The 72,089-nt window shown below is 40.2% G+C and overlaps 1 long non-coding RNA gene across 4 annotated transcripts; it reads right to left on the minus strand.

Annotated features, from left to right (window-relative positions):
* Positions 1-7,427: 7,427 nt before the first annotated feature.
* LOC110936380 lies at positions 7,428-13,396 on the minus strand. 4 transcript variants are annotated; one of them, XR_002589940.2, is made up of 3 exons: positions 12,987-13,396; positions 11,633-11,718; positions 7,428-7,447 (listed from the first exon to the last, which is right to left on the minus strand). It is a non-coding gene; the product is annotated as an uncharacterized LOC110936380 (long non-coding RNA). The 4 variants fall into 4 exon arrangements; XR_002589938.2 differs by lacking the exon at positions 7,428-7,447 and adding an exon at positions 10,614-10,856; XR_004891285.1 differs by lacking the exon at positions 7,428-7,447 and adding an exon at positions 10,863-11,397.
* Between the last annotated feature and the right edge of the window lie 58,693 nt (positions 13,397-72,089).

Below are 72,089 nucleotides of genomic sequence, written 5' to 3' on the forward strand. Positions count from 1 at the left end.
CTCACCAAGTCTGCACACTTCCTGGCTATAAAGGAAACGGATAAGTTCTCCACTCCCGCAGGCATCTATCTTAAAGAAGTTGTTTCGAGGCACGGAGTGCCCACCTCCATCATTTCGAATCGGGATGCACGATTCACGTCAGAACTATGGCAAGCGATGCACAAATCTTTCGGCTCACGATTGGGCATGAGCACAGCGTATCATCCTCAGACGGATGGGCAGTCTGAGCGCACGATTCAAACTCTAGAAGACATGCTTCGAGCGTGTGTTATCGATTTCGGCAACAGCTGGGAAAAGCACCTCCCTTTAGTGGAGTTTTCGTACAATAACAGTTACCACACCAGCATTCAAGCCGCTCCATTCGAGGCATTGTACGGACGTAAATGCCGGTCACCTCTCGGTTGGGCAGAGGTGGGGGATAGTTAGATTACAGGCCCAGAAATGGTAGTTGACGCTACTGAACGAATTGCACAGATACGGCAACGCATGGCGGCAGCTCGCGATCGCCAGAAAAGCTACGCAGATAAGCGTAGGAAGCCATTGGAATTTCAGGTCGGGGACCGGGTTTTACTCAAAGTTTCACCCTGGAAGGGTGTGGTTAGTTTTGGTAAAAGAGGCAAACTCAATCCACGGTATGTTGGACCGTTCGAAATCACTGAAAGAATAGGCCCAGTAGCCTACAGACTGAACCTACCAGCTAAACTCGGTGCAGTTCACAATATATATTTCACGTGTCGAATCTGAAGAAGTGTCGGTCAGATGAGACCCTCATAATTCCTTTTAAGGAACTCACTATCGACGAGCGGTTGCAGTTCGTCGAGGAACCAGTTGAAATCACGGACCGGGATGTTAAGGTCCTCAAACACAAGAGAATCCCTCTTGTCCGAGTTCGTTGGAACTCCAAACGTGGCCCAGAGTACACCTGGGAACGCGAAGAACAGGTGACAGAAAAGTACCCCCAATTATTTGAAACCAATGCAACCACTACTGAGGCTGAAGCTACTACTACTGAATTTCGGGACGAAATTCCAAATCAACGGGGGGATGATGTGACACCCCAGGAAAACCAGTAAACGATACAACTTACCTAGCTTCCTCAGTGAGTGCATACCAAATTTCAGGACGAAATTTCTTTCAAGTTGGGGATAATGTGACAACTCGAATTTCCAAGATTCCTATCTCGCATTTATTTGCACGTTCATGTATTGTTTAGTTGTTTATTTGCACAAATAATTGACTATGGAACTGTAACGTTTAATACAATGAAGTGTATTGTGTGATTATGCATGATTATGTGTTAATTGTGATAGACTTGTCAAATGCATAAACTTGGTGGTGAAACTGTGAAACTGTTATGAGATGGTGTACATGTGTAATATATGATACTTAGGGAGGTAGAGGGTAATTAGTGAAATTCTAGAGATATTTAACCCTAATCCCTCTTTCACTAATCATTTTCACAAAACCAAAGCACGTACTACAATCTCTAATCCCCTAGCAATCATCACCATCATCATTGGCACAAGATAATCATCACTCTTGATTTCTCCTTCTCTAGAATCAATCCAAGGTAAGTTGTTAATGATTGATTGTTATCTTTGATTCTTGATTGTGTGTTTCAAGAAAACCCTAGTTCATCATATACTAGTCTTTGTTAATTGATTTTGATTTACTGTGAAAGAATGTTGATGATTGTGTAATCGTTGCTAGATGATTTAGATGATTGTTCTGTCAAACTATTGATGATTGATTGATTATGCATATTGGAAACCATGAAATTAGGGTTCTAGTCGTAAGAACGTAACTGATGATCATAGAAAATGTAACTGCTTCAATTGCAATAATCGTATGATTAAGTGTTTTGTCAGAGTTTTGATTTCATGCTTGGCCGACTTTTAAGGGATGCATGATGTCTGAGTTTTTTTGTGAAATATGTTATGGTCCGAATTGTTCAAGTGTTATGTTGCCCGACCTATAAGCATTGAAAATGATCCGAGCTTTATAAGTTAAGCATGGGTCCGAGTTTGTTATCGCATGTGTCGCCCGATGTTTATGTTATAGCATGCTATCCGAATTACTTAAATGATGCCTTTGGTCCGATGTTTAACCCTAGTAAAGAAGGGGTCCGAGTTTTAAGTGATGTCCGAGTTTTGTGACTTCACACCCATGTCCGAATTTCATAACCTAAACACCACTTACCCGAGTTTTAAACCCACCCCATGTCCGACCTTTACCCCCCCCATGTTTTATCCGACTTTGTGAATGAGATTTAGTCCGAGTTTGATGATCACCAGGCTGTCCGAGTTTGATGATCACCAGGTTGTCCGAGTTTTGGTCTTGATAAGTGGTCCGAGTATTTGTACATTATATGGCCCGAGTTTCAAACCAAAACCCTTGTCCGAGTTCTTAAACAATTGTGATGGCCCGACTTTTATTTGGACTTGGGGAGCCCGAGTTTTGGGAGGGGGATTGTTCGTCTGAGGTGATGTTAAACCTGTTATTTGCACTCTGTCATTTGCACATAATCCTGATCATTATGTAATGCAGTTAAGCATGTAAATACTATCTTTGCTAAGTTGTGAACTCTACTTACTTGTTAACTCTTTTAAGTTAGCTAGTGCAGTTAAGTCGATATTCCTGTTTCATGTGTTAAGGGTTAACCACGATAAGAGTAATAGTCCTACGAAAACATGTTATCTGGTTAAGCATGATGATCTTATTAAACACGACAACCCTGTTAATTGTGTTACAGAATAACGTATTAACCAAGAACACTATCGTATGTGATACATGATGTTAATTGTCAAACGCTTTGTGATATGGATTGCCTACATATTAATACGAACATGAACTGATTTATCGCACATGCACATAATAGGACTTGACTAATTACCTGTGAGTGCACAACATAGCATACCGAGCAAACCAAGGTGAGTTCACACCCTTACTAAGGCATGGGATTCCCGGGGCTTGGGAATGGGTTTTAAAGGAATAAGGTTGAATAGATTCGTACTGACACTATTACTAGACTACCATACCATCGTCCTCGGTTGTGCAGGACACATACGTGCAATCTACGTACACATATACTTACTACTATCCTCGGTTGTGAAGGATACTCATACTTACTACTATCCTCGGTTGTGAAGGATACTCATATATACTACTATCCTCGGTTGTGAAGGATACTTATATATACTACTATCCTCGGTTGTGAAGGATACTTACACTTAATTACTATCCTCGGATGTGAAGGATACTCACGTAAGGCCTACGTGTACTTACACTCACTACTATCCTCGGTTGTGAAGGATACTTATGGTTACGAGTAGTCTAGTGGATTATACAACATGGGAAGCCCCCACCAATAGAACGTACTATCGGCCCAGTAGAGCCACATGTTACAAACGAATATACTATTACGCATTTACCTTCTGTGAACTCGCTCAACTAGTTGTTGACTCTCTGCTGCATGCCTTGCAGGACATTAGGTACATATGGAGCTTGCACAGGGAGGAGCAGGTCATTGTGGAGCATGGATCGTGGATGTTTTGATAAACTTTATAACACTTAAACTTATTACATACTTTGGGTTTCATGATTATGCTTCCGCTACTTTAACTATGTTTAGTTGGAACATCAATTGTATTGAATTGGGTTTTACAAACTACTTTGATTATTATACATACTATGTTCAATATGATTGGTGGCTTGATCCTGGTCTGTCACGCTCCCAAGCGGTGATACTCCGCAGGTGGATTTTGGGGGTGTGACAGTGCGTATATACCTAACCCTCGACCTCTGTGCGCTTTGACTTCTGCTTGGAAAGAGGTTGTCTATCTGTCTAGCGAGGAGTCTGTGGGATCTTCCAATGAAGAGTTAAGTTCCTGGTCTGACATCTTTGCAGGTGTGTTGCGCGATCTGGGTATTGACCCCGAAGAGAAGAAAAAGAAGCTGAAGAAGAAGAAAGTTATCACCATAGATGCGGATGTGACCAGCAAGAAGGGTTGGAGCAGTCGCACAGCGCCCGGTGTTGCTGATAAAGGTACTCTACGCTTTCGCCAGAGTAACTTGGAAGATTATGTGATTATCAGTGACTCACTTGAAGGTTTGTCACGCGTAGGCGAGAAGAAGACTGGAGCTGCTAGCTCGAGAAGCTCAGGAAGCGTGGGTTCTCGCAACCCGGATGTTGGAGCTACTCCCTCTTCCATTGCACATGATGAAGAGGAAGAGGAAGTAGAAAAGGAGGAGCCTGCTGCCAAGTTGGTGAGCAGGAAAAGGAGTAGAACTGAGACCACTGCTGGTGTGTCTACTGCGCCGATAGTTGGAGGGGTTCCCTTGATTGGGAAACAGAGTAATTTGCGCTCTCTGTATAGATTTTCTCCTGGTTAGTCTCTTATACTACTTTGTTTCCTTTGTTGTTCTATGTTTAACACACTGTTTTTGGGGAGGCAAAAAGAAAATGCCTGAAAAGAAAGGCATTGTTATCCTCGACCCTCAGGAACCGGTGCTGAAGAAGACCAAGATTACTATCAAACCCTTCAAGACTACTGGTATAGAGTCCGAGAAGGAGAAGCAAAAAGTTGGTGAGAAACGTGTTGAAAAGGAAAAGGAATTGGAGAAAAAGAGGGCTGCTGACAAGCCTCTTACTGAACCCAAGGAGACCGAGGTCGCTGCTGCCACTATTCCTGAAAAGGCGCAGGGTCCGGAGGTCATCCATGTCACAGGGCTTGACCAGCCCATTCATGAGAGAGGGAAAGGTCCGGAGGTGGAGAAACCAGTTAAAACTGTGCTAGCTGATGCCCCCGTTCAAACCGCGCAAGTAGTTTCTACTGGGGGGTCCGGCTCTGCTGCGCACAAGTAGAAAACTGATGCTGCTGGTGGCGCTAGTTCTGGTGGTGCTGGAGGGTTTGTGTCGCAATCTCCTATCGGTCCAAAAGATACTGTGGGTGATCTTTACTACAAGACCTATACCGAGGAGTCGCACGGCAACGCTCCACACCAGGCTCCCTGGGGTTTAAAGTAGAAGGATACGTTTATGAAGTTTGTTGCTTGCCGTGATTGGTTCTTAAATTCTTTCACTCCCGGCGAGGTTATTCGGCAGAGGGCTCGAACCCATGACGGGCTATACCAGGCTTATGTTGTCGGCGAAGCCAATACTCGCGCGGCTAACCATCAAATTGTGCGCGAGTGGCACACGATGGTTAGGGAGCGAAGCGATTGGGAAAGGTATTGCGATCGTTTGTTGAGAGAAGCCAAAGATTTTGAGAAGCAAAAGGCTGCGTTTGTTGAGGAGAAGGTCGCGAGGGTCTTAGGAAGTCGGAGTAATGAGGCCGCGAGGGTCTTAGGGGCAAGCTTCGCACTGCCGAGGATCTCCTAGCGAAGGAGCGTGCTGAATGGAAGAAAATCTGTGAGAAAGACAATGAGTGTATGTTTGCGGCTCGATCGAAGATTACTGAGCTCGAGGGCAATGTTGCTGAGCTGACCGGGAAGGTTGAAGATGCGCAGGCTGCTAAGGAGAATGTTGAGGTTCGGGGAGCGCTTACCCTTTCTCTCTTTGTGTTTTTGGTTTGCATATTTATCTAAGTCCTTTATCCCTTGCAGGTTGAACTGGCTGAGGTGAAAGCACAGTTATCCGGTAAAGACAAGGACTTGATTGCCAAGGACGTCGAGATTGCCGAGTTAAAACGTCGCCTACGAGAGCAGGTCGACAAAAGTGAGTCATTGGAGATCGAACTTGAGGCCGAGAAGGGAAAAGCTGCCTCTGCTGAGGAGGCCAGGCAAAAGGCCGAGGAAGCGTGCGCCATAAGTTTATCTGCCCTGAATGTGGCACAAAATAATTATGCTGAGGCCCAGGGCATTGTTGACACGCTGGTCTCCGAAGCTGAATGGAATGCGTGGTAAAGGATTAGTTCTGGTATTGTTCTCTTCTTTACTTAGGTTTTATTTGCTGAACCAAATTTCTCATATATTTCTTTTGGTGTAGATGGCCAATTCCATCCTAAACGCTGGAGAGCTGGATGGAGCTGTTGCTGCTCTTATAGATGCTTCTCTTGCGGTCGGACACCGTGGAGGCTATCTGGAGTGTGCACAGCATGTGGAAGAAGTGTTTGGGCAAGCGTTCGACATTAGTCATTGTTCTGTGACCAGTGAGGCTGATGCCAAGTTGGCTCGTACTGAAAATGCATATAACCATCTATCACTGCCTGTGATGGACTTGGTCGCAAAGGCTTTAGAGCATGATGACTGGTGTCAACGTTTAAAAGCTATTCTCGACCCGCCGGAGACTTTTGAATTATCTGATGAGGAGGAACCGGCGGGCAATGATGGTGATGGTGACTGTGGCCAACCTGATGATGATGGCGATGGCGACAAGCACGACGATGACGATGATGGTGATGGTTATGAGTGAAATAGTTTTGGCAGGCTTTTGTGCCTTGTAGTTTGTTTCTAGTTTTTATGTGAATCGTTGCACGGTTGCGCTTATTTTATATTTGAACCCATGGAGGTTTGTTTGTGTAACTATTGCGCAGTTGCGCTTGTTTAATATGATGCTCAAGTTTGCTTTCTTTTTGCCTCGTTACAATTATTGCACTGTTGTTAAAAACTTTGGTTAAGTTAGCGCAAATAACTGTAAGTGTGGCTCTTGTGTGAGTGTAACTGCTCGGTCTCGCGCTATGCTCGCGGAGGACCTTAGAGGCATAACTCAAGAGCTCGTAATTTACTGAAGTGTTTTTGTGCTAATCAAAAGTTTAACATGCATTTGTAACGTAGAAGTCACCATCATAAAAGAAAACATAAGGCATATGCTTTCATTCATTAAGAAACAGGCGCTTAGGCCAACATACATCTTATACAAGTAAGGCGTTTAACCAACATAGAAATTAAAAAGGCGCGTGGCCAACATGAGTGGGTAGAGGTGCAAGGCCGGCAGTAATTACATATAGCACTTGCGCAGTTGTTGCGCGTTCCACGTGCGCGGGAGTACGTATCTATCCAAAGTGCGCAGCTTGTAAGCCCCCTTTCCTAGCACCTCGTGCACCAAGTATGGGCCTTCCCATTTGGGTGCTAGTTTTCCTGGGCGTTCAGTGTTTGAAGCTTCATTGTCTCTGAAGACATATTCTCCTGGAGTGAAGGTACAAATGCGCACTCTCGCATTATAGTACCTTTCCAGTTGTGTCTTGTACTTGGCTTCTTTAATACTTGTAACACCCTAGTTACTAATTAACGATTTTATATGTAATACCAACAATTAGATGTGTAGTTAAGACTACACATACTACATAAATACGGGTTTACTAAAACTTTTACAAATTATAAGTTATTCTACATCACGTGATTGAATTCGTTGTTTAAAATTTACAACGTGGCAAAGTGCGGAAGCGTGTATCAATATCGTGTTCGGTTCTTCGTTGAGCTTGATCGTTTTTCGGCATCCAAAATGTACCTACATTTCATAAACATGAAATGCTTTAGTCATACGGAGATTAAAATGTGTCTAAACGAGTTCGGGAAGCGAAACTTGCTAAAAAAAATACATTTTTATACAGGGCCCACCGTAAATTACGGTGGGTACCGTAATTTACGGTAGCCCCTGAAACTTTATCCTTCCAGCGTAAATCAGAAGAGATCCACCGTAGCATTTTTCAACTCCACCGTAAATTACGGTGGACACCGTAATTTACGGTGGCCCCTGCATTCAGCTTCTCCAATTTGCCACTTATTGACACGAAAACTTTCGTATCTTTCAATCCGCCTTTCCGTTTGACCTACCGTTTCTTTCTACGTGTTTGTAATTTAATCCCCCATCAAATGGAGTTAAAATCCAACATCCGGATTAACAAAATTTAAGACTTTTAAATCTCCGGCTTATTACCTTTTTTACCAAATTTTGACCCGTTCGTGATTTCATTTAACAAACTTGTTTGTGGCCCTTGTTTCTTTTGTAAACAAATTACCATGATTATTTCCTATTGCACAAGGTTCAAATCACGGGTTATTACACATTCTTAACCCGTTTCACTAATACTTCTATTTTGACCCGTTAAGGGTAATTAAGCACTTTCGAGCCTAAAATTGCATTCGATTGCTTCTAACATTCCATCACCACATTTCTTATCCTATAATCTCCCACCACAACTGTATTTATGGTGGGTTTAATGTGGTAATATATAAAAACCAAATTTTACCTTTCGAATCTTTATTTTACGGCAAAAACTCAATTAGTGCCATATGACTAATAAAATACCTCTTTCAGTTTCTATACTTATTCTAAGTATTGACTTGGTTATAAAACTCGTTTTCAAGCGACTTCTAAGGGTTGTTTGCTTAATTTTACTTACAAGGGCGTTTTGGTCACTTTTAACCCTTCTTTTACGACGAAGGGCTTGCTTAAGCCAAGCACACCCAAAATCTCATTTTTAAGCAAATCTTGTTTTCAAAACACTCTGTCTATAATTTAAATCCTTCAGTTTACCTTTTAAGGTAACCGAATATCCCATTTTACTTTGCCTAATTCACAAAGATCTCCAAGTTCTAAATGAGGAGTTGATCTATTATACATACCTGGCCCGGATCAACTTATTAACCCGGTTTTAATACCTTGCTTTATATTCGCTAATTAAGAACGATGCGAATATCCATTGGACATTTATTCCTGTAAGCATATAACTCGACAAAGAATCATTAGTCTATATAGTCAAAAGGTGTTATCTACACCTTTTGACCCATTTGGCCAAATTGACCATTTATCTTTGCAAGATGATATTTATTATCATCTCCTCTACATGACTCGTTCCGTTTAACACCGTACCGTCATTTTAACATATAAACCGTTTATTACTTTCGACATAATATGACCGAATTATCGATTTACTTCTTTTTAACCATTATTACGGTTTCTTTCATCTTTGATTGTCTTGTTCCATTCGACTACACGATGGAACATCATATTTCAGTTGTTTAGATATCTCATTCGTAATTTTATATGATGAGAAAATATTCCACAATTTAAGACTAGTGTAAGCTATACTTACCTTGCATCCGAATTATGCTTTTCCTCCATTCTTGATTCGTTTGACCCGCTTCCTTTCCCAAGCCTCCAAATAGCTCGTTAGGCGTCAAACTATTTTCAATCATTTACAAGGCGGTTAAATTAGTCATAAAAATCACGACTATTCCACCTCACTTAATTTCTATGCCTAAGCTACTATTCGACTTCATGATTAGTTAACTTAACTCATCTAAAGTTAACTACTTTCAATCACATGGTTTACAACATTAAGTCTAAATCAACATAGTATTTAGAACCCTTATCACTTCATATCACGCGTAATTGCCATCTCATTCAAATACGCGTTTTCACTCTAAATTTCAACACTTTAGTTCTCATTTAGGCATTTTAACAAACACCTAATGTGCATAATTTTTCTTATTTACTAACTAGTTCATAACTAGTTATTTTCACCAAGATTTACATCAAAATCAAACATCTATATCTAGTGTTCATGAATTACATCAAGAGCTTATATCATAACAATCAATATCCATCAATTTAACACTCTAATCTGAGTGTTCATCATATTGTCATGAAACCCACTTAGCACATAATGGGGTAATTATCAAATCCCTAGTGTTGACACCAATTCATCAAGTTTTTCAACTAGGGTTTGTTTCTAAACGAAGATTTCATCATAATAACACTGATAGATTCAACATTGATCTCAGAATTTCGATTATGATTGTTCATCATAATCTCAAGGTATCACTAAATCATACAATTCAACATACCTTGTGATCCCCACGACTAGGTGATCATTAATACGTGTTCATGCATCCGATTCGGGCTAGATTTGACCTTCAATTTGATGGATTTGGTTGAGTTAGGGTTCTTGCTCCTTGGAGCCCCTTCCTGGTCGAACCAGAACACGCACCACACACTCTTGTGTGTGTGTGTTGTGTTATTTTATTTAGTTTAATAAAAACCATTTTCAAGTTATCCCATTTTGGCCCCTCATGTTTGGTTAGTTAATTAAGTAGGGCACAACCTACTTATTTCTAACAATATTCCCCACTTATTAACTAGGTTAAACATTCCTAGTTAAATTAGTGGGTCCGGGGAATCTATGACTAAGTTTATTTTAAATCCCGTTACTCGGCCTCTTATAAATTTCATTTCATAAAAAGCTTTTATACTACTTCTATTTAATATTAAGTTTATTTATTTAAAATCCTAATATTCACCGGGTTACTTTTACCACTAACGGTACTTTACCCGTCTTTTAGTATTAACGTGGGTTAACTACCAAACCTGTTTTCGGGGTGTTACAAGTCTACCCCCCTTAAAGAGGTTTCGTCCTCGAAACCCTTTCTTACTTAATTCATTGAGTTTAAACTCAATGTATTTGATCCGAGATATCATTTAAACATTAATTATACTTTTAACCAATTGTTATATTACCAGATAAGTATGGTAACATCTTTTTGGTCACTAATTGTCTACGTATCTCATGCGACATAGTGCAACTTAAGATAACGGATTCATAAAGAATTCGATAGTATATGAAAGCGATGGATATTGCTAAGTTAACCAAACTAGTGGAAATAACGAAACTTGTAACACCCTTGTCATTATTTAATGGTTTTCGTAAAGTATACGACAAACAACATGTAATTATGACTACATATACTTTGTAAAAATACGGGTTTGTTTAAACTTTACAATTTTTTAATAATACAACATAACATAATTGAGTTCGTCGTTTAAAAGTTACGACGAAACAACGTGCGGAAGCTTTTATCTTATTCGTGTTCGGTTCTTCGTTGAGCTTGATCGTCTTCTGGCATCCAAAATGTACCTATATTTCATAAACATGAAATGCTTTAGTCATACGGGGTTTAAAACGTATCTAAATGAGTCTGGGAAGCAAAACTGAATAAAATATATATACATATTTTTTTACAGGGTCTACCGTTTCTTTCTACGTGATTGTAATTTGATCCTCCATCATATGGAGTTAAAATCCAACATCTGAATTCACAAAATTTTAACTTTCAAGCTCTCGGCTTGAAATTCAATTATGACACTTTTTGACCCGTTCGTGATTTATCAAACAAACTTGTTTATTACCCTTTTCAAAATATCATGCATATCACGTTATATCAGTTTACTAATGTGCAAGGTTCAAATTACGGGTTTCTTATGAATTCTTAACCCGTTTTACCTATCTACTCCTTTTGACCCGTGAAGGGAAGTTAAACACTTTTAACTATAAATCTATATATAAGCGTACCTGGCTCGGGTCAACGTATAGACCCGTTTATGCCTTGCTATTATTAATTCAATATTCTATGATGACGTAATTATCCAAATTTCTATTCGTTCCTGTAAACATATGACTTAACAACCAACATTAGTCGATATGGTCATATGATATTATCACCATCATTTGACCCATTTGGTCTATACGACCAAACAATTATATTTATTAAAAATCATGGTTTTAAATGTTTTTATTCGTTCCGACCCATTTCGTTTCGTGTCGGAACCCATAATTCGAACATGATATATTGTTGTATTTATCACCTATAGAATAAATACGTATGCTAAAAAAATAGTGTAAGCTTTACTTACAGTTTGCGTCCGTTCGAGCTTTCCTTGCGCACTTGACCCGTTTGATCCATTCCTTTCCAGCTCCCACTTAGTTTGACGAGATCAAACTTAACACAATACCCACAAGATTTGTTAGATTAGTCATTATATAAAATGACCACAACATCTCATGGATTCACACATACTCATTTATCAAGACATTAGTTTTAGGTCAGTTTGACTTTCGTAAGTCAAACTGTCCTTGTGTATGTGACTGAGCACTAACTTAGAACATGTTTGGCATACACGTACATATTACTTGCATAAATCTTTTGTATGTATTTTAGATGCCTTTAATACACCCAATTTCATAAAATTTGTTTGAAGCAAATACATGGTACACACCACACCATTCAAGTATGGAATAAAAGCTACTACGACATATCTCTTACCAAGTCTTACAATCAAATTATATTTCCACGTTAGACACATTACCTCAAGTTAATTTATTAGAATGCCATCATTATCACATTTCTCACAATTCATCCTTTTCTTGTATACAATTTTCATAGATTAAGTTTATCAATAAAATGTGTAGCAACTTTACAATGTAGCTGCGGAATCGACTCTTTTAACCACCTTACAGTTTTATTCAGCCCTTGGTGATCAAAGATGAAATGTAGAATACTAAAATATCTTTCCAACCCAAAAAGAATCAGCTCAATCCGAGCTTCCTATAATTAATTATGATTTTCGCAAAAATCAGCTCAGAAGTCAAAATGCTTCCAATCAGCTTGCTGTCAAAACAGTTCAGCCGACTTCGGACACTGTTTTGACCCATTTAGCATCAGAATTTAACAAACATGTTCAAACATAAAACGTAGTATGTTTTAATAGCTTTCTGAGCATATAAGGCTCAACCTCACAGGATGTTCCAGTGATTTTATATGATTTTTTTAAAAACTGCAGCCCAATAATTTTTATTCCAATCAGCTTTGTTATATTTTCTTGTTCAAGCATTTTAACAAGCACCTTGTGTGCAACACGAAACATCAAATTTCTCCAGCCCATTTAAGTGTTCTAAACCCTTAAATTCTAGCAAAATTAACAAGTACTAACATCAAACTTCAAATCTAACTTCAGGGAGTTCTATTAACACAATTTAACCATTATGATTCTAGTGTTCATCATGTTTCTACAAAACCCATTTAGCACATAATCGGGTGATCATGAATTCACAATTAGGAACATCAATTCAACAAGTAAATGACTAGGGTTTACTCCTAGACATAAAATCATTCCTAATTTCATCATATAACGAACATGCAACCATCAATTTCAGATTTCTAAGTTTACCTAGAAATCCAACTAGAGATTTTTCATAAAATTTACATACCTTATGACTCCCCTTTCAATGGAGATGACAATTTCGTGCTTGGAAATCGATTTGGAACTGATTTGAAGCCCCAATTTGATCAATTTGCACAAGTTAGGGTTTGGTGGGGAAGCTCCTGTTCACTCCTGATGTTTAGATCGACCAGACACACTTCTTTTAGTGTGTTTGGTGTTTAAACCTTGTTTTTATTATTATTAGTTTTAGTTTTAACACCTTTAGTCCCTCCATTATCATTAAGTTATTTATTTAAGGTGTTTTAACCTTCTAGTAAGTAATTTACAAGTCTCAAGACTAACTGGGTTAATTTGTCCTAGTTAGTTTGTCCTTGTTTATTTAAAACTTTATAATTTTAATATAAAGTTTTATATTTTCCTAGTTATAAGGTTTTTAACCCACTAGTATGTCACTACAAGACTTCTCTTCTAACTAGGTTTCTTCCAGTAGATCCAAGCCGAGACGGCGCTCTGCTTCATTATCAACCGTGTTGACTGCTGTCAAGCGTGGTGAGGGGAGTCCAACTTCAGCTGGGATAACTGCCTCTGAGCCGTAGACTAGGCTAAAAGGAGTTTCGCCAATACTTGTTTTCGGCAACGTTCGATGAGCCCATAGGATACTTGGGAGCTCATCTACCCAACTCTTCTCTTTGTGCCCAGTCGGGCTTTTAAATTTTCAACAATGCTCTTGTTGACACTTTCTACCTGACCATTGCCTTAAGGATGCGCAACGGAGGAGAAAGTGTGCACAATCTTCATTTCTTCATCCATTTTTGGAGATCTTCGGACACGAAATTGGTACCATTGTCTGTTACGATTTTGAGTGGGAGACCAAATCTGCAAATGATGTGTTCCCAGATAAACTTGCGCACCATCATTGCAGTGGTTGAGGCGAGCGCTTTGGCCTCCACCCATTTAGTAAAGTAATCGACGACCACGATTATGAACTTAACGGCACCAGGAGCGTCTGGGAAGGGTCCCACCATGTCAATTCCCAACTGCTGAAAAGGCCAGGCAGTGGATACCGGGATAAGATCGTTTTTTGGGCATAGGGTTTTTGGAGAGTGTCGCTAACAGGAGTCGCATTTGCGAAGTTCCTTCAGGGCGTCGACGTGCATCCCTGGCCAGTAATACCCAGCATTCATAATCTTCGCAACAACCATGCGTGGGCCTGCATGGATGCCGCAGATTCCTTCGTGAATCTCCCTAATCAAGTAATTCGCGTCTTTGGGGTCCACGCAGCGCAATAGTGGCCCCAAGAAGGATTTTCGGTATAAAATACCACCATTCATCTCATAATGCAGGGCCTTGTTTTGAATCTTCCTTGCCTCTGCTTTGCTCTCGGGAAGTATCCTTTCCTGCAGATATTAGATTATAGGGGTCATCCAAGATGGCTGCCCCATTTCGATCACATTCACCTGGCGCAGCAGAACTGATGGATTTTTTAGTACTTCAATCCTCACATCTTTGGCAAGATGTTGAAAAGAGGTTGAAGCAAGCTTGCTCAGGGCGTCTGCTGGCTTGTTTTCGGAGCGGTTGATGTGAACTACCTTGTAAGATTTGAACTGTTGAAGCAACTCTTTTGCTTGATCTAAATACAGGGCTATGACTTCGCCCTTTGCATCGTATAGACCGTTGATTTGGCTGGCAATTAATAGTGAATCAACATGCGCTCGCAGATTTTGAGCTCCCATTTTTGTGGCGAGGCGCAAGCCTGCCAAGAATGCCTCGTATTCCGCCTCATTGTTGGTGTTCTTGAAATCCAACCTGATGGCGTACGTAAATTCATGCTTCTCGGGGCTCACAAGGCGCAACCCAGCTCTTGCGCCATCTTCATTTGATGCCCCATCAGTGTACAGCAACCACAACTCATTAGATGTGTCTTTCACGGGAGTCTCAACAATCTCACAATCTTTGATTTTTTCCACTGGGACTTCTGTGACGAAATCCGCATGGACTTGACCCTTGATGGCTGGGCGCGGCCTATACAAGATGTTGTTGTCACACCCTGGCTTTTGCGGAAGCATGGGTTTATTTGGTGTGACTTCTTAATACCATAGCAATTATCATAACAATGCTATATGAAAATAAAACACATGATAGTCATCCATTCATCAAGTTTTAAAAGATACTACGACAACATTGTTTAAAAGTCGACACATGAAACGAATTACAACCATGACATAATTAAAAACTTGTTCACAAGACACAACCAAAAGACATGAATAAAAACACAGTTTAAGACTTGTGACCCGTCCAGGCAAAGGTCACATTTCCTAAACTCGGATGACATCATTATTCCTTACGCAGCTTGACGAGATTGCATACCTTGTCAGATCCACTAATTTCCTGAAATACATGTAGTTTGAAAAATCAACAAAAAGTTGAGCGAGTTCATGTAAAAGTGAGTAAGTATAAACCTTTAAAGTATGTATAAAAGTCCCTGGTATGTAGCAATAAGGAAAAAGAGATCACCAATGGGTTGCAAAGCCACTGGTATGTGTGAGAAAGTGCAGGGAAACTCAAACCTAGCAAATTTGTTACCGGGCTTCGGCTGGAAGACACAGTCACTTCTATGGGACGCCCCGGCCTCACGGGTGTGGGCTCGCTACACCCAAATAGATCTATCACTCTTGTGTCCCTCGGTCCTAACAACGAGGATTAATGGCCTCAAGTGTTGTGCCCACCCCTCACATGTTCTAGTAGTATAAACCCTCCCTACGCTAACCATACCATGTAAATAAATGTTTGTAATATTTGTCGCATGTATTTCACCCCCGAAGTATAAAACTGAAAATAGTAAAGAGAAAAGGGGGACATGAACTCACAGAAGTGCGTATCCTGAAACGTCAAACTCCAACTCTATCTGTTGCGTGACGACCTACATGTACTAATGCCTATTAGACGGATGGCCGTGCCTTGGCTTAGGGTTTAACGTTTTTGGAAAAATAGTTAGGCAACTATTTCGTATTCACACTTCTTAATTATTTTATAAGTATATTCCTTCCCAAGGATGGGGGTTTTTATACATGTACACGCTATAATTCCGAAAAATATATTTTAAGTCCCACTTAGAAAATATATTTTAATCACTTGTCTAAAATGTTTTAATTCCAAAATATATATATTTTTCCCAAAAATATTATATTTTACTTCATACATTTCCAAAATAATACTTATCAAAATATACATATAAGAGTATTTTTCAGAAATACTACATAAGTTACGTTTTAGCGTGTCGCGTTGTAACAACAATACTTGTGTAACTTAAATATTTATTTTATGAGAGCGTTGGTATTATTTTAGAGTTGAAATTTCATGGTATATAATAGTTATATTATTTTTACCCTAAAAATAATATATCTAGTGCACACAATAAACAAACAATCACACAAGCGTTTTATTATAAAATATATATTCTAAATATATATTTATCAAATTTTATTTACGAAAATCCACCTCCGGTACTTGGTAATTTTGTAATAAAAATCATGGTGATGTTTATTTTGAAAACCAAGTTAAAAACTTTATTTTTAAAGAATGTGTATTTTCACAACTTCTAGTCATATTTTCTAAAAATATTTCTTTGTTAAATTTTCTTTCTACACAAGTGTTCCTACACTTGTTTACCCACTAAAAATGTGTTTATTTCATGTAATATCCAAGTTTTAACAAAACTCGTTCCTTTCACTTGGTTCTTTCGAAAAACCGCTCATAGATCTTTAGATCTACAAGTTTATAACTTTATTTTTCAAGAAAACTTATATTTATTCAAGTTCAAAGTTCATGTGTGGATGGTTTCATCATCCTTCATATCTTTAACCTTTACATCTTGTTAGTTCATGTTCTTAAACATGATCTAGCAAGTCTAGGTGATGAACCATCTTACTTCTACTAACAAACAACATGTATTAAGCATAACAACACAAGATCAACATGATTCCAACATCATTTAACACTTCTTCATTCTTTTATCCATTCTTCATCCTTTATGTTCGAGACTTGTGACATCTGTGCTTGTGATATCATTTTACAAACTCTGAACAATACAATATTAATAAAACAGTGTGTTTTGATCCCAATGTTTGTCATTTATGTTTGGTTTTGTGCCCGTGTTGATTTTTGATCATTTATGTTTGGTATGGCAAAAACAAGTTTATTCGCTCTCAGGGACTAATTGCGTCAACTTGCAAAAGTCTGCCGTTTCGTAAGGCAACGTACAGTCCGGAACTTGATCATAAGTTAAACATACCATATATAACCTAGACATGGCTTAGAAATAAGCTTTGATAGGTTCGGTGTGCAAAAACATGCTTATATGATCTTACAGGGACTAAAAGTGTCAAAAACGGCGTAAGTTTGCACTTTCGCGCATAACTTACGTTCTGGAAACATCTGGACATCCAAATTTTTTGTACACACTAAAATATTTTTATTTTAGTGATCAGCATGCAAAAATTCTATTCGTCGCTTAATTTGGTTCGTTTTTACGTCCGTTTGAGTTTCGTCGTAATTTAACGAACAACGCGACCGTACGCCCAAACGAGCCGACATCCGAGCATGTTCCAAGCATATTTTGAGTCCTCTAAACTTTATTGACCTTGTAGAGCCTTTAAAATAGCTTAACGGGGGTCAAAAAGGCCTGAAATGGACTCGAATGCATGCAGGGACTAAAGTTGTCAATATATCAAACTGTTGCTGATCTGGGGAGCCCAGGCGGGCCGCGTAAGCGCTCTCCCTTATCTTACGCAGGCCGCGTCAGCATGCCCAGTTCCAGAAATTGATTTTCAGCAATCTGTTGCAACTTCAGGGGCTGATTATGCATTTTTTTGGAATGTTGAGCAAGTTTGTGTGATCACCAAGGCTTCTAATCAGTTGGTAACAAATGGATGGCCATGATTCATTGCTTAATGGCTAATCAAAACACTTGTTATGATCCTGTTACTTCACAACAACTATAAATAGCCATCCATTTCTCCTCATTTCCTTGCTCATTCTCATTTTCTCTTCTTCACATCTGACTTGGGAGCTCTCTCAAGCATTAGGACTTTGTCTTCTTTGTTGAAAAGATAGCAAGGACCCTTAGTGAGCATTCTTTCATTCTTTTTATGGCTTTTTCCTTATGTAGTGCAGAAAGTCAAACGTTTGGCCAACAGTTTGACTTTCGGTTTTGACCATCAATTGGTCAAGTCAAAGTTCAATTGAACTTTGAAACGTGATTGTAATCACGATAGTTATAATCCTTCGTGATTATAGCTGCTGATTACCACGTTAGCTAGTTATAGTGTCGAGTCAAAGTTTCGGTCAAAATGCGTTTTAGCACGCATTTTGCCTCAGAACTACTTTAGGGTATCAAAACACTTTCTTTTGATACCAAATCAGTAGGTTAGACATGTTTTGACATGTTTAACTCGACACTATTAGTTTAGTGCTTGTTTAGGGTCGTGAGTTAAGCGGTCTAAACAACCGCTTAGACTTCCGAACCTGACCCGTTTGGTCGATCTTTAGGATCCGACCAAGCTTAGTAAGTGATCATAATTTCATAGGGAATAACCACTGAGGTTATAACCTTATGATCACCTAGGATTGGTTAGTCATTTGCTAGTTAGCTTGTATGCCCATAGGAAATGACCAAAATGCCCTTTTGAAACATAAATCCGTATTTTGATTATGTGAACATATTTTTGACTTATAATCTGATTTAGTAACATGTTTAGGGATAATTGGGCATGTAAGACTTGGCATAGCACATAGTTAACCATCCGAACATAGTTTTACGCTAACGACGCCTTATAGTAGCTTATGTTACCATAATGTGTCGAAACGGGTCAAAAGCACTTAGGTAGGCTTTCCAATCAGAATGTAGGGCCTATTAAATCATACCATATGAGTTCAACTACTCATTTGATTTATAGAACCTCATTCTATCCTATTTCCCGATTTAGGAGCCGATTTATTAACATAGTTACCTATATTAGGTGCCGGTTGATTCCGTGACCCTTGGAGCTTAAATTGCTCTTATTCTCAAGACTAATTAGCAATCCCAAGTGAGTACATAGTTCCCCTCTTTTACCGTTTTCAAATACTTTGGGGTGATACACATGTACATACATGTTACATGCATTTCATGCTTTTATGACATAAACATGCTAGTTTCACCTAGTACACTTATAGTACATGCTTTCAATTGTGTTTTTGCTATGTATGTCAAGCATGCTAGCACATTGATTTGTTACACATTTGTTGCATATGTTTACTTAGCATATGGAACACATTGTTTTACATGACATTTCTGCTATGTATGTTTACTCAGCATGCTAGCACATTGTTGTACATGAACATTTCTACTAGGCATGTTTACTTAGCATTCCTAGTACATGGTTTTCACATGCTACATTGGTTATGACATTTGGTATGTTAAATCGGGACAATAATACATTCATTAACATTGATCACGCCGCTCGGACTTATGTAATGGTACCATAGGAATTGACAACTCCCGTTTCCGACTTCCTAGGTTTGTTTGGAAGTTGGGAATGACAGAATCCGACTACATAACTTTAGATAAACCTTTAATTCGTTTAAGGGTTTGTCGCCACAGTCGCAAGGCTTGAATGTATGCGATTAACATTACTGCATAAATGTTTGTAATCATAAAGCATTGTTTTTCTGCAAAACATAACATTTGATTTAAACTTAGGTTTATTCAACAACATTGTTTTATACATTTTCTATGGGGTTGAGTAGCTTCTAGTTATTCACCATACATGACACAGTTTATACATTGACATCATCACATAGTTCAAGTAGATGATTTCCTACTTGCTATGCATTTCATTTGGTTATACATGAGACATTTCACACATGACATTGTACATGGTTTACACATATACATTTTTGACATGGAACAAGACATTTTGGGTTAGTTATTGATAAGTGACTTATGTAACGGGGCAATGTGTTATATGATAAAAGCATGGTGGATACGCCGCTGGTACTTCCTATATATAAGTGCTTTTATTGTATTATACATTGTTGCGTTATATGAATCACTTGGGCAAGACATGAAACATTTTATACAAGAACAAAACATTGTTTTACAATGTACACATTTTATCCAAATTCATTTTCACTTGGTTATTCATTTAACCATGCATTATCATTTCATCATCATTTGATTTTCATTGATTTTCACATAGTTTTACAAAGTTAAACATTTTACAAGGTTCATGACTACAGTTTATTAAACACTTCTTTCAAATACAAGTCATGAATCTGCATAAACAAAACCTATGTATCTCACAGGCATTTTTATGCTGACGTACCTATTTTTACATGTGTTTCAGGTGCTAATGCATGATGATGCTTGTGCTTCACTTAGGCGGACTCGGGCCTTAGTGACTTAAAAGACAGTTATTATGTTAGTTTAGTTTGAACTCAAAGACAATGTAACTTTAAATTTTAATAATACATAACTTTAATTGCCATGGTTGTTGAAACAATAATTCTGTCGCTACTCACCTCCCCGGCGTTTCCGCCGCGGCTTTCGTTGTTTTACCGCGACCGGGGTGTGACAGAAGAGTTGGTATCAGAGCCAATGGTTATAGGGAACTAGGTTATTTGTAATGCTTTGACCTAGACTATAACTTTCTAGGACCCTAACACAAGTTTACTTGTGTTTAGATCTTAAAACAATACATGTCACCTATCCTTAGGTGATTACCAAAACTTGAACACAATATTCCAAAATGATTTTGAAATCAATCATCTATCCTTAGATGATTTCTTTTGGCTGTGTGCCTTCCAATTTTTCAAAATCTCGTCATAGTTTTGGGTCGAAATAATGTGAACACGTGCAAACTAGAAGAGTGAATGCCTGTACCCTGAGTTTTCTGTCTAAGGCTAGAGTGTTCGTACAAATCCGCAGTATCGGACCAGTCACTCTTACCTGGGAACTCTTGGGGTGAGTGTTCACTTATAGGCGAGCATGTCTTCGCGATACATTATTATGACTCATTTACTTTGATTTGTCATTGTGTGTTCTTTGTTTGCTTTGTGGTAACAAGCAAATGACCACCTTCCTTGCTTTTTGTCGATTTTATTACATCATCTCACTCGTTTTCTCTCATGTTTCCTCTTTTAGAATGCCTCCTCGACGTAACATTCCTCAACCTGATGCCGAACTGGCAGCTATTATAGCACAGCAGATGGCTGCTATGCTACCTGGTCTCATAACTCAAATAAACCAAGCCACCAATAACAATGCTAATGCACCTGCTCCGTGCAACTTTAAACAGTTTAACTCGGCTAAACCGCTCAAGTTTAGTGGTACTGAAGGGGCAACAGGGCTTCTCTAGTGGTTTGAGAGTCTTGAGAGCACATTTCGCCATGTTCAGTATCCGAACAATCGTAAAGTCGAGTTTGCTTCGAGTGTATTTCAATAGAGGGCTCTTACCTGGTGGAATGGGGTAATGAGAGATAGAGGTGCTGATGTTGCTTTGGGTCAGACATGGGAGGAACTCAGGGCTCTCATGATGAGAGAATTCTGTCCTCGACACGAGCAGAGGGCACTCGAAGATGAGTTCAATGATCTGAAGCAAGTCAGTGGTGAACACCGGGCTTATACAGACAGATATGAGGAGTTAAGCTTGCTTTGTCCGACAATGGTCACGCCTTTGGATAAGGCAATCAAGAGGTACATAGATGGGTTGCCAGATCCTGTTCAGGACATTGTCACTGGAAGCCACCCTACTACCGTCCGACAGGCCATTGAGCTAGCTGCTACCCTTACTGAATCCCAAATCAAGAAGGGTAAACTCCACAGGAAGGGTGATAAGAAACAGAAACAGTCTGATAATACCAAGGATAGCAAGGGCAAGAAGGCTGCTGAGTCTTCGAAGAAATCGAGGAAGCGTAAGGCTTCCAAGAATTTTGCTGTCACTACTCAGACTAATCAGGCTGCTCCTAATCAGGCTGCACAGAATCAGGCTGCACAACCTGCTGCCAAAAGGCAGTATGCTGGGAATGCACCTCTGTGCAACAGATGTAACAGCCATCACCAGCCACAGTTGCAATGCCGTATCTGCACGAATTGTGGCAAGTCTGGTCATCTTGCAACCACCTGCCGTTTTGCTCCGAATCAAAATCAGGCAGCTCAAAACCATGCACAAAACCCTGCTCAGAATCCTGCACGACCTCACTTTCCGCCTGGTTCATGTTTCAACTGTGGGGATCTGAGCCACTACAGGAACAATTGCCCGAGGTTGGCAAACGCAAATCAGGCACCGGCTCGTGGTAGAGCTTTTAACTTGAATGCCAATGAGGCTCGCGCAGATAACGAAGTGGTGAACGGTACGTTCCTTGTTAACAACCATCCTGCTTCTGTTCTATTTGATTCGGGTGCCGATAAGAGTTTTGTGTCCTTAGCATTTGAGCCTTTGCTTGCGGTGACTAGAACAAAACTAGGAAAGCCCTTGACAGTAGAAGTAGCTAGTGGTGAACCCATTATACTCGACTCGGTTCTTCGAAATTGCCAGTTGAATCTCAATAACCATCTTTTCCCTATTGGCCTCACACCGATGCAACTCAGGAGCTTCGATGTTATAGTAGGAATGGATTGGTTATCGAAGTACCATGCTGAGGTGGTATGTTTTGAGAAGTTGGTCCGTATACCACTATTGACTGGTGAGATCTTAGAAATTCATGGGGAGAAACCCGTCAGTGGTCTTAAGCTTATGTCTTGTACCCAAGCTCAAAAATACCTACGGAAGAAATATGTTGCCTTCCTAGCACATGTCGTAGAGGATAAAGGCAAGGGTAAGACTATCCAAGATATCCCTGTTGTTCGGGATTATCCAGAGGTATTTCCTGAAGAATTACCTGGTTTACCCCCTGTGCGCCAAGTTGAGTTCCGCATTGATCTTGTACCTGGCGCAAATCCCATTGCTAAGTCACCTTATCGTCTTGCACCGTCCGAGATGCAAGAGTTATCTAAGCAGCTTCAGGAGCTTTCTGACAAAGGATTCATCCATCCAAGCTTTTCCCTTGGGGCGCTCCTGTCCTATTTGTGAAAAAGAAAGATGGATCATTCAGGATGTGTATCGATTACCGTGAGCTTAACAAGCTTACCATCAAGAATCGATATCCCCTACCTCGCATTGATGATCTCTTTGATCAGCTACAGGGTGCTACTTGCTTTTCAAAGATTGATCTGCGTTCTGGGTATCATCAACTTCGAGTTCTCGAAGAAGATATTCCCAAGACAGCTTTTCGTACGCGTTATGGTCACTATGAATTCACTGTTATGCCTTTCGGTTTAACAAATGCTCCTGCTGTTTTCATGGACTTGATGAATAGGGTTTGCAAGCCTTACTTGGACAAGTTCATCATCGTCTTTATTGATGATATTTTGATCTATTCTAAGACTCAAGCTGATCATGAACAGCATCTTTGTCTTACAATGGAGCTCCTAAAGAAAGAACAGCTTTTCGCCAAGTTCTCCAAGTGCGAATTCTGGCTTAAGGAAGTTCAATTTTTGGGGCACATCGTCAACGAACAAGGTATTCATGTAGATCCCGCCAAAATCAGTGCGATTAAGGATTGGGATACTCCTACTACTCCTACCGAGGTTCGTTCATTTCTTGGTCTAGCGGGTTATTACCGCTGTTTCATTGAAAACTTCTCGAAGATTGCGGTTCCTCTCACTGCTTTAACTCAGAAAAGCAAACCTTTTCAGTGGGGATCCAAACAGGAAGAAGCTTTCCAGACCTTGAAACAGAAGCTTTGTGATGCACCTATTCTATCTTTGCCCGAGGGTAACGACGACTTTGTCGTGTACTGTGATGCATCCAACTTAGGCCTTGGTTGTGTTCTTATGCAAAGAAACAAAGTTATAGACTATGCATCAAGACAGCTGAAAGTGCACGAGAAGAACTACACGACTCATGATCTTGATTTAGGTGCAGTAGTCTTTGCTCTCAAAATCTGGAGACACTACCTTTACGGTACAAAGTGTGTAGTGTTTACTGTGACAACCCTCTCAAAACCAGGTATCCGTACGACCTAATTAATTATTAATTGTTGCCTAATTACTGTGCTTTACTGAGTTTGCTGATAAACTGCTACTTGATTGTTGGTACTTGTACATATCTGCATCATACTTTGATATTCCTGTCACTACACTACTTATTTACTGAACCTTAGTGACAAGCATGATGCACAAAAGCACAGTAGCACTAAACGGATACACAGTGAACTTGCTGGTATAGCCAGCATCAGGCAAACACTGCCTCTAAAGGCCTGAATGAGCCAGAATTATTTTACTACACCCATAGTGTGTGTAGGGATACAAGGGTTGTATGATTACGTCTCTAGGAATAAGATATAGAGATTTGGATGTGCCTAAAACATACTTTAAGCACGGAACACAGCACTTTTATCAACACACTAGCTTCTAGCTAATTAATAAAGTGCCAAAATATGAGGAATTATTCCCGACACTTTGCAGAATAAATTGTGTCGCTAAAAATATTATTTATGACGCTTAACGGATATCTTAAGCACTTTAACGGATTACTATCCGACCGAACAACCGGACAATACCCGGAACATAAAAATATTGCCAAAATTAATATTAGTACTTTTCTGAGCCAGTTAGGGTCCCTGATTACCCTAACACCCGCTTTTAATGCACTAAAACAACTAACGGGGTTAGACCTTAAAGTTAACGCACTTAACCAAACTAAACCGTAACTGAACGTTTGGAAACGAACCGAGCACCATTACAACTCAATGGAATCGGCCAACTAGTGGGACCGGGAGAGTACGTCCTTTATTATATTAAATTAGATTACGCGAAGAACGAGGCAACTTTCTCTATAAATATCCTCACCTCTCACACCTAAACACACACACACCTCACCTTCACTCTCTCTCCCTCCCTTGCTCTCCCTCTCGGCCGAACACTAGCCCCACCACCCATCCGTTTTTCGGTTGAAGTCTTGACATTCCAAGTATACTCAAGTGTCGGTGGTTACGTACAACGGAGCTCGGAACAAACGGAACGCGGAGGACCTCTACCGTTTGCTATTATCCACGCAGTTTTCGACTAGTTTCTTCCCTAGCCCCGAGCTAGAGGTATAACGTTTAAAACTCATTTTTGGTCATGTCTAAAGTGGTTAAAAGGATATTTGTCGGTTGAATGTCGGTAACCCGCTTAATGGAACTTTAAAGTTTGCTAAAACGTGAATATCGTTGGATAAAAGCTCAAAACGCGTGTAAATGTCGTAATATTTAAATATGTTGGTTTTTAATGGCCCGATCTATGATGTGGTGGCTCTCATCATCGTTTAACCCGACTTTGTTAGGATCACGTATCTTGACATACACTTGTTTCTTTGGTACAAGGGTTAAAAGGTGAAACTCCACCACACGGGAAACATGAACTTGTGTAAAAATGTTTTAACGTGAAAAATAGTATTTAAAACGAGCCGATCTACGTATGTACAAGTGGTATATTCGTAGGACCGGGTGTCGAGAAAATCATGTTTTTATAAAAATGGATAAAGTGTTAACAAATACGATTTTTATAAACTACAAGTGTATAAACACTTGTAGAATAAAAGATCCGACAAAATAACAATGTTTACAAAAATTGTCGGGAAGTTGTAAGAAGTGATTTGTGCCAAAAACGAGGTTTTTGCAAGACTAAGCTATGTTGTGAATAGATCCACCAAAAATAACGAGACCTACACCGTAGATTTTGTAAAAACTACAAGTTCATGAAACAACGCGGTTTTACATACTAGTCTTCTATTTGAAGTGTTGAAAATTGATTCGGTTGATTTGATAAATTGTTGAGATGATTTTGTAAAAGAAAATGATACGCTTGAAAGCGTGGCCACCTCCAGTTACAGGGGAAACTCTGGCGAAATTTTCTAAAAATCTAACACTTAGAATTATTTACAAGTGTTAGACTACTTTGACATGTTTTCAAATATATTTCGCCACAACTTTATTTATAAATAATCGGAGGTGGGATTTTTCACAAAACTAAACGTAATAAATATATATTCGGTAAATATATTTTGTCACAACACTGTTTATGATTATTTTGTGAAAATGTATAAATATTATTTTTAGAGTAAAAATAATATTTACTAACTTGTCAAACCCAAAATAATATAAACGCTCATACGACAAGCATAAAAGTTACAATGGTAATTTCTATTACCACCTAATCATTTAAAACGTAACTTACGCATTACGCGGAAATATTCATCGACACGTATGTTGTCAACGTATTATTTTGGAAAGTATTATGTAAAGAGAAAATATATTATTTTTGAGAAAAATGATTATATTTTGAAATAAGAAATAAAATATATTAAGTGGGACTTAATAAAATGATACAAGTGTACATGTATTTAAATCCCCCCATCCTTGGGAAGGAGATTGCGTTATCAAGTATACACACGGAACGGTTGCCTAACCGTCTCCTAAAAATGTAAACTATGAAGCTAAAGCACGGCCATCCGTCTAATAGAATTAGCACATGTAGGTCGTTGCACAGCACTTGGATATTGGATTGCTTGATTTTGTGACGCGTTCACTGTGAGTTCATGTCCCCCTTTTCTCTTAACTGTTTTCAGTTTTATAAACTGCGGGGGTGAAATACATGTTACAATGATTATGGATATGTTATACATGGTATGGTTAGCATAAGGAGTGTTATTACTTAGATCATGTGAGTGGGTAGGCAGAAACTTGAGGCCATTAATCCTCGTTGAGGACCGAGGGACAGGAGCGGTAGATCTATCTGGGTGTAGCGAGCCCAGCCCCAGGTCCAGCTGAACGGACCTCGGGGTGACTTAGTGCCCGACGCATAAATCCGCTAGGTTTGAGTCATCCCTACTTGCACTTCACACATATCAGTGGACTTGCAACCCATTGGTGATCTCTTTTATTTCCTTATTTGCTACATACCAGGGTTTTTGATAAAGATAAAGGTTTATTTACTCATTTTCGCATGAACTCGCTCAACATTATTGTTGATTTTTCAACTTACATGTATTTCAGGGAATTAAGGATCTGGCACGGTTTAGCAGGATTTCTCGCTGCATTTAGACGCAGAGTCATCCGGGTTCAAGGCTCATGGCTCTTTCCTGGACAAGCCATGGCCCCTGAACCATGTTTATTTATGTTGCATTATGGTAGTGGTTGTACTGTTTAAGACAAGTAATGGTTGTTGGGTGTTTACCCATTTAGACAATGTTTGACAATTTTATTTTCAATGGATGACTTTGCATGATTTTAAATTCATATAGCTTGTTATGATTAAGCTATGGTATTAAGAAGTCACACCAAATTAACCACGCTTCCGCAAAGCCAGGGTGTGACAGCTTGGTATCAGAGCTCTGATCATAGCGAACTAGGGTTCATTTTGAGTCTAGACTATGATCACTAGGGCTCTCACGAAAATGTTTTTCTGCATACCACTTAAGTCCAGATCCAAAACTTTTTATAAACAAATGTTGAGCATATTTTATTATTTTTAGGCTCAGTCTGGGAGGCTGAGGCTCGGTCTGGGAGGCCGAGGCTCGATCTAACGGATCGAGGTAGTTGTCTAGTGGGACTAGGGAGTCAGTCTGGGAGGCTGGGAGATGTTGTCTAGTGGGACTAGGGAGTCAGTCTGGGAGGCTGGGAGAAGTTGGCTAGTGGGACTAGGAAGAACAGTCTGGGAGGCTGGGAGGCTAGTGGGACTAGGAGGAATATGTGGTTATTATGTGGTAACTTGTGTGATTACCTGATTTACTGATATTTGTACATACTTGTGATTGTATTACAGACTCATGGACACCTCAGATACTGGAGACTCGGACACTACCGGACCCCGACCCATGGAGTCAGACGAGATTACGTCATCAGAGCACGAGGTGCACACCTCGGATTATACCAGTACAGACGACGACGACTTTCAGCCGTTCGCACTACCTGACGGCGTCGATGAGCCCATCGTTGGTGGCCCTGCTGTGGATCTTCCTCTCGCTGTGATTCCCGCCCCGATTCCTCTTGCATCCTACCCAGCTTATGAGCTTATGCTTGATGCCGAGGCTGGTGGCGATATTGATCTTTTCGATGATGAGCTATACGAGGACGAGGATCCTGACCCCGCTCTTTTGCCCGCTGGCGGTCTTTTGATGATCGCCGGTGCTCCTGTCGGAGACTCGCCTGTTCATTCTCCAGCCCCAGACTCCTTTGAGTCTGTGGCATCTGCTCCATCACATGTGGCGAGCACGCAGCTTTTCGTTCATGACTCGGATCCTGACCAGGCGTCATCTGCCGCTCCTATGCCGAGCTTTGTTTTTGAGCATGACGATATCGAGGATTCTGACCCTGTATTTCCCCCTGGATTCGATCCAGACCGTGATATTGAGTTCGTTCACATGGACCAGCCTGTAGAGGACCCCGTTGACCCTGCCGACCCTTTCGATCCTATCGATCCGGACTTTGACTTCGATATGGCGTTTGTCGATCCCGAGCCTGCAGTAGCTCCAGAGCAGGCCGCTGCTTTCGATCCCGCACATGAGCATGGTTTGGCGCATGCTGATGTTCCTATTGATCCTATTTTGGCGGATCAGCCACTTGGCGACGTTCCTGTTAATGATATGCCTTTGTTAGATGCTGACCATGTTGTTGATCCTCTTGTTGACCCTCCGATCGCTGACGTCCCAGTTGACCCTCATGTCGATCATATTGATCCTGTTGTTGCTCACGTTGATCCTGTTTTAGCTCCTGTTGATCCCTTATCTATTGAGCCCGAGCATGCTCTGTTTGCAGAGCACATGGATCCCCCTGACGAGGAGGCTCAGCACGGTTGGATACCGGCTGACGAGGATGTTCCGCCGCTTCCTCCTCACCGCACTGATGCTCACCATCCTGAGTTCTCGTTTCAGATTCCTTCTGTCATACCTCCAGCGGGGCCTGGAGAGGGCTCTTCAGCCCACCCATTTGGCCATGTATCGATGCCCATGCCTGTCATGCCTCAGATATCTCCTGTTTCAGCATCCACTTCATCTTTTCCTGTTATGCCTTTTGGCACTGCCAGCGAGCCTTCTTTCTGGTCTTCGCTACCCGTTATGCCACCTGTCGATCCACCTCATATGGGGCATACCCTAGAGGACCTGTTGATGTCATTTGTTCTTCAGCATGATTCCCATTCTCAGCGTTTGCAGGAGCTCGAGAGAGCTCAGATGCCTCCTTGTTCTGGTCCGTCATCCTCATCTACTCAGCCATTTCGGTCATTTCCTCCTGACATTGCCGCTCGACTTTCGATCCTAGAGCAGCAGATTGCATCCGTGATCCGCACCCAGCAGGCCTTGGAGGAGGATTGGCTTCTCTTTCGCCGCCTACATTATCCTCCACCACCACCACCCTTCTAGAGATCATCGACGTTACCAGGGTAGACACGGGTGAGACAGCCGCGATTGTTATGCACAGCTTTTGAAGACCATTTGACTACACAGATTTTTGTTGATACATGTGATGTATTGATTGTATGTAACACTGATATGATGTATTTTGTACAGGGGTGATGTAACCCCTATGTGATTGATGGATGTACTAACACACTTACTATGCTTATGGTCTTGATATATATGCAATCGCCGCATTCTCATCATATCTGATTTACTTGATTGATTATTTTTATATTTGGACATGGGATGTTGGACATGGGATGTTGTGTGTGATATATTGATAACATGAGATGTTATATGCTATTACTATTACTATATACGTATGATTTCTATGGCCTAATCGACGTACGCATCTTTAGAAAATGGCACCAAGACGTCAACCGCAGCCGATGCCCACGACTCAAGAAGAACTGCAAGGAATCATTGCTGCCGCGATTGCTCAGTATGCTGCATCGCAGGGAGGACCCAGCTGGAGTAGTTCCAACGGCAATGGCAACCAGAATCCCCCTCATGGTAACCCTAAGTCTTTAAGACGTACCATGGTCTAATTGGATTCCTGTAGCAACTGCTAATACAGTTCCTATATTAAAACAAATGTGCAGGGTGCACCTTCAAGCAGTTTCTGGACTGTAAGCCCACAAACTTCGACGGCACGGGCGGTGCTGTTGCCTTCATTCGTTGGGCAGAGAAGACTGATTCCACCATCCGTATGAGCAAATGTGCGATCGACCAGCAGGTCACTTACATTTCAGGGCTGTTTCTAGATGGAGCCCTATCTTGGTGGAACCTTCAAGTGCAAACTCTAGGCGAAGCTGCCGCCTACGCCCTGTCTTGGGCCGAATTGAAAGAGCTTATGCGGAAGAAGTACTGCTCTCGCGCGGAGATTCAAAAGCTTGAAACTGAGTTTTGGCACTTAAAGATGGAAGGGTCGAAGATAGCGGAATATGTTCAGAGATTCCACGATCTGTCTCACGTGGTACCTTATATGGTTACGCCCGAGTTTAAAAGGGTTGAGCGCTTCATCTGGGGACTGGCTCCTCAGATAATCAGTATGGTGACTTCTTCCAAACCCGCTACCATCACAGAGGCCATTGATCTCAGTGTGGCTCTCACTGAAGAAGCGATTCGGTTAAACAAGTTCGAGGAGATTGAACCCAAGAAAAAGGAGACTCATGTGGAGTCATCTAGTGGTAATAAGCGGAAGTTTTCAAGTTTCAAGCAAAGCACCGGGACGGTGGTCAAGAAGGGAGAATCGAATACACCAGCTCAAGATTCAGTTGGTGGTAGCAAGGAGAGCAGGGGATACATGGGTGCACAGCCCAAGTGCAACTCATGTCAAAAACATCACTCTGGTCGCTGCAGTCTAAGGGTTTGTGAGTCTTGTGGGAAGACTGGTCATACGAAAGATTTCTGTTGGGCTAATGCTGGCCGGGGAGGCCAAGGAGGAAATGGGAATAGAAACAACCGTGGTGGTGCTGGGAACCGCCCACAAGGAAATCAAGGAGGAAATGGAAACCGTGCTAACCAAGCAGGCACCGTGAACCGAAACCAGGGAAACCACCAAGCTGGGAACAATGGTGGAAACGGGCAGAGGCCCGGATGTTTTAACTGTGGAGATCAAGGGCATTTCAAGAGGAACTGCCCGGAATTGACCCAAGCTCGTGGAAGAGTTTTCAACATGGAGGCCAGGGAAGCGCGCCAGGATCCCAATGTTGTTACTGGTACGTTCCCTGTAAACCAACGCTATGCGTCTGTTTTGTTTGATACTGGTGCCGATTATAGCTTCGTATCGCTAGAGTTTAGAAACATGCTTGGTTTAGCCGCTAGTAAGTTAGATATTCCTTATTCGATCGAGCTAGCTAATGGGAAGTTAGTAGAAGCCAATGAAGTGATTAGAGGTTGCGTAATCGAGTTAGGAGAGCGTGAGTTTGCTCTCGATCTACTACCAGTCCAGTTAGGAAGCTTCGACGTGGTAGTAGGGATGGATTGGTTAGCAAGTAACAAGGCGGAGATTGTTTGTCACGAGAAGATTATCCGTATTCCGACCGACGATGGTGAGACCATTGTTGTTCATGGAGAGAAGCGTGAGACGCCGTTGCGGATTATCAGCTGTCTGAAGGCGAGAAAGTGTCTGAAGAAAGGGTGTGTTGCTTTTCTAGCACACATCGTGGATAAAAAGGCTGCTGAGCCGAAGATCGAAGACATCCCTGTCGTAAGGGAATATCCGGAAGTCTTTCCAGAAGACTTGCCTGGCTTGCCGCCTCAGAGGCAAGTGGAATTTCGCATCGACTTAGTTCCAGGCGCCGCGCCTGTGGCTAAGGCACCTTATAGACTTGCCCCGTCTGAAATGCAAGAGCTATCAACGCAACTTCAAGAGTTGTTGGATAAGGGTTTTATTCGACCAAGCTTCTCGCCTTGGGGAGCTCCAGTTTTGTTTGTCAAGAAGAAGGATGGTAGTTTCCGTATGTGCATTGACTACAGAGAATTGAACAAGCTGACGATCAAGAATAGGTATCCTTTGCCAAGGATTGATGATCTGTTTGACCAACTTCAAGGTTCAAGTTTCTACTCCAAGATCGATCTTCGATCTGGATATCATCAGCTCCGGATACAGGAGGAAAGTATCCCGAAGACAGCCTTCAGAACTCGTTATGGGCACTACGAGTTCCTTGTCATGCCGTTTGGCTTAACAAACGCACCTGCAGTGTTCATGGATTGATGAACCGAGTTTGTAAGCCGTACCTGGATAAGTTCGTGATTGTGTTCATCGACGACATCTTGATCTACTCAAAGACGAAGGCAGAACACGAGCAACACCTCAGAGCTATCTTAGAGCTACTGAAGAAGGAGCAGTTGTATGCCAAATTTTCTAAGTGTGAGTTTTGGCTGAGAGACGTGCAATTCCTTGGGCACGTGGTAAATGAAAGTGGAATTCATGTGGATCCAACCAAGATCGAGGCGATCAAGAATTGGGAAGCGCCAAAGACGCCAACCGAGATCCGGCAATTTTTGGGTTTGGCTGGCTATTATCGAAGATTTATTGAGGATTTTTCAAAGATCGCTCAACCATTGACGCTCCTCACGCAAAAGGATAAAAAGTTTGATTGGGGAATCAAACAGGATGAAGCATTTCAGTTGTTAAAGGATAAGCTTTGCAACGCGCCAATCTTAGCTCTACCGGAAGGTACCGACGATTTTGTGGTATACTGCGACGCATCGCGTCAAGGATTGGGTTGTGTGTTGATGCAACGTCAAAAGGTTATCGCCTACGCATCACGCCAACTGAAAGTGCATGAAAAGAACTATACCACGCATGATTTGGAGCTAGGCGCAGTGGTTTTTGCTTTGAAGATTTGGAGACACTACCTTTACGGTACGAAGTGTACGATCTTTACAGATCACAAAAGCCTCCAGCATATATTCAACCAGAAGGAGTTGAATATGAGGCAAAGGCGATGGGTTGAGTTGTTGAATGATTACGACTGCGAGATCAAGTATCATCCAGGGAAGGCGAATGTGGTCGCCGATGCCCTAAGTCGCAAGGAGAGAATCAAGCCCATAAGGGTTAGGGCTATGGAAATGATTATCCAAACCGATCTTTCCTCACGCATTCGAGCAGCGCAAAAAGAAGCTCTCAAGGAGGAGAACCTTGAGAAAGAATATCTCCGTGGGATGGAGAAGATATTGGTTCCAAACAAGGAAGGAACGTTATGTTTTGAGAAAAGGATTTGGGTTCCTTTGTTTGGTGATTTAAGAGAAGTTATTTTTGATGAAGCTCACAAGTCACGGTACTCTATCCACCCGGGAGCGGATAAGATGTACCAAGATCTTAAGGATTATTATTGGTGGCCTAGGATGAAAGGCGATGTTGCTATTTATGTGAGCCAATGTTTGACTTGCGCTAAGGTTAAGGCAGAATACCAGAAGCCTTCGGGACTTCTGCAGCAACCGAAAATTCCCCAGTGGAAGTGGGAAGAAATATCCATGGATTTTGTTACAAAGCTGCCAAGAACGCCTAAGGGCCATGACACTATCTGGGTGATAGTGGATCGCTTGACGAAGTCAGCACACTTCTTGCCTATCCGCGAAAAGGATCATACAAGCAAATTGGCTGAAATTTACATGAGAGAGATTGTCACTCGCCATGGAGTACCTCTCTCGATTATTTCCGATAGAGATGGAAGGTTCGTATCGAGGATATGGCAATCCTTCCAGGAAGCTTTTGGCTCGAAGCTGAATATGAGCACCGCGTTTCACCCACAGACCGACGGCCAAAGTGAGCGGACGATTCAGACATTGGAAGACATGCTGAGAGCATGTGTGATGGATTTAGGCGGTAGCTGGGATAAGCATTTACCCCTGGTTGAGTTTTCATACAACAACAGCTACCACACCAGTATTGGTGCCGCGCCATTCGAAGCTTTATATGGACGCAAGTGCAGGTCGCCGCTCTGTTGGTCTGACGCAGGTGATAGACAATTGGTAGGTCCCGATGTAGTTCAGGAAACTACAGATAAGATCGCGCAAATCCGAGATCGCATTAGCGCGGCTCGTAATCGCCAGAAGACCTATGCAGATCTGAAAAGGAAACCTCAAGAGTTCGAGGTTGGGGATATGGTTTTGTTGAAGGTATCACCCTGGAAGGGTGTAGCACGCTTTGGGAAGCGTGGGAAGTTGAATCCACGCTACATTGGTCCTTTCAAGGTTTTGGAAAGAATTGGAACAGTAGCATACAAGTTGGATCTACCTGCCGAGCTGAATAACGTTCACGATACATTTCATGTATCCAATCTTAAGAGGAGTCCAACTCAAGTTAACGTTGCCATTCCTACCGACGAAATTCATATTGATGACACGCTCCACTTCGTTGAAGAACCTGTTGAGGTCACAGATTGGAAAGTTAACAAGACCCGCCGGAGCAGTGTCAAGCTCGTCAAAGTTCGCTGGAATGCTAGACATGGTCCTGAATTCACCTGGGAGCGTGAAGACCGAATGAAAGAGAAATACCCCCACCTGTTTCCTAAGAACCCTGCTTCTTCAAGCAGAACCTAAATTTCGGGACGAAATTTATTTAACGGGGGGAGAATGTGACAACCCTCTCAAAACCAGGTATCCGTACGACCTAATTAATTATTAATTGTTGCCTAATTACTGTGCTTTACTGAGTTTGCTGATAAACTGCTACTTGATTGTTGGTACTTGTACATATCTGCATCATACTTTGATATTCCTGTCACTACACTACTTATTTACTGAACCTTAGTGACAAGCATGATGCACAAAAGCACAGTAGCACTAAACGGATACACAGTGAACTTGCTGGTATAGCCAGCATCAGGCAAACACTGCCTCTAAAGGCCTGAATGAGCCAGAATTATTTTACTACACCCATAGTGTGTGTAGGGATACAAGGGTTGTATGATTACGTCTCTAGGAATAAGATATAGAGATTTGGATGTGCCTAAAACATACTTTAAGCACGGAACACAGCACTTTTATCAACACACTAGCTTCTAGCTAATTAATAAAGTGCCAAAATATGAGGAATTATTCCCGACACTTTGCAGAATAAATTGTGTCGCTAAAAATATTATTTATGACGCTTAACGGATATCTTAAGCACTTTAACGGATTACTATCCGACCGAACAACCGGACAATACCCGGAACATAAAAATATTGCCAAAATTAATATTAGTACTTTTCTGAGCCAGTTAGGGTCCCTGATTACCCTAACACCCGCTTTTAATGCACTAAAACAACTAACGGGGTTAGACCTTAAAGTTAACGCACTTAACCAAACTAAACCGTAACTGAACGTTTGGAAACGAACCGAGCACCATTACAACTCAATGGAATCGGCCAACTAGTGGGACCGGGAGAGTACGTCCTTTATTATATTAAATTAGATTACGCGAAGAACGAGGCAACTTTCTCTATAAATATCCTCACCTCTCACACCTAAACACACACACACCTCACCTTCACTCTCTCTCCCTCCCTTGCTCTCCCTCTCGGCCGAACACTAGCCCCACCACCCATCCGTTTTTCGGTTCAAGTCTTGACATTCCAAGTATACTCAAGTGTCGGTGGTTACGTACAACGGAGCTCGGAACAAACGGAACGCGGAGGACCTCTACCGTTTGCTATTATCCACGCAGTTTTCGACTAGTTTCTTCCCTAGCCCCGAGCTAGAGGTATAACGTTTAAAACTCATTTTTGGTCATGTCTAAAGTGGTTAAAAGGATATTTGTCGGTTGAATGTCGGTAACCCGCTTAATGGAACTTTAAAGTTTGCTAAAACGTGAATATCGTTGGATAAAAGCTCAAAACGCGTGTAAATGTCGTAATATTTAAATATGTTGGTTTTTAATGGCCCGATCTATGATGTGGTGGCTCTCATCATCGTTTAACCCGACTTTGTTAGGATCACGTATCTTGACATACACTTGTTTCTTTGGTACAAGGGTTAAAAGGTGAAACTCCACCACACGGGAAACATGAACTTGTGTAAAAATGTTTTAACGTGAAAAATAGTATTTAAAACGAGCCGATCTACGTATGTACAAGTGGTATATTCGTAGGACCGGGTGTCGAGAAAATCATGTTTTTATAAAAATGGATAAAGTGTTAACAAATACGATTTTTATAAACTACAAGTGTATAAACACTTGTAGAATAAAAGATCCGACAAAATAACAATGTTTACAAAAATTGTCGGGAAGTTGTAAGAAGTGATTTGTGCCAAAAACGAGGTTTTTGCAAGACTAAGCTATGTTGTGAATAGATCCACCAAAAATAACGAGACCTACACCGTAGATTTTGTAAAAACTACAAGTTCATGAAACAACGCGGTTTTACATACTAGTCTTCTATTTGAAGTGTTGAAAATTGATTCGGTTGATTTGATAAATTGTTGAGATGATTTTGTAAAAGAAAATGATACGCTTGAAAGCGTGGCCACCTCCAGTTACAGGGGAAACTCTGGCGAAATTTTCTAAAAATCTAACACTTAGAATTATTTACAAGTGTTAGACTACTTTGACATGTTTTCAAATATATTTCGCCACAACTTTATTTATAAATAATCGGAGGTGGGATTTTTCACAAAACTAAACGTAATAAATATATATTCGGTAAATATATTTTGTCACAACACTGTTTATGATTATTTTGTGAAAATGTATAAATATTATTTTTAGAGTAAAAATAATATTTACTAACTTGTCAAACCCAAAATAATACAAACGCTCATACGACAAGCATAAAAGTTACAATGGTAATTTCTATTACCACCTAATCATTTAAAACGTAACTTACGCATTACGCGGAAATATTCATCGACACGTATGTTGTCAACGTATTATTTTGGAAAGTATTATGTAAAGAGAAAATATATTATTTTTGAGAAAAATGATTATATTTTGAAATAAGAAATAAAATATATTAAGTGGGACTTAATAAAATGATACAAGTGTACATGTATTTAAATCCCCCCATCCTTGGGAAGGAGATTGCGTTATCAAGTATACACACGGAACGGTTGCCTAACCGTCTCCTAAAAATGTAAACTATGAAGCTAAAGCACGGCCATCCGTCTAATAGAATTAGCACATGTAGGTCGTTGCACAGCACTTGGATATTGGATTGCTTGATTTTGTGACGCGTTCACTGTGAGTTCATGTCCCCCTTTTCTCTTAACTGTTTTCAGTTTTATAAACTGCGGGGGTGAAATACATGTTACAATGATTATGGATATGTTATACATGGTATGGTTAGCATAAGGAGTGTTATTACTTAGATCATGTGAGTGGGTAGGCAGAAACTTGAGGCCATTAATCCTCGTTGAGGACCGAGGGACAGGAGCGGTAGATCTATCTGGGTGTAGCGAGCCCAGCCCCAGGTCCAGCTGAACGGACCTCGGGGTGACTTAGTGCCCGACGCATAAATCCGCTAGGTTTGAGTCATCCCTACTTGCACTTCACACATATCAGTGGACTTGCAACCCATTGGTGATCTCTTTTATTTCCTTATTTGCTACATACCAGGGTTTTTGATAAAGATAAAGGTTTATTTACTCATTTTCGCATGAACTCGCTCAACATTATTGTTGATTTTTCAACTTACATGTATTTCAGGGAATTAAGGATCTGGCACGGTTTAGCAGGATTTCCCGCTGCATTTAGACGCAGAGTCATCCGGGTTCAAGGCTCATGGCTCTTTCCTGGACAAGCCATGGCCCCTGAACCATGTTTATTTATGTTGCATTATGGTAGTGGTTGTACTGTTTAAGACAAGTAATGGTTGTTGGGTGTTTACCCATTTAGACAATGTTTGACAATTTTATTTTCAATGGATGACTTTGCATGATTTTAAATTCATATAGCTTGTTATGATTAAGCTATGGTATTAAGAAGTCACACCAAATTAACCACGCTTCCGCAAAGCCAGGGTGTGACATTTACTAACCACAAAAGTCTCCAGCACATCTTCAATCAGAAAGAACTAAACATGAGGCAACGACATTGGGTTGAACTCCTAAACGACTACGATTGCGAAATTCGCTACCATCCTGGTAAGGCGAATGTCGTGGCTGACGCATTGAGTCGTAAGGAACGTGTCAAGCTTCACTGTGTTCAGGTTCGATCTGATATTCAATCTCGCATAATTCAGGCTCAACATACTTGTGTTGCACAAGACTGGATGGGTAAAGAATTAACGTGTCATACTAATCCTGAGCTTGAACTGAGAGACTTTGGGATATTCTATTACATGGGCCGTTTGTAGGTCCCAAGTATAGACAATCTTCGCACCTTGCTTATGGATTAAGCTCACAAGTCTCGTTATTCTATTCATCCTGGTGCAGACAAAATGTATAAGGATCTTCGAACCCAGTACTGGTGGTCGGGTATGAAGAAAGACATTGCCTTATATGTTTCAAAATGCCTTACTTGTCTCAAGGTTAAGGCAGAACATCAACATCCCTCTGGATTATTGGAGCAACCAGAGATTCCGGTTTGGAAATGGGAAAACATTTCTATGGATCTCATTACCAAGTTACCGCGCACTAAGAAAGGTCATGACGCCATTTGGGTTGTTGTTGATCGTCTTACAAAGTCAGCACATTTCTTGCCGATCCGTGAGGATCTATCTGCTGACAAGCTTGCCAAGATTTATGTTGATGAGATTGTATCTCGACATGGTGTTCCTTTGAACATTATATCTGACAGAGATGCTCGATTCTCGTCTCGCTTTTGGAGAACCATGCAATCTGCTATGGGTACTCAACTTCATTTGAGCTCAGCGTACCATCCGCAGACAGATGGTCAATCTGAGAGAACAATCCAGACACTGGAGGATATGCTTAGAGCGTGTGTGATTGACTTTGGTGGTAGTTGGGATTCGCATCTACCTTTGATCGAATTCTCTTACAACAACAGTTATCACTCTAGCATCAATATGGCTCCTTTTGAAGCTTTATACGGTCGAAAATGTCGTTCACCGGTCTGCTGGAATGAGATAGGTGAAGCTCAGCTTACTGGACCTGAACTCATTCTAGAGACTACAGATAAGGTCAAGAAGATTCGTGAAAACCTTCAGACAGCTAGAAGCCGTCAGAAGTGTTATGCAGATCAACGACGCAAGCCCTTGGAATTCCAAGTTGGTGATCACGTCCTACTCAAGGTATCCCCTTGGAAAGGTGTGATTAGATTTGGGAAGAAAGGAAAACTTGCACCTCGTTATGTTGGACCATTTAAGATCGTTGAAACAGTCGGAAAAGTAGCCTACAAACTTGAGCTACCTCCTAAACTTGGAAATGTTCATCCAACATTCCACGTGTCCAATCTCAGAAAGTGTTTAGTTGATGAGAACCTCCACTACCACTTGATGAAATTTGTGTTGATAACACGATGCATTTTGTTGAGAAACTTGTGGAGATAGTGGACCGTACTTTTAAACAGTTGAAGGGCAAGCGAATTAAATTGGTCAAAGTTCGCTGGGAATCTAAACGTGGCCCAGAGTTTACTTGGGAACATGAAGATCAGATGAAAGCTAAACATCCGCATCTATTCTCACAAGTTTCCTCTAAATAAATTTCGGGACGAAATTTCCTGAAGTAGGGGAGACTGTGACATCTGTGCTTGTGATATCATTTTACAAACTCTGAACAATACAATATTGATAAAACAATGTGTTTTGATCCCAATGTTTGTCATTTATGTTTGGTTTTGTGCCCGTGTTGATTTTTGATCGATTTTGAACTCTATATCGCTTTATGGAGAGTTAAGGATAACTGATGCGTAAACACGATCATTTTAACGCGACAAACACTCCGGAACATCATCATAAACTTAACATACCTTAAATAACCTTTACATAACTTAGAAATAAGTTTTAAAGGCTTTGGTATGGCAAAAACAAGTTTATTCGCTCTCAGGGACTAATTGCGTCAACTTGCAAAAGTCTGCCGTTTCGTAAGGCAACGTACAGTCCGGAACTTGATCATAAGTTAAACATACCATATATAACCTAAACATGGCTTAGAAATAAGCTTTGATACGTTCGGTGTGCAAAAACACGCTTATATGATCTTACAGGGACTAAAAGTTTCAAAAACGGCGTAAGTTTGCATTTTCGCGCATAACTTACGTTCTGGACACATCTGGACGTCCAAAATTTTTGTACACACTAAAATATTTTTATTTTAGTGATCGGCATGCAAAAATTCCATTCATCGCTTAATTTGGTTCGTTTTTACGTCCGTTTGAGTTTCGTCGTAATTTAACGAACAACATGACCGTACGCCCAAACGAGCCGACATCCGAGCATGTTCCAAGCATATTTTGAGTCCTCTAAACTTTATTGACCTTGTAGAGCCTTGAAAATGGCTTAACGGGGGTCAAAAAGGCCTGAAATGGACTCGAATGCATGCAGGGACTAAAGCTGTCAATATATCAAACTCTTGCTGATCTGGGGAGCCCAGGCGGGCCGCGTAAGCCCTCTCCCTTATCTTACGCGGGCCGCGTCAGCATGCCTAGTTCCAGAAATTGATTTTCAGCAATCTGTTGCAACTTCAGGGGCTGATTATGCATTTTTTTGGAATGTTGAGCAAGTTTGTGTGATCACCAAGGCTTCTAATCAGTTGGTAACAAATGGATGGCCATGATTCATTGCTTAATGGCTAATCAAAACACTTGTGATGATCTTGTTACTTCACAACAACTATAAATAGCCATCCATTTCTCCTCATTTCTTTGCTCATTCTCATTTTCTCTTCTTCACATCTGACTTGGGAGCTCTCTCAAGCATTGCGACTTTGTCTTCTTTGTTTAAAAGATAGCAAGGACCCTTAGTGAGCATTCTTTCATTCTTTTTATGGCTTTTTGCTTATGTAGTGCAGAAAGTCAAACGTTTGGCCAACAGTTTGACTTTCGGTTTTGACCATCAATTGGTCAAGTCAAAGTTCAATTGAACTTTGAAACGTGATTGTAATCACGATAGTTATAATCCTTCGTGATTATAGCTGCTGATTACCACGTTAGCTAGTTGTAGTGTCGAGTCAAAGTTACGGTCAAAATGCGTTTTAGCACGCATTTTGCCTCAGAACTACTTTAGGGTATCAAAACACTTTGTTTTGATACCAAATCAGTAGGTTAGACATGTTTTGACATGTTTAACTCGAGACTATTAGTTTAGTGCTTGTTTAGGGTTGTGAGTTAAGCGGTCTAAACAACCGCTTAGACTTCCGAACCCGACCCGTTTGGTCGATCTTTAGGATCCTACCAAGCTTAGTAAGTGAGCATAGTTTCATAGGGAATAACCACTGAGGTTATAACCTTATGATCACCTAGGATTGGTTAGTCATTTGCTAGTTAGCTTGTATGCCCATAGGAAATGACCAAAATGCCCTTTTGAAACATAAATCCGTATTTTGATTATGTGAACATATTTTTGACTTATAATCTGATTTAGTAACATGTTTAGGGATAATTGGGCATGTAAGACTTGGCATAGCACATAGTTAACCATCCGAACATAGTTTTACGCTAACGACGCCTTATAGTAGCTTATGTTACCATAATGTGTCGAAACGGGTCAAAAGCACTTAGGTAGGCTTTCCAATCAGAATGTAGGGCCTATTAAATCATACCATATGAGTTCAACTACTCATTTGATTTATAGAACCTCATTCTATCCTATTTCCCGATTTAGGAGCCGATTTATTAACATAGTTACCTATATTAGGTGCCGGTTGATTCCGTGACCCTTGGAGCTTAAATTGCTCTTATTCTCAAGACTAATTAGCAATCCCAAGTGAGTACATAGTTCCCCTCTTTTACCGTTTTCAAATACTTTGGGGTGATACACATGTACATACATGTTACTTTCATGCATTTCATGCTTTTATGACATAAACATGCTAGTTTCACCTAGTTTGCTATGTATGTCAAGCATGCTAGCACATTGTTTTGTTACACATTTGTTGCATATGTTTACTTAGCATATGGAACACATTGTTTTACATGACATTTCTGCTATGTATGTTTACTCAGCATGATAGCACATTGTTGTACATGAACATTTCTACTAGGCATGTTTACTTAGCATTCCTAGTACATGGTTTTCACATGCTACATTGGTTATGACATTTGGTATGTTAAATCGGGACAATAATACATTCATTAACATTGATCACGCCGCTCGGACGTATGTAATGGTACCATAGGAATTGACAACTCCCGTTTCCGACTTCCTAGGTTTGTTTGGAAGTTGGGAATGACAGAATCCGACTACATAACTTTAGATAAACCTTTAATTCGTTTAAGGGTTTGTCGCCACAGTCGCAAGGCTTGAATGTATGCGATTAACATTACTGCATAAATGTTTGTAATCATAAAGCATTGTTTTTCTGCAAAACATAACATTTGATTTAAACTTAGTTTTATTCAAAAACATTGTTTTATACATTTTCTATGAGGTTGAGTAGCTTCTAGTTATTCACCATACATGACACAGTAAATACATTGACATCATCACATAGTTCAAGTAGATGATTTCCTACTTGCTATGCATTTCATTTGGTTATACATGAAACATTTCACACATGACATTGTACATGGTTTACACATATACATTTTTGACATGGAACAAGACATTTTGGGTTAGTTATTGATAAGTGACTTATGTAACGAGGCAATGTGTTATATAATAAAAGCATGGTGGATACGCCGCTGGTACTTCCTATATAAAAGTGCTTTTATTGTATTATACATTGTTGCGTTATATGAATCACTTGGGCAAGACATGAAACATTTTATACAAGAACAAAACATTGTTTTACAAAGTACACATTTTATCCAAATTCATTTTCACTTGGTTATTCATTTAACCATGCATTATCATTTCATCATCATTTGATTTTCATTGATTTTCACATTGTTTTACAAAGGTAAACATTTTACAAGGTTCATGACTACAATTTATTAAACACTTCTTTCAAATACAAGTCATGAATCAGCATAAACAAAACCTATGTATCTCACAGGCATTTTTATGCTGACGTACCTATTTTTACATGTGTTTCAGGTGCTAATGCATGATGATGCTTGTGCTTCACTTAGGCGGACTCGGGCCTTAGTGACTTAAAAGACAGTTGTTATGTTAGTTTAGTTTGAACTCAAAGACAATGTAACTTTAAATTTTAATAATACATAACTTTAATTGCCATGGTTGTTGAAACAGTAATTCTGTCGCTACTCACCTCCCCGGCGTTTCCGCCGCGGCTTTCGTTGTTTTACCGCGAAACAAGACTTGATGGTGGTAGTATGAGTTTGAGAATGAAAGAGATCAAGACCTTTATGTTAATTTATAATCCAAGTATCAACATAATCCATCATGTAAAATGCTCCTCATCACCCAACATCTCCAATTAAAATAATCAAAAGAAATGTGGGGGTGTCCCACCCCACAAAACCGTCGAAGAGGGGGGGCGGGTAGGGGGGTTGGGTTGTAATGATCTAGTTACTTATTTAGTTAAGTTTCAAGTGTTAAGTTAATGTATTAGTGTGGGTTATATAATATAAGGTGTATTAGGGTGTTCGGGGACCCTAACTAGCTCAAAAAAGTAAAAGCAGTGTGTTTGGCAATATTTTTATGTTCCGAGTAAAGTCCGGTTGTTCGGTTGGATGTTGATCCGTTAAAGTGCTAAATTAGTATTTAAAGTGTCTTTTATATTATTTTTAGTGACACAATAAATTCCCAACACTTTGGAAAGTATCTAGGACTATTTTACCAAGTTTTTGCACTTTGCTAGCATTATTAAATGCTGAATTTTGTTTATTTAGTGCAGAATTCTGCACTTAAAGTATGTTTTAGGCACTTCCGGGCACTATAACTATCACCTAGTGACGCAGTTTTATGGTCCTCACTTCCCTACACTCCCTACTAGTGTAGTACTGTCACACCCCGATTTCCACGTGTCTCACCGGTGGGCCCGGTGGGGGATTACCGTGACGTAGTTGGCAACAATATAGTCAAACCACACAATTATATGAATGCACAGCGGAAGCATAAAGATAAATATATTTCAACGTTAAAGTGTGATATCAATGTATCACCATTGTTGAAATAATAATCCACAGGGGATCAAATAATAATAATAACAAAAGTATTGTTCAACAGACTTCAGGCATCTTAAGCTTGTGAGACTTCTAATAATGCTAAGGAGAAATCCCAGCCAATTACGCATAGTACCTGCAATTAGTCTTTTTGGGGAAAATACGTCAGTTTACACTGGTAAATACCTTCAACTGACACTTTTGTAAAAATGTTTAATAAAATTGGTTTAAATGCTCAAGGCACAAACTCTTTATAACTTAGGATAATTTATAATCAAATCTTGTAAAGAATTACATGTTACTATGCGTTCGGTCGCCCGGGTCGTGCCGGGTTAAAGTTTAATAGACACGCCACATAGCATAAAACCGTGGCGGGTAACCAACGGCTACACTTTTATAGTCATGGACATAATGCCGGGTGTACGCCTACACCGGGATGTCAAGGTCGTGGCCATTCGTAAATGCTGCCAAGGATATCCGGGACATGGTTATTAAGCCCCCAAAGGCGTCAAGCCAACAAAACAAGTTTTTAAACGGGTCACATTGATAATACCCAACTACTAATGAGTTGGGGTCAATTGCCCGACCAAACGGTATTTTAAATACCGTAACCCAAGCCCGTATAACGGAAAATAAGTTAAAAGTATTTACCTTTGCAAGTATAATTCCTTAATTGAAATAAATTGCAGATAGCTTTTACTGGTCCCCTATTCTGGAACGAAGGTTTAAATTAACCTATTAGAATCCTAACGGGTCTTTAATTTAGCCGTAGCTTAGACCGGTCAGTTTCAATGGATAGCTACGGTTTAATCGCGTGAAAGGCGAAAACCGTGAATGGAGTGTGATTTTTGACCCAACAAGTTTCAAGACTTGTTTTATATGGGTATAATAATCATACTCTGGATTTTGGGGTCAAAACAATATGGTTTGACCCGTTTCGGCTAATTTATGTAAACTAGTTACATAAGCCGAACCGTGAGCGCAGAAGGCGCAACGGGTAACCGTAAGAGTCCTACACTGTTTTCCTAAGTCAATATGCCTTAAAGAGGTTGTGGTATCAGTAGGATACCTTCCATAATGCCCGTAACGAGTTTAAGTTCATATTATGCCCCGTAGGGGTATTTCGGTCTTTTTAAAGATTATAAAGAGGTTTATGAGTTCTACAGGAAATCTGAGTTTCCCGAATATTTTATAAAGTCTAAAATACTTTATTTATTATTTAAAATCAGTGGCAACTGGAATCAGGTCAAAAGACCTTGTAGAACTCAAGTTATGGCTAAAAAGGGCATTTTCAGTATTTACCGAACCGTTGCCATAACCGCAGGTTATGAGCAGGTTAAAAATAATTAAAAATCTTTAAAAATCCCAAAATATTATTTTACATCAGTGTGCAAAAGGTTTGGTGTCGAAATCCGGGTTTAGATAGGCGTTATGCTAATTGCGCTATTTTATTACTAAAGTTTCGCAATTTGCGCTAATTAGCATAACTCCTATTCGGGACCTTGGATTGACATGAAATTTTAGGGACATTCTTAGGAATCAGTAACCAAGGTTATGATCCTTTCACATGTCCGAAATTCTCGTTTTAATTTTAAAAGGGCGTTACGGTCAACTTTTAAGCATTTAACGGAAATGTGTAAAAGACTCGGACAAACAACGAACCGGTCACAGAGGGTTATACCATCATGTAACCTGGTCCTAAGAGAGTCCTAAGGCATATCTAAATCAAACTTTAACGTGTCAGAACTGAAGTCAATGCAAAAGTCAAACTTTTGCGACTTTTGGTTCCGAACCGGGTCTAAACAGAAAATGGTCGGATCAAACAAGCTTGGACTAGTTTATATACTTATTATCATGTTTTATGAGTGTTCAAACAGGTTACATATCATCTACATTACAGATTATGCAAGAAATCGCAAAATAACATTTATGTTGACTTTTTCTAAGCATGTTTGACTCGATATTTGAACTAGTTAAAGTGGGAATCAGAGGGTGCCCTTTTAGGGCTTTAACGCCCACATGATTACCATCATATAACTATCTTTGATTCGACAAACCACTGGACCATTCGTGATTTATCGCAAAGTCAATCGTTAATTACGACGGATTGACTTTTAAGCTAAACTAAGCAAAAACTAAGCCATAAAAGGGTTGGCATACTTACAGAAGCTTGGTGCACGACTTAGAATTTTAGAAGAGTGCTTGAGAGCTCCAAGAATGATCGGAAGGCAGGTTTTGAGGTGTGTTTCACTTAAGCACAATGTATGTCCTTTTATAGTGAAAAACTTGGCATAGGATCATCACAACTCAACCTATAAGGCATCATGGATGTTCAGCAGGTGGCCCTGGGTGCTAGGGGTCATGTAGAGGGCGCCCATGCTTCATTAATTGCTCACAAGATCGTTCACAAGCTAAATCATTGAATCTGTCCATCTGTGACTTGTACGCGGCCCGCATTAGGATCAAGCAACTCATACGCGGGCCGCATGGATCCTAATGTCAGAAAACAGATCTTCAACTGGCGCGTGGCCCGCATTAGCTCATGCATATCTTCAACGCGGCCCGCCTAAGGTCTGTTTTCAAAGATTTTCAAATCTTTTGTAATGATTAACCTGACCTTTCGGTTTCGAAGGGGTAACTTTGCGATTTGGCCCTCGATTATTTACGATTAAGGGCCTCGTGTCATTTACCCGCATTGTTAAGTCCCCGGTTAGTTTAATTACTACCCGAAGAGCCTTAACTTTCATTGTTGACGCTTTTAACCCCTCCCATACGAATTTGATCATAACTTTCTCGTTTTAAAACGGAACTTCGCGAAATTTATACCGTATATTCTAGTGAGCGTATTTTACTGTTACAAAGCCTCGGGTTCATCAAAGGGTCACTCAAAGGTATAATTAAACATGTTGACACAGTTAACCCCTGTAGCTTGTAATCTCTCACTTTCTTCCGCATTTCGCTCCGTACGATCCATGATTTATTCGTTTGAAGGTACGAGCATCGTTTAGGGTTACTATACAGTATATTTACCCTTTGTTGACATTTATAACCCTCGAATTTACATACTTTCAAGGTTTGTCAACTTTAGTCCTTTATTTAATATTCAATGCCACGTGAAAACTCATGACACGTGTTAGCACATTATTGGACACAAAATTTCGAGGTGTTACATCCTCACCCCCTTAATATAAATCTCGACCCGAGATTTACTCAAACAAATAAGGGTATTTTTCTTTCATCATGGATTCAACCTCCCACGTGAATTCGGGACCTCTACGGGCATCCCACTTGACCTTTACTATAGGTACATGCTTCCTTCGAAGCTTCTTTACCTGTCGATCTTCAATCGACAAAGGCTTCTCCACAAATTTCAAGCTCTCATCTATATGCACATCTGTATGGGGTATTACCAGTGATTCGTCAGGGAAGCACTTTTTCAGATTGCAGATGTGGAACACATTGTGAATTCCATTGAGCTCCTCCGGTAAGTTTAACTTATAGGCAACTGACCCGACACGTTCGATAACCTCGAAAGGTCCTATGTATCTCGGGCTTAGTTTGCCTTTCTTACCGAAACGCATCACCCCCTTCCAGGGCGATACTTTAAGTAACACTTTTTCACCTACTTCGAAGTGAAAATCTTTACGCTTTGGATCCGCGTACTCTTCTGCCTATCTCGGGCAGCTTTGAGACGGTCTCGAATCTGGACAATCCTGTCCGTCGTCTCGAAGACTATCTCTGGTCCTGATAATTGGACATCTCCAACTTCCGCCCAACAAACAGGCGATCTACACTTTCTACAGTATAATGCCTCGAAAGGCGCATCCTTTATGCTGGTATGGTAGCTATTGTTGTAGGAGAATTCGATTAGTGGTAGGTTCTTATCCCAACTACCACCCAAATCGATAGCACATGCACGTAGCATGTATTCTAACGTTTGAATAGTATGCTCACTCTGACCGTCTGTCTGAGGATGGTAAGCCGTACTAAAATTCAAACGTGTGCCCAAAGATTGCTGGAAGCTTTTCCAGAAATGACACGTGTATCTAGTATCTCTGTCGGAGATAATAGACACAGGTATGCCATGTAAGGCTACAATCTTATCAACATATAACTAGGCTAACATGTCGGAGCTATAAGTCTCCTTGATGGGTAAGAAATGAGCTGACTTAGTCAGTCTATCGACTATAACCCATATTGTGTCATTTCCTTTCCTTGTCTTGGGTAACTTGGTAATAAAATCCATAGTTACACATTCCCACTTCCATTCGGGAAGTTCAGGCTGTTGTAGCAAGCCAGACGGCTTTTGATGCTCAGCTTTGACTTGTGCACAAGTCAAGCATTTGGCTACATAAGTGGCTACAGACTTTTTCAAGCCTATCCACCAATAATTTGCCTTTAGGTCCTGATACATCTTATCAGCTCCCGGGTGAACAGAATATTTGGAACTATGGGCTTCCTGGAGGATAACATCTCGTAGTCCTCCATAAATCGCAACCCATATTTGTCCATTCAATCGTAAAATTCCGTCCTTGCTAAGAGTTAACTGCTCCTCAGTTACTCCTAACTTTTCTTTAGGATAGTTAGCTTCCAACACAGCTTCTCGCTGTGCAGCTAACAACCTTTCAATCAAATTATTCTTGACTTCAATGCTCTTGGCATTGATTCGAATAGGTTTTACCCTTTCCTTCCTACTCAGGGCATCAGCGACTACATTCGCCTTGCCGGGATGATATCTGATTTCACAATCATAATCATTTAAGGTCTCCATCCAACGGCGTTGCCTCATGTTTAGCTCCTTCTGATTAAACAGATGTTGAAGGCTCTTATGATTTGAATAGATCACAAACTTGATACCATACAGATAATGCCTCCACAGTTTTAGTGCGAACACAACGGCACCCAGCTCCAAGTCATGGGTGGTGTAATTCTTCTCGTACACCTTTAACTGCCTTGAAGCATAGGCAATAACCTTGCCTTTCTGCATGAGCACACATCCCATGCCAGTATGTGATGCGTCGCAGTAAACTACGAACTCTTCGGCACCTTCAGGTAATGTCAGCACAGGAGCGTTGCTCAGCTTTTGCTTCAGAATATCAAAGGACTCTTGCTGCTTAGGGCCCCAAACAAATTTTATCTTCTTCTTGGTCAGGAAAGTTAAGGGCGCAGCAATCCTTGAAAAGTTTTCAATGAAACGCCTGTAATATCCTGCTAACCCCAGGAAACTACGAATCTCCGTAGGCGTCTTAGGTTCTTGCCAATTCATTACGGCTTCTACTTTAGCGGGATCCACCTGGATACCACGCTCGCTGACAACGTGTCCTAAGAATTGGACTTCTCAAAGCCAGAATTCGCATTTAGAGAATTTGGCATAGAGTTTCTCATGATGTAGAAGTTTGAGAATACAGCGAAGGTGTTTCTCATGGTCAGCTCGGTTCTTAGAGTAGATAAGAATGTCGTCGATGAAAACGATGACGAATTTGTCTAAGTACGGCTTGCAGACGCGATTCATGAGATCCATGAACGCAGCCGGTGCATTTGTGAGCCCAAAAGGCATCACTAGGAATTCGTAGTGACCGTAGCAAGTCCTAAATGTGGTTTTATGTACGTCTTCATCTCTGACTTTTAGCTGATGGTAGCCTGACCTCAAATCAATCTTCGAAAAATAACTTGCCCCTTGTAACTGATCAAACAAATCGTCGATCCTCGGCAAGGGATATCTATTCTTTATCGTGACCTTATTAAGCTCACGATAATCGATGCACAGACGCATCGATCCGTCCTTCTTCTTAACAAACAGGACAGGTGCTCCCCAGGGAGACGAACTAGGTTTGATGAAACCTTTAGCCAGCAGTTCATCCAGCTGGGTCCTTAACTCCTTCATTTCAGTTGGCGCTAGCCTGTAAGGTGCTCTAGCAATAGGTGCTGCTCCAGGGATGATATCGATCCTGAATTCCACTTGCCTATCTGGTGGCAAACCAGGTAGATCTTCAGGGAAAACTTCTGGATATTCCGAAATGACGGGAATGTCTTCTATCTTCGGTTTAGGTTCTTCAATAATCACCTGTGCCATGTAAATGACACAACCTTTCTTTAGACATTTTGAAGCCTTGAGCATAGTCACTTGCTCAGGCAATCCGTACTGGGTATCTCCCCGAATGGTAAGCGATTCACCAGACAGAGTCTTTATCACTACTTGCTTTCTGTTGCAAACTATTTAGGCCTGGTTGTGAGATAACCAGTCCATAACCAATACCAGGTCAAAACCGGCCAATTTAAAGGGAAGTAGAGATAGAGGAATAGAGTGGTTCTTAATGGATATCACACATCCATCTAACACAGTGGAGACGGTTTCTATGGTGCCATCTGCTAGCTCTACCTCATAATTCACATTTAAGGTTTTGACAGGCATATTCAGCAATTTGCAAAATTTATGATCTATGAAAGACTTATCAGCGCCCGAATCAAAAAGTACTCTTGCAAAGATATCATTTACGAGAAAAGTACCTGTGATCACGTTATCGTCTAGCACTGCTTCTTTTGCCTCCATCCTGAAGACTCTAGCATTGTTCTTCTTGGCCTCTTCAGGCTTCTTGGCATATTTGGGGCAGTTGGTTTTAATGTGCCCCTTCTCGTTGCAGTTGTAGCAAGTTGCATCTTTTATCTTCTTGCAATCCACGGTCTTGTGGTCCTTGGATTTGCATAACCCGCAAGCAATTGACTTCGACTGAGTCTGCGAGTTGGATTCGAGCCTACACTTTCCAAAGTGATGTCTCTTGCAGTTTTTACACTTGGGCTTCTCACCAGACTGTTGCCCATCCTTCCTTGACTCCGACCCTCTCTTGTTATCACCGTTTCCACGGTGCTTCTTGCCCGACCTCCGTGAAGTATCATCCTCACGCTTTCTCTTTTCAGCTTCTTTGTTCCTCAGCGATCTTTGTCGGACCGCATCCAGAGTGAGGGACAAAGAAATGTCAGCTACAGATCTGAAGGTCGCTGGCCGAGAGGCCTTGACGCTTGCCTTTATTTCGGGGGCTAACCCACCGATAAAACGAGCGATTCTTTTTGGCTCCGGGGTTACCAGATACGGAACCAACCGGGACATCGTGTTGAAGCTCGTTAGGTAAGCTTGACAGTCAAGGTTCGTCATAACCAATGATAGAAAATCGGATTCTATCTTTTCCACCTCATGTTGAGGGCAGTAATTCTCCTTGATGAGAGAAATGAATTCCTCCCATGTTATGCTGTATAGAACAGCCTTTCCCGAGGCCTGAACCAGAGCCCTCCACCAAGCCAGGGCCTCGCCCTTGAATGATTGTGACACATATTTTACCACATCTCTTTCTGCACAGCCGCTGATGTCCACCACGGTGTCCATCTCGTCTAGCCACGTCATACAATCGACCGCTCCTTTCTCCCCAGTGAAGTCTCGGGGTTTGCATGATACAAAGTATTTGTAGGTGCAGCCTCTGGCGCGAGATGCATCAGTATACACTCTCTCTTGACGGACACTGTTTTCATTAGACGAGTGATTATCATCGTCCTTTTTAGGCTTGGACGGTGGTTTGCTGTGAGATTTTGAGTGGGTTTTCGGCTTGGAGTGTGGTTTGGATATGGTTCTGCTCCGAGATTCCGTATACTCCTCGTATTGTCGATCCAGAGCTGCCTTGACAGCATTATCGACAAGAGCTTTCAACTCTGCGCCCGTCAGATGAACCTGGGCGTTATCATATTCGTCTTCTTTTGAGTGGCTATTTTCTCCACTAGGATCAGCCATGGTAACTTGAATCTGTTACAGAAGATAACGAAAATTTTATTTAGGAGTTTGTTATGGAATTGTCTTTTATGGCAATTCATTAACCATGGTAAACAGAGACCATATCTGGTTAATTTGTTACTCACTTTTATTTAGGATTTGAATATAACTTATCCTAATTACAAACAATATTGCTAGTGGCATAAAAGCCTAGTCACGAGGACGTTTTTATAATATTAGCCGAGATTACAGAGAATCAAGGTATGAAGGTTTGAACCGTAGTCCTTTTACCCTTTCTGACAGGGAGTCATAGACCACCACTCTCTTTTGTCTTATATGACAATAATTATGGCCCGTAGGCACTACATCACTAATGGATTTTTAATAAGTTTGGCCCGTAGGCACTACATCACTAAGGGATGTTTAATAAGTGATCATCTTTATTGATGATTTAACCCATGATTTATAAATTATTAATTTGGGCTTTGAAATCCTTAGAAGGATTCTTATACTAGAATGACGCGTGCGATTTTAACGAATCGCATCTGCCATAATGTTAACATGATTACAGAGGTTAACTTGGAATCTGAATCTTTTAATCAGGTCTTACCATCTTGGCCGGATCTTAAAAAGACACCTGGCTGGGTTTCACTCTTAAGATTCTTTATTTAGGCAGATTTAAATTTAAAAGGAATGATTTTTGATTTAGTTCATATATAGTAATAACAAAAATGAAATTTATAACATAACATTCCATAACTTCAAATACGATTACACGCTGCCCTAAACGGGACTTTATAATTAAATAACTACCTACGCAGAGGTTTATTGAAAAACAAGTCCACGCAGGGACCAATACAAGATAGATGTCCGCGTAGGGACTAAAAAGATAAGTCCACGTAGGGACTGAAATACGATAAATGTCCACGCAGGGACTAAATTGCAAATACAACAATACATAAAGAGACTAATGGTCTCGTTTCTTCCTTCCTTTCAGTAGGTTTGCAAGGCCCTTGAGAAATCCACGATTACTCTTTCGTTCTTGTTCGAAGTCTCTTTCCACACGGTTTAAACGGTGGAGTATTTCTTCTTGCTCCGGTGGAGAAAAACGTGGCTGCTGCGACGGTTGCTGAACCGGAGGTCTAGGAGGTATTGGATACCCATGAGCTGAGTAATCTGGTCTCCAAGAGGTTCCATGAAGCGCATTATAATTAGCCGCTACCACATATAGATCGGCATCATAGTTATAGTTGTAGTGCGTGTGAGTCGGCTGCTCAAACGAATTGTACGCCGTAGAAGCGCCGTACGCTAGTATCGGATTACCATATCTGAATGGTGGCGGAGGTGGTGCAACTGGTGCAGAATTCACCTCTGCAGGGTGACCAGAAGGTTCCCCTAATTGTGGTTCTTCTTCAGGTACTGATGGAAAGTGACTAGCACTCGAGTGGCGAGGGGTGCTGAAATGAAATTCCCCTCCTCGGGTAGACATCCGTGCTCCTGATCTTTTACGCCTTGGCGGATCTGGAATTACTGGTTGAACCGGTGGCGGTGGCGGTGGCGGTGGCGTAACGGCCACGAACCGCAAATCCTCAGAAGGATCCTGTTGTTGTTGTTGTTGATCATGAGGCGAGTAATGTTGTGAAGGTGTGAAGTACCAATTACATTGGTCAAACCTCGCCTGGTAGCTGTCGGGACCTTGATAGGGCGTTCCATGGAAGGATGACCCATCCGAGATCTCGATTGGATGATTGGGAGTACCCCGTGCAGGCTCGACGGGATCTGTATCCTCGTCCATATCCACTGCATTATCTTCAGAAAAGTGATCCTCTGGTCCTAGAGGGTTATACCCTATTGGCTCTTGGATATAATCCGCCGGGTTAAACTGTCCTATGAAGAAAGGTGAAGGATCGCCATAAGATCGGTGCGAAGCAGATCGCTGTAGAGGTATAAAGGATGGTTGAGGGTTATTGGGATTATTTTCCGAATCTGGTCCAAATGAATGGCGGTATGAGGGTGTTGAACTATGCGAGGTAGAATGTCTCGCAGGTTCAAAAAGATTTCTTCTTCGTCTCTGTGGTTCCTCACTTCTTGTACTAGAAGGAGCTCGCGTGTTCGAAGGTCCAGCTTCGTGATCATTGTGAGTAATGATCGTTCCTCTGCCTCTTCCTCCTCTTCCTCGTCTGATTGCAGGTGGCATATTCCTGCTTTCAAAACTTTAAATAACAATAAACAATAAAAAGACAAACTGGAATAACAATTCGAATTTGTCCTATGTTCTTGTCTAGACTCAAGTATGTGCAATTGTGTAACTGAGATTAAACACAAAGGTTAGTGTTTAATTCACTCAGTGTTGGCTCTGATACCAACCTGTCACACCCCGATTTCCACGTGTCTCACCGGTGGGCCCGGTGGGGGATTACCGTGACGTAGTTGGCAACAATATAGTCAAACCACACAATTATATGAATGCACAGCGGAAGCATAAAGATAAATATATTTCAATGTTAAAGTGTAATATCAATGTATCACCATTGTTGAAATAATAATCCACAGGGGATCAAATAATAATAATAACAAAAGCATTGTTCAACAGACTTCAGGCATCTTAAGCTTGCGAGACTTCTAATGATGCTAAGGAGAAATCCCAGCCAATTACGCATAGTACCTGCATTTAGTCTTTTTGGGGAAAATACATCAGTTTACACTGGTAAATACATTCAACTGACACTTTTGTAAAAATGTTTAATAAAATTGGTTTAAATGCTCAAGGCACAAACTCTTTATAACTTGGGATAATTTATAATCAAATCTTGTAAAGAATTACATGTTACTATGCGTTCGGTCGCCCGGGTCGTGCCGGGTTAAAGTTTAATAGACACGCCACATAGCATAAAACCGTGGCGGGTAACCAACGGCTACACTTTTATAGTCATGGACATAATGTCGGGTGTACGCCTACACCGGGATGTCAAGGTCGTGGCCATTCGTAAATGTTGCCAAGGATATCCGGGACATGGTCATTAAGCCCCTAAAGGCGTCAAGCCAACAAAACAAGTTTTTAAATGGGTCACATTGATAATACCCAACTACTAATGAGTTGGGGTCAATTGCCCGACCAAGCGGTATTTTAAATACCGTAACCCAAGCCCGTATAACGGAAAATAAGTTAAAAGTATTTACCTTTGCAGGTATAATTCCTTAATTGAAATAAATTGCAGATAGCTTTTACTGGTCCCCTATTCTGGAACGAAGGTTTAAATTAACCTATTAGAATCCTAACGGGTCTTTAATTTAGCCGTAGCTTAGACCGGTCAGTTTCAATGGATAGCTACGGTTTAATCGCGTGAAAGGAGAAAACCGTGAATGGAGTGCGATTTTTAACCCAAAAAGTTTGAAGACTTGTTTTATATGGGTATAATAATCATACTCTGGATTTTGGGGTCAAAACAATATGGTTTGACCCGTTTCGGCTAATTTATGTAAACTAGTTACATAAGCCGAACCGTGCGCGCAAAAGGCGCAACGGGTAACCGTAAGAGTCCTACACTGTTATCCTAAGTCAATATGCCTTAAAGAGGTTGTGGTATCAGTAGGATACCTTCCATAATGCCCGTAACGAGTTTAAGTTCATATTATGCCCCGTAGGGGTATTTCGGTCTTTTTAAAGATTATAAAGAGGTTTATGAGTTCTACAGGAAATCTGAGTTTCCCGAACATTTTATAAAGTCTAAAATACTTTATTTATTATTTAAAATCAGTGGCAACTGGAATCGGGTCAAAAGACCTTGTAGAACTCAAGTTATGGCTAAAAAGGGCATTTTCGGTATTTACCGAACCGTTGCCATAACCGCAGGTTATGAGCAGGTTAAAAATAATTAAAAATCTTTAAAAATCCCAAAATATTATTTTACATCAGTGTGCAAAAGGTTTGGTGTCGAAATCCGGGTTTAGATAGGCGTTATGCTAATTGCGCTATTTTATTACTAAAGTTCCGCAATTTGCGCTAATTAGCATAACTCCTATTCTGGACCTTGGATTGACATGAAGATTTAGGGACATGCTTAGGAATCAGTAACCAAGGTTATGATCCTTTCACATGTCCGAAATTCTCGTTTTAATTTAAAAAGGGCGTTACGGTCAACTTTTATGCATTTAACGGAAATGTGTAAAAGACTCGGACAAACAACGAACCGGTCACAGAGGGTTATACCATCATGTAACCTGGTCCTAAGAGAGTCCTAAGGCATATCTAAATCAAACTTTAACGGGTCAGAACTGAAGTCAATGCAAAAGTCAAACTTTTGCGACTTTTGGTTCCGAACCGGGTCTAAACAGAAAATGGTCGGATCAAACAAGCTTAGACTAGTTTATATACTTATTATCATGTTTTATGAGTGTTCAAACAGGTTACATATCATCCACATTACAGATTATGCAAGAAATCCAAAATAACATTTATGTTGACTTTTTCTAAGCATGTTTGACTTGATATTTGAACTAATTAGAGTGGGAATCAGAGGGTGCCCTTTTAGGGGTTTAATGCCCACATGATTACCATCATATAACTATCTTTGATTCGACAAACCACTGGACCATTCGTGATTTATCGCAAAGTCAATCGTTAATTACGACGGATTGACTTTTAAGTTAAACTAAGCAAAAACTAAGCCATAAAAGGGTTGGCATACTTACAGAAGCTTGGTGCACGACTTAGAATTTTAGAAGAGTGCTTGAGAGCTCCAAGAATGATCAGAAGGCAGGTTTTGAGGTGTGTTTCACTTATGCACAATGTATGTCCTTTTATAGTGAAAAACTTGGCATAGGATCATCACAACTCAACCTACAAGGCATCATGGATGTTCAGCAGGTGGCCCTGGGTGCTAGGGGTCATGTAGAGGGCGCCCATGCTTCATTAATTGCTCACAAGATCGTTCACAAGCTAAATCATTGAATCTGTCCAAAGTTTCTGCATCTGGGACTTGTAAGCGGCCCGCATTAGGATCAAGCAACTCATACGCGGGTCGCATGGATCCTAATGTCAGAAAACAGATCTTCAACTGGCACGCGGCCCGCATTGGCTCATGCATATCTTCAACGCGGCCCGCTTAAGGTCTGTTTTCAAAGATTTTCAAATCTTTTGTAATGATTAACCTGACCTTTCGGTTTCGAAGGGGTAACTTTGCGATTTGGCCCTCGATTATTTACGATTAAGGGCCTTGTGTCATTTACCCGCATTGTTAAGTCCCCGGTTAGTTTAATTACTACCCGAAGAGCCTTAACTTTCATTGTTGACGCTTTTAACCCCTCCCATACGAATTTGATCATAACTTTCTCGTTTTAAAACGGAACTTCGCGAAATTTATATCGTATATTCTAGTGAGCGTATTTTACTGTTACAAAGCCTCGGGTTCGTCAAAGGGTCACTCAGAGGTATAATTAAACATGTTGACACAGTTAACCCCTGTAGCTTGTAATCTCTCACTTTCTTCCGCGTTTCGCTCCGTACGATCCATGATTTATTCGTTTGAAGGTACGAGCATCGTTTAGGGTTACTATACAGTATATTTACCCTTTGTTGACATTTATAACCCTCGAATTTACATACTTTCAAGGTTTGTCAACTTTAGTCCTTTATTTAATATTCAATGCCACGTGAAAACTCATGACACGTGTTAGCACATTATTGGACACAAAATTTCGAGGTGTTACAAGTACTCTATCTCTGGCTCATACTGGCCTCAAAAATATTGTCTTTCAAGGTGCTGGCATTGTCAGCATGTTTACTGGGTTATCCGCTCACTGTGCTAACTGTGCTTTTGTGCATCAAGTTTGTCACTAATGTCTGTGTGTAATAAATAGAGTGACAGTAATAAATGTGATGCATATGTATGTATGTATCAGAAAACAGAAAGCAGTTTAATCATAATTGTAATCCAGCATAGTAATTAAGCACTAATTGGATATTAATTAATTGTACGGATACCTGGAATTGTGAGGGTTGTCACAGTTGTGGCCCCCGTTAAGAAAATTTTGTCCCGAAATTTTAGGCGTTGCTTCTAGTCGCAGGGGTCTTAGGAAATAAATGGGGGTACTTTTCTTTCATACGATCCTCACGTTCCCATGTGAATTCTGGACCATGTCTTGCATTCCATCGAACTTTGACGAGCTTGACACTACTCCTGCGTGTTTTGTTTATCTTCCAATCCGTAACCTCAACGGGTTCTTCAACAAAGTGGAGCGTGTCGTCGATATGAATTTCGTTAGCAGGAATGACAACTGTCTCCTGTGTTGGACTTTTCTTCAATTTTGATACATGGAATGTATCATGAACACCATTAAGCTCATCAGGTAAGTCCAACTTGTATGCTACTAAACCAATCCTTTCTAAAATCTTGAATGGACCTATGTAACACGGACTCAACTTTCCACGCTTTCCAAAGCGTGCCACACCCTTCCTGGGTGAAACCTTCAATAGAACCATATCTCCCACCTCAAATTCCAGAGGTTTCCTTCTTCGGTCTGCATAACACTTTTGACGATCACGAGCCGCCTTGATGCGTTCTCGGATCTGTGCAATCTTGTCTGTGGTTTCCTGGACCACTTCCGGGCCAACTAACTGTCTATCACCTGCATCAGCCCAACAGATCGGTGATCGACATTTGCGTCCATAAAGAGCTTCGAACGGTGCGGCATGAATACTTGCGTGATAACTGTTGTTGTATGAAAATTCGACCAATGGTAGGTGAGTGTCCCAACTTCCACCTAAATCCATTACGCAAGCTCTCAGCATATCTTCTAGAGTCTAGATCGTTCATTCACTCTGTCCATCAGTTTGCGGGTGAAAAGCTGTACTTAGGTTCAACTGAGATCCGAATGCATCTTGAAAGGATTGCTAAATCCTTGACACAAATCTTCCATCTCTATCAGAGATGATCGAGAGAGGCACTCCATGACGTGCTACAATCTCTCGCATGTATATCTGAGCTAATTTGCTCGTGTTGTCTTTTTCGATGATGGGCAAGAAATGCGCAGATTTCGTTAACCGGTCTACTATTACCCAAATAGTATCGTGACCTTTGGGCGTTCTTGGCAGTTTTGTTATGAAATCCATTGAAATCTGTTCCCATTTCCATTTGGGTATTTCAGGTTGTTGCAGTAGACCTGAAGGCTTCTGGTATTCGGCTTTTTCCTTGGCGCAAGTTAAACATTTACCAACATACACGGTAACATCGCCTTTCATCCTTGGCCACTATAACATCTGTGACTGAAATCATTGTAAACAGTTCAAGTATCAATAAAACAAAGTTATTTGATCCCAATGTTTGTTTGATTATGTTTGACATTTTTCATGTTTTGACTTTTGTTCAATTTTAAACTCTATATCACTTTCTGGAGAGTTATACGCAAACTGGTGCGTAAACGCAATCAGTTTAATGCGAAAAATACTCCGGAACATCAACATATACTTAACATACCTTAAATAACCTTTACATAACTTAGAAATAAGTTTTGAAGGCTTTGGTGTGGCAAAAACAAGTTAATTCGCCTACAGGGACTAAATTTGACAAACTACGAAAGTATGCCAATTTGAACTGTAACAGACATTCCGGGACATGACCATAAGTTAAACATACCTTAAATAACCTTTACATAACTTAGAAATAAGTTTTGAGGGGTTCGGTGTGCTAAAATAAACTTTTGGGTCATTCAGGGACTAAAAGTGTCAAAAAGTGCATAAGTTTGCACTTTCGCGCATAACTTACGTTCTGAGTACATTCGGACATCCAAAAATTTATGTAAGCATTATAATATTATGCTTTAGTGTTTGGCTTGTCAAAATTCCATTCGTCGCGCATTTTGGACCGTTTTTGCGTCCGTTACAACTTCCGTCGTAATTAACCGAACATCGTAACCGTACGGCCAAACAAACCGACATCCGAGATGTTTTCAAGCATATTTCATGTTCCCTATGTCTTAACATCATTGTGGGGCTTGAAATTGGGTTTGACGGGTGTTAGAAGTGCCGTTACGCAACGAAACAAGGTGCAGGGAATAAAATGGTAATTCAGCCAAAGTTGATGGCTTACGGACCGTAACCCATCACCCTTACGGTCCGTAAGCAGGGGTCAGATGCAGAAACTCGTTTTAACTACTGTAAAAAGCCTTTCAACACTCCAAAGGCCAATGCCTCATGTCAATCTCTGGGGGTGGGGGCAAATTGAGTTACCATAACATTCCGACACGTGTACGGATGAGATTCGAGCACGGTATTTGATAAACGATCCTAACGGTCTTGCATATCCTATAAATACCCCCCCCCCCCTTCTTGCAAAAACCACAAAAATCTGATCTAAAAGCTCTAAGTTGAAGCCATTGCTTCATACCTGAGCTACTTGGAACAAGATTAGCTTTCGGGGACCCTTTGTAAGTGTTCCTTCGTTCTCTTATCGCTTTTCGAGTCCGAAAGTCAAACTTTGTTCGACTTTCTGCGTTGACCAGTTTATGGTCAATGCGAAGTTCGTTTGAACTTCATAACGTGAGCGTAATCACGATGGTTATAGCCCCTAGTGACTATACCTACTGATTACCACGCTATCTAGGCTCAGTGACGAGTCGTAGTTTCGGCCAAAATACGTGTTATTGCGTATTTTGTAACCAAACTACATTTAGGTACCAAAACCGTTTGTTTTGATACCAAACCTGTTTTCTAAACTCAGTTAAGCATGTTTTAACATGCTTAGCCCGTCACTTTTAGTTTAGTGCTTATATAGGGTCGTAAGGTAAGCGATCTAAGCAATCGCTTATACTTTCGAACCTGACCCGTTTGGTCGATCATTAAGATCTGACCAAACGCATTAGGTGACCATAATTGTATAGGGAATAACCTTTCGAGGTTATACCTTATGGTCACGACGTTTATTTAGTTGTATGATAGGTAGTTTATATGCCTTAGGTAAATTACCAAAGTGCCCTTTTTACACCAAATTTCATATTAAGCATATGTAACATAACTTTTGATATCTAAACTGATTTGGCAACAATATTAGACATGTTAAGGCATATTTTACTTATCATAGGGCTAGTTAGGCGTTCCAAACGCGTTTCACGTGAACGACGCGTTAAAGTAGCATAAGCTACCTAAACGGGTCGTAAGCACTTAGGTTAGGTTTCATTTTAATATGTAGGCTTTGTTAAACCATATTAAACGAGTCTCCATACTCGTTTGGTTTATGAACCCTCATTCTATCCAATCCTCCGATTTAGGTCCGGTATATTAACATAGTTACCTATATTAGGTGCCGTTTGATTTTCTGTGATCTCTAGAATTGTTTGGTTGTTACACAAGGACTTCTAAGCAATCTCAAGTGAGTACATAGACCCCTCTTTTACTGTTTTCCAAACTGTCTTGGGGTGAAACACATGTGCCTACTTGTTACTTTCATGTTTTCCATGATTTCATATCATATGCTTATTATGTTCATTAGTACACTTATAATTCATGATCTCATTGTGTTTATGCTATGTATGTCCATTGTGTGCATACTTAGTACATCGTTTTACATTACATTTCACGATGTGTATGTTCATTTGATTACATACTTAGTGCATTGTTTTCACATGCTTACATTTTTTTGGTATGCATTTGGTTTGTTCAAATGGGACAATATACATTCATTAACATTGATCACGCCGTTCGTTAGTAGGTAGTGGTACCATAGGACTTGACAACTCCCATTCCTGAACCCTAGGTTTGTTTGGGTGGAAGGAATGACCGAATTCGATAAACATAACACAGATAGACCTTTAATTTGTTTAAAGGTCTATCACCACAGTCACAAGGCTTGAATGTATGCATTTTTCACAATACCGCATAGATGTTTGTATCAGTATAGCATGCATTTGCTCCACAAAACATAACTTTGACTTAAACTATGTTTAATCCAATACCCTGTTTTTGTGCATTGTATCTATGGTTTAGTTGATATATTTCACATGCTATACATGATATTTTTGGATACACATTATATGATTTACATTAAACATAAACATTTTGACATTGATATACACATTTGGTGATTTACATTAGACATGGACATTTTGATATGGTTTACACAATAACACTTGACAATTGATTTATACATGAACAATTTACGTTGGTGGTTGGTTTGGGTAAATGGTTTGAGTAACGAGGCGTGTGTAATATGATACAAACATGGTGGATACTTAACAAGATTCATGACTAATTTTTATTAAACCTTTCTTCTAAAACCCCAGTCATGAATCCTATTTTCACAAAACCTATGTATCTCACAGGCATTTTTATGCTGACGTACCTATTTTCACATGTGTTTTCAGGAGCTGTCACTTAGGATGATGATCGTGACACTAGGGCGGACCTGTGCCTTAGAGACTTACAATAAAGATAGAACTAGTTTAATTATGTTCTGAACTCTTTATTTTCCTGTTTTGAGACAATGTATCACTCTTGTTTGATAAATAAAATGTAACTTTAATTTCCATGGTTGTGAAACAATAATTCTGTTACAACACTCCCCGATGTTTCCGCCACGATTTGATGTTTTACGTGGTCGGGGTGTGACAGCCACCAGTAGAAATCCTTAAGATCTTGGTACATCTTATCCGCTCCGGGATGAATTGAGTACCGTGACTTGTGAGCTTCATCGAAAATAACCTTTCTCATACCACCAAACAGAGGAACCCAAATTCGTTTCATGAAACATAAAGTTCCTTCCTCATTTGGTACTAACTGCTTCTCCATCCCACGGAGATACTCATCCTCAATATTCCTTTATTTCAGGGCTTCACGAATGCGCAGTGAGAGATCTGTCTGGACAATCATTTCCAAAGCCCTAACCCTTATGGGCTTGATCCTTTCCTTTCGACTTAGGGCATCGGCGACCACATTCGCCTTCCCTGGATGATACTTGATCTCATAGTAGTAGTCGTTCAGCAGTTCTACCCAGCGTCTTTATTTCATGTTAAGCTTCTTTTGGTCAAATATGTGCTGCATGATCTTATGATCCGTGAAGATTGTACATCGCGTACCGTACAAATAATGTCGCCAGATCTTCAACGCAAATACCACTGCGCCTAACTCCAAGTCATGTGTGGTATAATTCTTCTCATGAACCTTTAACTAGCGTGACGCGTATGCTATAACTTTCTGTCGTTGCATCAACACGCAACCCAAACCTTGACGCAAGGCGTCACAATATACCACGAAATCATCCGTCCCTTCAGGTAGCGATAAGATGGTGCATTACAAAGCTTGTCCTTCAATAACTGAAACGCTTCTTCTTGTTCGATTCCCCAATCAAACTTCTTGTCCTTCTGGGTGAGGGAAGTCAAAGGTTGAGCGATTTTTGAGAAATACTCAATGAATCTTCGATAATAACCAGCCAAACCTAAGAACTATCGGATCTCGGTTGGCGTCTTTGGAGTCTCCCAATTCTTGATTGCTTCGATCTTTGTTGGATCCACATGGATTCCATTTCCATTAACCACATGTCCAAGAAATTGGACTTCACGTAACCAGAACTCGCACTTCGAGAACTTGGCATACAGCTTCTCCTTTTTAAGTAACTCCAAAATAGCTCTTAAATGCTGTTCGTGCTCATCCTTCGTCTTCGAGTAGATCAAAATATCATCGATGAACACAATCACGAACTTGTCGAGGTACGGTTTACAAACTCTGTTCATTAAATCCATAAAAATGGCTGGCACGTTTGTCAACCCAAACGGCATCACCAGAAACTCGTAATGTCCATATCGAGTTCTAAAAGCACTCTTGGGAATACTTTCCTCTTGTATTCTCAGCTGATGATAACCTGATCGCAAATCGATCTTTGAATAGAAGCTTGAACCTTGCAGCTGATCAAATAGGTCATCAATTCTCGACAGAGGATACCTATTCTTGATTGTCAACTTGTTCAGTTCTCGGTAGTCGATACACATGCGGAAACTACCATCTTTCTTCTTGACAAACAAAACTAGAGCTCCCCAAGGTGAAAAGCTTGGTCTGATGAATCCCTTGTCTAACAACTCTTGAAGTTGTGTTGACAGCTCTTGCATCTCTGAAGGTGCAAGTCAATAAGGTGCCTTAGCCACAGGCGCGGTGCCTGGAACTAAGTCAATGTGAAACTCAACTTGCCTTTGAGGTGGCAATCCTTGCAAGTCTTCTGGAAAGACTTCAACATATTCCTTTACTACTGGGATGTCTTCAATCCTCGGCTCAGCAGCTTCTTTATCCACGATGTGTGCCAAGAAGGCAACACATCCCTTCTATAAACACTTCCTAGCTTTTAGACAACTAATGATTCTCAGAGGCGTATCGCGCTTCTCTCCGTGAACCACGATCGTTTCTCCATCTTCTATTGGGATGCGAATGGTCTTTTCATGACACACAATCTCGGCTTTGTTGCTTGACAACCAATCCATCCCCACTACCACGTCGAAGCTTCCCAACTCGACTGGTAGTAGATCCAAAGTGAACTCGCATTCTCCCAGCTCGATTACGTGTTGGTGCAGCTGTCTGTCGACTACATCTTAGTTCGAGTCTAAGGTTAGGGCTGTTTGTATCATGCACAGAAATCGAGAAATCATGATTTAGTAATAGTTTCGCTTATAGGGACATAGTGAAGGTTTCGCTTTTCAGTCATTGTAAAGGTTCCGCTTATGTGTTATGTACACATAAGCGAAACTATATGTCCTATATATAGGGGTCATTTAAAGCAAAACTAGTAGAGCAGTGAAGTTGTGTAACGGCGAAGCCCTGCCGAATCGTCTCCAGAGCTTGTAACTTGTTAATAAGTGCAATAAACAGAGATAAATTAGTGAAATCAAGCTGAACAAAGACAGAATCAATGAATTCCGCCTCTGATTCTGTCTGAGCACCCTTCTGATAGACTCGTCAGGTCGTCTAACGATCCTACATGTGGTATCAGAGCTCAGGAGGAAGAGTTCTTACCGTTTAGCTCGTTTTCGCTCAAAAATTCTGATTTCTACACCTTCTTTCATCAGTTCAGGAAGTTTTACCGGTCAAAATTGGATCAAAATTTCACAGACTGTGTGTTATTGGACATTAACAAACCCTGGAAAGTTTCGGACCAAAATACGGACTAAAAATGGACCAAATCAGCTTCGGACTTGGTTTCGCTTATTCGAACAACTGATAGTTTCGCTTATTTGAGCTGATAGTTCCGCTTTTGTGTCAACAAAATCCAGGAGTTCGCTTGTAAAGTTTCACTTCAAGTGTAAATTTGGAGTTTCGCTTGAGTAGTTCCGCTCCAAATTGATTGGTAGTTCCGCTCATAGATACAATTTTCAGAAGGTTCCGCTTCAAATAACGTGTTAGATCCGCTTGTGTAAACATAAATAGTTCCGCTCCAAAGGTTCCGCTCATTTGACCAAGTAGTTCCGCTTGGTAGAACTTCAAGTAGTTCCGCTTGTTGTGACAACTTTGTGGTTCGCTTATTTGGTTAAACAAAGGTTCCGCTCCAAGGAACAAATAGTAGATTCGCTTTTGTGAACAGTACAGGTGTTTTCGCTTTTGTGAACAACAAAGATTTGCCAGGATTGTTAGAAAAATGGAAATGGTATTTGATGAACAAGAAAACAATGATCTTAAAAGGTTAAACGATTGGTATCGAGGATATCTCAGTAATTCTTATCATAATTTACCCAAAGAGGTTTGGAGTAAACGTTTCAAATGTTTTCTGAGTAAGAAAGATGAAAAATTGGATGATTTGGAGAAACGTTTTGATCGTTTGATTGACTATTTGAAGGAAAATCAAATAGTAATAACAGAAGCTGATAAGATATCAAAGTTTGCTAATGGATTATCAGCTGAATGGGATGATTGCTTGAAAAATTTGAGAGAAGATTATAGTTTTTCAAAATTATCTCTGAATAAATTCATTAGAAAACTTAAAAATCACGATTATGAAAATTATCAAAAGAAGAGAGATGTGTTGGATAAGATAAAAATGAATTTGGATGATTTAAATTTAAATGTGATAAATGAAATAAACAAAAGAATCAATGTTTGTTGGGCAGCAAAAAGAAATTTGATATATGATATGAAACGAGGTTGTTATATTGATGATAATGGAAATCCTCTTGATTTTGTTACAATCTTTGGTGCAGGTACATATAAGATAGAGAAAGAACAAGTGCCAAAGGTTGAAGAATCTGTGAAGTATGAAACTTCAAGTTCTGAAACAGTGTGCTTCAAATGTGACAGCTTCAAGACTGAGAATGACAAACTCTTGAAGGATGCGAAAAGTTTGACATCGGAAGTCAAGAAGTTGGAAGACGAGAAGCAAACTGATGAAAAACAGATTCTGGTTTTGCAGGGAAATTGTGAGAAACTGAAAGTTGTAAATGACAAACTGTTAAGGAATTTGAACAGTTTGACATTGGAAAACCAGAAATTGAAAGAAAATGCAAAAGTTTTTGAAGAGAAGATTAAAAGCCTTGAAATTGAAAAATTAAAAACTGAGAAAGATATTCAAAGTCAATTAAAAATTCTTGAAGATGGGAGAGATGTGTTTAGCAAAAATAACATCGAAAAGCAAAAATTGATAAATTCCCATCTTCAGAAAATTATTAAACTTGAAAAAGAAGGTGAATGTGCTCAAAAGAAAATCAAAGAGTTAGAAAAAGACCTTGAAAGCAATAAGAAATCCTCAGAAAATGAAGATTTCTGGATAAAGCTTGAGAACAAGAATTTGAAAGCTAATGAAACGAAATTTCAAGAACAGATAAAAGTTTTGGAAAATGAAAAGACTGTTCTTGAAAACATGAAGAATTTGAATGAAAAATCTATCAAGTCTCATCTTGAAAGAATATCTCAGCTTGAAAATGAAGCCAAGAATTCAAGAAACAAGATTGATGAACTTGAAAAGAAATTGATAGGTTTTGTGATTACATCAGACAGTTTGAATTTTCCTTGTCGGAAACCAATCAATTCAGTTCCAATAAGTGATGATGTCACAAACTTTGACAATGTCAAAGTTGAAGATTGTGATGAGGAATCGATGATGAAAAAGAAAACTTTCAGAAAACTGTTCTACAATCGACTGAAAAGGGAGAATGCTCTAAGCAAAAACCTTTGAAGAAGAGAGTGGAACAAAAACAAAAAATTAAAAATGAGAAAAATGTTCAAAAAGATAATAAAAGTTCATCAGATCGATCATCCAATCGCAATGAAAAATTACAAAAATTAAAAAATGAAAACTCAAAAATTGTTGGTAATAAGTGGTGCAGGTCGGACCACAGTGCTCAAAAGTCAAGTCCAGCAATTAACAGGAGAAAGGAATATTACCAAGCCAAACAATGCTTTGATCTGAGTATTTGGGCTGAAAATGGTGATTGGTACGATAACAGAGTGTGTTACCGATGTGGTTATCAAGGACACATTGCTGTTAACTGCCATAGTAGGAGTTATGAGACGAGAAGATGCTTTAACTGCAACATCAGATGTCACATTGCCAGAGATTGCCCAAGGAAATCGAATGACAGATTGAGGGCTAAGTCTCAAAAATTGGCAAAGATTCCAGTCAATGTCAAGCCCCATGAACAGAAGGTTCTAAAACCTAAAGTTCAAGAACAGACAATTCAAGAAAAGAAAGTTAAACTTTCACAGGGGCAGAAAGACAGACTGAGGAAAAAGAGGAAGAAGGCGAGAGAGTATCTCGAGAAGATTTTGTCCTCGGGTTCACCGAACAGATCAAATAAGAGTTATGATGAATCAACTTACTCGATTGCAAAATCCAGCAAGACGAATTCATCAGATACAAATATGAGGACGAAAGAAGAAAAGAAGAAGAAGAAAATGGTCGGCGATGAATCTGACAGGTTAAAGTCAGACAAGCCACCTTCAGGCGATGAATCTGATTTGTCAAAATCAGACAAGCCATGTGCAGGCAATGATTCTGGTCTGTCAAAACCAGAGGAGCCTGGTGTTGAGGTAAAAAAGGAGAATTCAGGTTTAACAATGGATGATGCAAACTTTCCACCATTGTTGAACAAGAATTCGAAATCACCCAAGGACCGTCAGGCTTGGGTGAATCTGTTTAAATGAAAAAAAAAACTGACTTGCCGGAGTTCCCAGGTTGGTAAAAGTGGAACATGAATCGGCACATTTCTTGAGAAATTTCACTCTGGTGATTTTTCGCCTTACATGTGGTAAATCAGGGACATTAAGTTGTACTTGATTTTCTACAAATGGTTTATGGTAAAACTGGAAATGATAAATCTTTCAAATGTTTGAAGAAAACAATGTGATGAAGTAACCCCGAACCTACAAATGATTGTTAAACAAACTAATTTTTCTGGAAAAACCATTTTGATTAAAAGAAACTTAAGTGTTTTGAGATCATAATGGGAAAATAGTTTGTTGAGAGGGGAAGTTCTGATTGTTTACGCCAAGTGGATGGCGAATTGAAGCGATTCGATATCATGTTGTCAAAATTTGTACAGTTTGTTTCAAATTTTCCCAGAAAATCAAAATTGAAACATATTTTGATTTTAGGGGGAGTAAAAATTTAAAAAAAATAGAAAATTTGAAAATGTCAAAAACATCGAAAAATTAAAAAAATGAGTTTTAATGTGAATAGGGGAAATGATAGTACATCAGCTAGACTGGCACAGTATGCTAAAGATTTGTAATGTATAAATGCAATTAAGCAGTCTCGCTAAAGATGTGTCGGTAGGTTTTCACAGAATTAGTAGATCAGTTTGGGATATAAACATAAATTTCACTTGCGTCTACGTGGGCAACACCTCTAGGATATATAGGTAACCCCTGAAATCCTGTTTGATGGGTCCCGTATTCTGAGATACTAGGTCTTTATGCTCAGTGATATCTGGCGTATTATCCCGGGACTTCTGCTGTATGGAAATACTGACCTAGTCCCCGGATAATGCTTTCTGCAAAAAGCTTTGAAATATAAGCTCGCCCTCAGCATGCTGATAAAACAATAAAATTGATAGTCGCTGCTGTTGAAAATAAAAGATCCTCTAAAGGGGACACACCTTAAAGTCGAAGCCGTCATCTCTCTGCGTATACGAAAGTATCGACCTGAGCTCTCACGACCCTCGCATCTACCACTTAACAGATATCAGTTGTGGTATACTCACCTGTAAGACTGAATATTGGGGTCTGGATACGGGAGTATATACTGAGGTGGAACACATGTAGATGTTTAAGTTCTAAAACACTAATTCAGTATCCCAAACAGGTTGAAAGTTTTGTGAGAATTTAAGTAGATCAGTATATTGGCAATCAACGCGAACTGTTTAAAAGCTTAAAATGAAATAACAGCTTAACGATGCTAGTGTTTAGTCGGCAGCTGATATGATCCTCTTGCACGAACTCACAAAAATATGTTTGTACATATTTTATTTCTGCATTTAATTGTTGTTTTTGCATTTATGTTTCATATTTTGAAAATCCAAAAAGATTTTCGACAACTGATGTTGGAGAGCTGATATTCAAGATCTCAAAGGTTAAACATGATGAACAGAGGTTTGGTTAATATGGTTTGAAGTGTTTAATCAGATTTTGGAAAGTTTAATAGGTTTTAAATGTGAAAAATTCTTGAATATTCTTAAATGATTAGTTGATTCATTAAGTTGAATCACAATTGTGTTTGTTTATGATAGAGTGTTTGAGTTGTACAGGTTTCTGATCCTGTTGCTACAGAAAGCCAGGAGATACATCAGAACCTGAGAAGAAGTTTAAACTGATAAAGCCAGGAATTGATTTTAATGGTGATAACGAATTCCAGACGGCGATCCCAGCATGATGATAGGGGGAGTCTGATTAGAGTTAGAGCCAGAGAAAGATCCGGGTACATAATTCCAGGAAGAGTTCCTGAAGAAGACCGATTAAGAGTGAAGAGCTATCAATGTTTGAAGACTCTCACTGAAGATTCCGTCAACATTCAAGGGGGAGTCTGTTGGTGCAGTTGTCTGTCGACTACATCTTAGTTCGAGTCTTAGGTTAGGGCTGTTTGTATCATGCACAGAAATCGAGAAATCATGATTTAGTAATAGTTTCGCTTATAGGGACATAGTGGAGGTTTCGCTTTTCAGTCATTGTAAAGGTTCCGCTTATGTGTCATTGATGTAGGGTAAAACACGCATATTTATCCCGTGTAAATTGTATAATTTTTGTATAGTTTTTATTTATTATTTTTAGTATTAGTTGTGTATTATATTACTTTGTGTTTTGGCAGGTACTGGTGCAAATGGAGCGAAAAAGAGTGATATGGAAATGACTAGCCAGTTGAGTAGGGTAGGGTGCTAGAGCCCGGAGTAAAATTGCCATTATATTTCTCGAGTGGGCCGAGCCCGCTATTTCTATATTATCTAAAAAGGGTTGCTATCTATATTATTATAATATTTGTGGAGTTGGAAATCGAATAAGAAAAGCCATCAGTCTAGTCTACGGGCCATGTGATCCATAATTCATATATAACATATATATCTTTTGAGGGGCGGCCCAATGAAAGAAATAAAGGAGGCCATTAGTTGTTTTTAATTGGGCGGCAGCCTTTATTGGTCAGAAGTGGGCGGCATTCTGAATTGGAAGCAACAAAATAGGAGCCGGCCTTTTGACTAAAAAGAACGAAAAATATATATCAAGAAGGGCGGCACATTAAAGGGGCCACAAGCCCATATACAATGAAAAAGGACGGTTGGGCCAAGCCCATTTTATGTGAACAAGAGTGCGGCAGCTCTTATTTGTTAGGGTGGTGGCCAACTATCTTGGGAAAGACAACAACTTGAGAAGATATCAACATCAGACAATGGGCGGCAGCCCTTATTGGCTAAGGAGGTCGGCTGGACATTTAACGGGCCGAAGCCCATTTATTTTGATGGGCTGGAACGTGAATATGGGGAGGACCCCTTTTATTACTTGGATATTATTCGACAACAGGCAAGAATTTTGGGAGACGCACGTACAGGAGACATCAAAACGAATTCGAAAAAGAAGATCAGATGAACGAAGATAAGCAGGAGCGAATTGTTTTACAAGAAATCAAGCTTTGGAATCATTGGGGTCAAGGGGGAAGCATAGAGATCAAGAAATTTTACGGGTTCTACCTTACGATTTCTTTTATTTTCTAGTTTCTTGTTTTTACTTCGATGAATTCTTGTTTGAGATTTTGTTTGATTGTTTTTAAGACTATGATTCTTGGCTAAACGTTCTTTAACTACCTAGGTTATGACAATAGCTTAATAAATTTTGGATTTTTTATTTGGTTTTGGCGTGGTTGTGGATATTTCTTGTACTGTAAAAGCTATGGGAATTTAACTTGGTGCATATGCGTGCTTGTGATTGTTTGATTATTGTTTATTGCTTCGTTCGATTCTTGGTGACGGTCTTTATCACATAATAGAGTCGGGCTAGGGTTTTAGGTTTTGGTGAGTGTCTATATCACATAATAAATCTCTAATCCTTTAGGGTGAAAATCTAGTAAGTAACCTTAGAAACAATATTCGGTAATTTAATAAAATCAAGTGTGCTGCTAGACTCGTCGCGGAAAGGCTCGAGGATATTAATAGGTCTCGGTTTAGTTATAAGGACTTAACATTCCATTGTCTATTAAGCCAAGATTAAAACCCGTAGCTGCTTTAGACGTTCGCGCGGCAAGGTAGAGCGTCTTACATAGGCACTTTCAAGAAACTAGAGGACGGAAAAGAAATCTAGAAAGCCGGTGAGCGTAACAGCCTAGGTAGTGCCATAAGAATCGCCTTGAGAGTGTTTGAGGGGCTTAGTGGTGTCTTAATAGGTTTAGTATCCAAAGATCCCGGTTCCACACCACAAAATCATCGAATAGAAATCCATTCTGAGTTTAGCTTGCGTCTAGCCTAGGTAGTCTTCATCACCACTGGTCAAAACCTTCGTTCGAGTTCGTGTCTAGTCTTCTAGTATTATTTTAATATTTTATTTAGGACTTTTAGAAACCCCCCCCCCCCCCCAATCAAATACACAATTAGTTAAGTCGTGTCAGTCTAGGTCTAGATAGAGTCATTAGCGTAATCAGTAGAGTCTCTTGGGTTCGATACTCGGACTTCCTTAGGCTATACTGCATCGATCGGTACACTTACCGGTCGTGTGGTTTAGGGTTTAGAGAGTCTTAGTTTTATAAATTTAAAGCTTAGAGAGTCTAGAATTAGGGTAATTTTAGTTATTTTAATTAACCCACTTTCAGCACATCAAGTTTTTGG

This window comes from Helianthus annuus, chromosome 4, assembly GCF_002127325.2.
Source record: "Helianthus annuus cultivar XRQ/B chromosome 4, HanXRQr2.0-SUNRISE, whole genome shotgun sequence".
Taxonomy (NCBI): Eukaryota; Viridiplantae; Streptophyta; class Magnoliopsida; order Asterales; family Asteraceae; genus Helianthus; species Helianthus annuus.